The sequence below is a fragment of the Myotis nattereri genome (assembly GCF_964212035.1).
Source record: "Myotis nattereri genome assembly, chromosome: 17".
In the NCBI taxonomy this organism is placed as follows: Eukaryota; Metazoa; Chordata; class Mammalia; order Chiroptera; family Vespertilionidae; genus Myotis; species Myotis nattereri.
The window spans coordinates 9,141,823-9,213,911 of record NC_138092.1 but is presented as its reverse complement, the minus strand read 5'-3'; the positions used below and the strand labels follow the sequence as shown (position 1 = coordinate 9,213,911).

Genomic DNA, 72,089 nt, shown 5'->3' with positions numbered 1-72,089 from the left:
CTCCGTCAGGCCAGCAGGTGCCAATCAGAATATGTGTTCACAGCAGCAGCAGCACAGGTTTGAGGGAAGGGCCCAGGGCTAGAAAGCAGGTCTCCAAAGAGGAAGATGAGGAACCAGGGTCTGCAGTCAGAGGTCTGACCATATGACCATATGACCAACCTGGCCAAAATGACTTAGGAGTAGTCATGACATCTGGCAGCGTGCAATTGAAGAAAACAAAACTATTTCAGTGATTTTCATGGGAAAGGGATTCAGCAAGTGCTGCCTGGAATTTCACTGGAAGGAGGAGTGGGCTCGGGGCCGAGACTCCACGAATGACTCCTGGAACAACACTGCGAATCAGTCGGCCAGGGAACGGCCTCCTCTGCCGTAAGGAAGAAGGTGGGGAATCAGGAAGCTTCCACCACCACCTCCTCTCAACCCCACAGAGCGAGAGAGTGAACACGAAATGCTGCTCAGTCGGTGCCTTCAAAACAAAACCCCTGGCCTGGCCGGCGTGGTTGAGTGTCGACCTATGAACCAGGAGGTCACGGTTCGATTCCCGGTCAAGGGCACATGCCCGGGTTGCGGCTCGATCCCCAGTAGGGGCGTGCAGGAGGCAGCCGATCCATGATTCTCTCTCATCATGGATGTTTCTCTCTCTCTCCCCCTCTCCTTTCCTCTCGGAAATCAATAAAAATATATAAAATATATATATTTTTTAAAAAAAACACCTGTAACTGTCACTACAGTCACCCCAGACTCTCACTAAGGAGTCAAATGATGGGTCACTGCTACCAAAAAAGCCAACACCTCCTTTACCTTGCTTTCTAGTAGAAAATAGCCAGCAGTGTTCCAAACATCGCACAAGTGTGCTGATCGGTGGGAATGAATTCTCATCCAGAATCCCAGCAGGCTTCCCCACCTCCACCCTGCAGGAAGGCACACTGGAATACGGGAATAAATGCTGAGCACGAAACCTCTAGGCCAGTGGTTCTCAACCTTCTGGCCCTTTAAATACAGTTCCTCATGTTGTGACCCAACCATAAAATTATTTTCGTTGCTACTTCATAACTGTCATGTTGCTACTGTTATGAATCGTAATGTAAATATCCGATATGCAGGATGGTCTTAGGCGACCCCTGTGAAAGGGTCGTTCGACCGCCAAAGGGGTCGCGACCCACGGTTGAGAACCGCTGCTCTAGGCCAAGACCCAGTGCTCTGGAATGGAGAAAGAAAGTGCTGCCTGGCCAGTGTGGCTCTGTGGTTTTGAGACTTACATTTAAGTCTTTAATCCATTTTGAGTTCATTCTGTGTGTCATGTAAAGTGGTCTAGTTTCTTTTTTTCTCTCTCATATATCTGTTCAATTTTCCCAACACCATTTATTGAAGAGGCTGTCTTTACCTCATTGCCCCCTTTGTCTATTAATTAACCATAAAGGCATGAGTTTATTTCTGGCCTATTCTGTTCCATTGATCTATGTCTGTTTTTATGCCAGTATCATGCTGTCTTGATTACTATAGCCTTGTAGTATCATTTTATATCAGGTAGCATGATAGATTGCTCTGGCTATTTGAGGTCTTTTCTGTTCCCAAGTAAAGTTTTTGAATGTTTGTTCTAGGTCTGCAAAAAGTGCCATTGGTATTTGACAATGATTGAATTAAATATATAGATTGCTTTGGGTACTATGGACATTTTAAAGAAGTTAATTCTTCCTATCCATTAACATGGTATATACTTTTAATTATTTGTATCTTCTTCAATTTCTTTCTCCAGTGTCTTAAAGTTTTCCAAGTACAGGTGTTTTACATCTTAGGATAAATTTATTCCTATATCCAACTCTGAAACTCCATTTACAATGTATTATGTTTTCAATGAAAAATAGTAAAATAATTTTTTTTTAAAATGTATTCCTACAACAGTTTGGTGATTTCAGGGGGAGGGAGAGAAGGAAAAAGGCATAGAGGGGATAAATGGTGATTGAAAAAATAAAATATTTTTTAAAGTAATATTAACATAAGCCCAGCCAGTATTGTTCAGGGTTGAACATCAATCTATGAACCAGGAGGTCATGGTTTGATTCCAGTCAGGGCACAAGCCCAGGTTATGGGCTTGATCCCCAGTAGGGAGTGTGCAGGAGGTAGCCAATCAATGATTCTCTCTCATCATTGATGTTTCTCTCTCTCTCTCCCTCTCCCTTCCTCTCTGAAATCAATCAATCAATCAACAAATAAATATAAATAAATAAATTATTCCTAGGTACTTTTAAAAAACAATTGTAAATGAAATTGTTTTCTTAGTTTCCCTTTCTGATAGCTCATTGTTGGTATATAAAAATGAAATTCATTCCTGGATATTTATTTTGTATCCTACTACTTTACTGAATTCATTTATCAGTTCTAGGGCTTTTTTGGTGGAATCTCTAGGGTTCTCTATGTATAGTACCATATCATCTGCAAATAATGACAGTTTTACTTCTTCCTTTCCAATTTGGATTCATTTTTATTTCTTCTTATTGTCTGATTGCCGTGGCTAGGACTTCAAGTACAATGTTGAATAAGAGTGGTGAAAGCAAACATCCCTGTCTTATTCCTGATCTTAAAAGAAAAGTTTTTAGTTTTTGCCCATTGAGTATGATGTTTGTCATATATGGGTTTGTCATATATGTATTTGTCATATATGGCCTTTATTACATTAAAGCATGTTCTTTCTCTTCCTACTTTGCTGACAGTTTTTATTATAAATGGGTGCTGGATTTTATCTATTGATATGATCATGTGTTGTTTATCCTTCATTTTTTATGTAGTGTATCACATTTATTGATTTGCAAATAGTGTACTAATCTTGCATCCCTGAAATAAACTCCACTTGATCGTGGTGTATAGATTATTTAATGCATTGCTAGATGCAGTTTGCTACTATTTTGTTGAGGATTTTAGCATCTATGTTCATCATGGGACATTGGCTATAATTTTCTTTCTTTGTAGTGTCTTTATCTGTTTTTGGGATTAGAGTAATGCTGCTTCCTCTTGAAATGAAAACAGGATCTCAAAGAGATATCTGCACACCCTAGTTCACTAGAGCATTATTCTTAATAGCTAGGGTACGAAAACAACCTAAGTGTGTCCATCAAAGAATGAGTGGATAAATAAAATGTGTGTATATATACAATAGTATGCTATTCACTCATGAGAAAAAAGGAGATCTTGATATTTGCAACAACGTGAATGGCTCTTGAGGGCATTGCGCTAAGTGAAATAAGCCAGACACAGAAAGACAAGTCCTGTGTTATCTCACTAATGTGTGGAATCTAATAAAGCTGAACTCATAGAAACAGACTACAGTTACCAGGGTCTGGGAGAACAGGAGGTGAGGAAAAGAAGGAGGTGTTGGCCAGAGGTCACAAACTTTCAGCTATAAAAATGAATACATTCTGGGTATCTAAAGTACATACAGCACAGTGACTACAGTTAATAATAGTGTATCATATACTTGAGAGTTGCTACTAAGAGTGGATCTTAAATGTTCTCACCACAAAAAAAGACATAGTGATTTGTGATATGATGCATGTAGTTAGCCAATGCTACTCACGGTAATCATTTGCAGTATATGAGGGTATCTAATCAGCACGTTGGGCACAAACTTATGGTAATGTTACATGTCAACTGTATCTCAAAGCTGGGGGAAATTAATTTTTAAAGAAATCAAAAGGAAGAAAGGCTGCCATTTTTTCATGTCCCATCTATATGCCACCTCTGGGTTTCCTTTTTCACAATCATCCTCCCAGCTCACAGAGAGGTAGATATTGTCATCACCAAGATGAGCCAGCAAGCCCAGAGAGGTGAACACTCGATTAGGGTCACATAGCAAGGATCTACCAAAGGTGAGATTTAAACCCAAATCATGTACTTTTTACCACATCGGGCTGTTGTCTTTCAAGAAAAGAGGAGGGTCACATCTATGGTCAACAACCAGCCAGGAGTTGCTTTCAGGCCCTTGCCTGACCCTATGAGAGAGTTTAGAACAAAGAGCTACAGTTATTGCCTTTAAAGTGTGTTAGATCATCTAAGATGACAAAATCATTTTATTATTCTCACATAAAAAGATCACTGTTTGCACAAGACTCTATTATTTAAACAGGCTTTTTGGCTCAGTGGTCTACAGTCATTTGGTTCACCTTTGAGTAATATCCTGATGTTAAATGGTAAGGAATGGGGCAAGATTTTCAAACAGTGCATGGAAAGTTTGAGTAATATTGTTCCTTTTCTCAGGATTTGGATCATCTTGACTTTCCTGAAATTTCTCGTGGTCTTTTTGCAGTGATTCTCAGTGAGCTTCTGATTAAGTCTTTTGGTGTTTACCACCTCCCTACCATGCTCTGGTCTCTGTGCAGCCCTCATGGCTAATACAAAATATATGTGGCTGCTTGCATGATTTCCTTTCCAAATCATGTCAGGGAGACAAGATTTGAAAGTTAAACAGACTAGAACTCCACTACACAGCTGGTGAGTATGTAAGTGGGTACCAACCCCCTTGGAAATGTTTGCTTAGCAGTGTCTACTAAAGCCAAACACATGTATGCCTAATGACCCAGCAGCTCCATTCCTGGGTATATCTCCAACACTAAATGACATGTAAGAATGTTGTAGGAGCTTTATCATCATAGCCCAATACTGGAAACAACCAAAATATTCATCAACACTAGAATGAATATATAAGTTATGGTATTGTATACAATAGAACATGACACAAATGAAAAAGAAAAAACTACGAATACTCTCAACAAAATGGAAGAATATCACAGATATAATGTTGAGTGGAAGAAGCTATACATAAAATACTGCACACCATATGATTCCACGTATCTGAAGTTTAAAAAGGGCTTAACCGAATCTGTCATAATAAACGTCCAAATAGTGGCTATCTTTAGAGAGATATTACCAGCAAGCACAAGGGAATTTTCTGGAGTGTTGGAAATGATCCAGGTGGTCATTACATCTGGTTTTATATACACATGTGAAAATTAAATGATTTAACCAATGTGAAATGTAAGTGGTATGTGCAGATGTATTACTATATGTAAGTTATACTGCAGTATAAAAAATGAAGTTCAGTAAGTTATAAGATTTAGCTAAGATATATCAGGAAGCAGAGTAAGATAAATTGCCAAGAATATTGTAAAAATAAACTCTGAGGATACAAATGATGGTGAGGGCCCTCTGTGGCCGGGGTGGGACGTGGAGGCCTCCACCTGAAAGGTGGGCTGGAGTTCTGTCTACTAGAATAGGTACTATTTGCACTGGCAGACACGTTCCCTATGGTTTAATTTTCCCAAACCCCTGACGATTCACTGGCCCAAGTCTTGGATCCCTCCTTGGAGATCGGGACTCAGTTCACGTGGAAGGCTTGAAAACCTACAGGTTCTGAACCATCTGCCTACTGTTGCTCAGATGTTTGTGTGCAGCTCGGTCCTGGGGGTGGAGATGGTAAAACGCTGATTTCCAGGCTCCCAGTTTTCTGATTTGATGAGTCTAGCTGCAATGGAATCTGAAATTCTGCATTTTTAACATGCGTATCTCCTATTTGTGTGTGTGTGTGTGTGTGTGTGTGTGGTTGTTGTGGGTTTTTTTTAAGGTGGCCACACTTTGAGAAACATTTTGTGACTCTTGCAAACTGGCCCCAAACCATTTTGACCCAATTCTGAAAACTCCTAATCAGTTCTGAACTTTCCTTAGTGAAACCAAGCTATAGGATAGTCTAATCGGAAGAAACTGTGCTGCCAAAAGGAAAGACAAGACTGATGCTCCTGCTGGAAAGCTCTAGTTAGATGGTGAAGTAGTGATCACTGTGCTGGCCTCCTCCCACAACTACATCAAAGTCTCAACTAAACTGCAGAACAGGAATCACCAAGCACCACCTGAAGTCCAGCAGAACAGAATTCCTATAACCAAGGATATACTGAAGAAGCCACATTGAGACTGATAAGAGTGGGGGAGATCCTTTGAAGTCAAGTGGACCTGAATTTTATTATCAACCCCAATATATACTCTTTGTGTCATAGGCTCCTCTTCTAAAACAAAGACATAAAATCTTCTACCACACTGTAAGTGAATAGAGGTTACATTTCTAAAGGCACACAGTAAAGGGCTTCACACCGTGCCCAGCACATGTGACTGTCCAACAATGATTAGTTTTCTTACCCACCTGGCTTTTCCATTCACATCTCTTCTCAGCCATCTTTCCAGCCTGAAATTATCACTTCCCACCATCTACTCCACATAATCTAGGTGGAGCCTAAATTCTCCTGTAAGGACCATGCCCTAGCAAACCCTACTCTGGCCCCATTTTGGTTTCCACATACTTTGCACCATCTAGTCTGGACCAACTACAAACACATGCCCATGATCTCTAAATACTTTCTTCATCACACATCCCTTCAGCCTTTATCCCATAATCCAGGGGATGTGCACACAATGACCTTGTAACAACTGCTTGGGTGACTTTAATTGGTGAGAGTGGGAAGCACTGGTGAAAATACTGCAGGGTGAACACACTACCTGCTAGAATACTTTTTTAATTTAGATATTTTAATAAACAATCTATACTTCATTCATGCTTGCCCAAACCTCAAAAGAAAATAAAATAGCCTTTTTACTAAATTACAAGATTAAAGAATTATTAGGATAATTATCCCATAACAAATGCCAGAAATAAGTGGCTATCTTGACTTAATTTTATAATCACTTTCCAAAGTATATACTCTAGCCTTACAAAATACAGAGAAGAGGCATTAATATTGCTCAAATCTTACTAATCCATGAGCTCCTGGGTAGAAAGCCCTTGGTTTATCTATAATAGAAACTGTCAGTGGACATAAAAGAAATTCAATTTCTCTGGTTACATTTTTCCTCTGCTACCAGTGAGCTTCAGGGAATGTTAAACTCCTGAAGGAAACCCATAAAAAAAAAATCCATAATCCAGAGAAAACAAAATCCAGCTAGTTAAACTATCACCAATAAGAAGTTTAAACAGAAACCATTTTCATTTGCTTGGAATCAAAAGCTCAATTTTAAAAAAAAAAATTCAAAACAAGAGTTTACTGTTTCCCAGACAGCTGCAGCTGAAAAAAAAAACCCACAAAAACAGTGCTGGAAAGTGCTGTAGTTTACTTCATAGTGAGCAATTTCCAGGTGTGAAGGGGATCCTGGAGCAGAGTAAAAAATGAAACAAACATGAACCAAAGTGTTTCAGGGTCATATTTATATACGACTTTCTGGTGGGTAATGTTTTGCATGTAAATGCAGCATGTGGGACCATGTGGTGCTTGTTTGAGAAAACCCTTATTCTGGGGACTGTTTCAGGCAGATTTCCCTCTGGCAAGCTCCACACAGACTGCTAGCTCAGAGACCCTTGGGGGAAGGACCGGCTTGGTATTATTTGCCATTGTCCTTCTGTCTGAAGCAGCAGGCAGAGCAAGAGCCTTTGATGGTGAGTGCCACAGTTTAAGAGCAGAAGTGCCAGGCAGCTGTGTATGCTGTGGAACAAGCAACAAGAAGAAAAAAGCAGGAAGAGAATTGCCAACTTCTTGCAACATGGAGCCATAACTGTAGGAGCCAACCTGGTCATTTTTCCATCCAGCCAACCCCCGGGTTGGCATCTGACATTAGTGTGGAGAATGACATCAGAGAGTCTCCAACCACCTGCTTAACTACTAACAAGTTTGCTCAAGAAATGCCAGGGAAGCCCGAGAGGCAAAAAAAGAGTCAGGAGAGGGAACTGATGTTCAAAAGGCTCTTGCTTTTTGTTAAATAGACTACTATTTCAACCAACTGAATAAAGCCAGCCTTACGGAACAACATGGGGGGGGGGGGAGCATTTTCATTTCCGAGTTCAAAGGGGGAAAATAAGACTAGCAAATTTAGATTCATGCGAATCAGCTAAAGTTTCTAACTTACAAACCAAACAAACGGGCTTTGGCTGGTGTTACAGGCTGAAAGTTAAAATTCATATGTTGAAGGGCTAATCCTAGTGTAGCTGTATTTGAAGAAGGTAATTAAGGTTAAATGAGGTCATAAGGGTGGGGCCCTTATCCAATAGGATTAGTGTCCTCGTAAGAGACACCAGAGAGCTAACTCTCTCTCTCTACGCCCATGGACAGAGGAAAGACCATGTTAGGTTAAAGCAACTGTCTTCAAGACAGGAAGAAAGTCCTCACCAGAAACCATCCCCTTCCAACCTTGATCTTGGAACTTATCAGCCTCCAAGCCTATGAGGAAACAAGTTTCCATTATTTAAGCCACACAGTCTGTGGTGTCTTGTTGTGGCAGCCTGAGCAGACAAGGACAGCTGGCTAACTGCAACCAAAGGAAATGAAGGGATCACAGAACTGACTAGAGTCCAGGCGTGGGCAAACTACGGCCCGCGGGCCGGATCCGGCCCGTTTGAAATGAATAAAACTATTCAAAAAAAAGACCGTACCCTTTTATGTAATGATGTTTACTTTGAATTTATATTAGTTCACACAAACACTCCATCCATGCTTTTGTTCCGGCCCTCCGGTCCAGTTTAAGAACCCATTGTGGCCCTCAAGTAAAAAAGTTTGCCCACCCCTGGACTAGACCATAGCAGCCAGCCTGGACACAGGCAGAATCCAAGTCAGTTCCAGAGAATAAGGAATCAGGAACTGAGCACTGACCAGGACACCACTGCTAGATTAAGGAAATTCCAACTGTTTTCTCATTTTTTCCACCGCTCACTCAGCATTCAAAGTCCTCGGATGCTGTGTCTGATTACATAAGCCTACGCCATGTAGCACTCCTGGCTACACCAGATAGGGAGCCAGCATGTCCTTTTCACTTCCGTAACAGCCTGTTGGCCTGTGAGGTTAAGTGAGGGATAGAGAAGGTAGTAAAGTAATAGAGATGCAGTTCCTATCCTCTATAACCTTGGAAAGCAGCAAAACCTACAAACTACGTATATATAAAATAACCAGAGCAAAAGTAGCAATATATGAATAGGAAATTATTATAAACTAATTATACTAATGCCAATGTATGTGGAATAGTCCTAGATGGAGGTCTTAAATCTGCCAATTGCCCTCAGGCAAGTAATGCCTTTTCTGGGCCTTAATTTCCTCACCTATTCAGTGAGGCCAGGATTAAACAACCTGTAAGATAGCTTCCAGCTCAGAGAGCATGTCAGCCAATACTTTTATTTTTTTTGTTTTTTTGTTGTTATTATTAATCGTCATGCGAGGATATTTTTTTTCCATTGATTTTTAGAGTGGAAGGGAGGGTGAGAGATAGAGATGAAAAACATCAATGTGAGAGAGACACAATGCCTGGTTGTCTCTCACACATGCCTGGACTAGGGCGGGAATCGAGCCCAAAACCCAGGTATGCGCCCTTGACTGAAATTAAACCTGTGACCCCTCAGTCTGCAGACAATGCTCTAATTACTGAGAGAAAAACCAGCTAGGGCTGCTAATGCTTTTAATCTACTGAGTAAACAGATTATGGGATAAGTCGGGGAAGGTTTCTTGAAAGGAGGTAAATTTTCAACCTGTTCTAAGACTCTCCACAAATTTTATTACACAGGATCAATAAAGTCTCCTAGCCCAGCCAGGTATGGCTCAGCGGTTGAGGGTTGACCCAGGAATCAGAAGGTCACCAATTCGATTCCCGGTCAGGGCATATGCCTGGGTTTCGGGCTCGATCCCCAGTGTGGGGTGTGCAGGAGGCAGCCAATCAATGATTCTTTCTCATCATTGATGTTTCTATCTCTCCCTTTCTCTCTGAAATCAATAAAAATATTTTTTTAAAAAATAAATAAAGTCTCCTATGCCCACCTAGAGGCCAAATCCAATTCTTGGAGTTCAGTTCAGAACTTAGCTTATTTGGTTCTTCTGTTGCCTTTGCACTGCTGACCAGCTTTTCTTGAAATTTCTTCCCCCTGATGTCCCCAAGACTCTCCTCTCCTGGGCCTCTCCCTGCGCTCTGCCAGTCCTCCTCGGGCTCCTCTCTGGCTCCTCTTCTTCCACCCCTGCTTACCGGACGCCAAAGGTTCCTGAGCTCTGCCCTTGGCTTTTCTCTTATTCGTCTACACAGTCTACCTGGACCATTTCAGGCTCACCTACGGCTACAGACACCGAACTGCACAGCCTCTCGCCTTTCTCTCTAACGGAGCTGCCTTTCCCAAGTTCCAGATCCATACATCGCCCACCATCCGTGAGATAACGTTCTCAAATGCCTCATTGTAACAGATGCAAAACTGAGCTCACCAATTTCCATTCACAATCTTGCCCTTCTTCCAATTCATTGAATGAATGATGCCACAAGCTACGTAGGCACCTAAGCTACGTAGTCATCAAAGCCTCCCCTGCACATAATTGGTCCTTAAGTCCCATCATTCCACATATCTCACAACTCCAGCCTCTCCTGTTCATCCCCACTGTCCTGTCCCAGCATAAAGCTCTCAGCATCTTCCCCTCTGCCTTCCCCTCTCCCCTCTCCTGATCACTCTACCTCCTTGCTCACCCATGTCAAACACACCAGAGAAGTGTTTCTAGCATAGTCGTGATTTCCCATCACTTGCTCAGTATTCTTCAAGTGTTGTTGAACAGTGATGAAATAAAATCTGAAGTCCTTTGCAGGTCAAACACCATGCATAGTACTCATGGCATGCTACACCAATGCCCCTGCCTTCGTTATAACTTGCATCACACTGTACTGTGCTGTAGCTGCTTCACTGTGCCCATTTCATCTTTCTATGCCCAGTGCTTAGCACGATGCCTGGACAAAGGAGCTCAAGGACACACCAATTACCTACGTGGACTAAGTAAAGTAGATCCTCCTCCCCAATGTGGGTGGGCGTCATCGAATCCATTGAGGGCCTGAAATGAACCAAATTTCCCCCTTTATACAATTAGTTATTTTTATTGCCCATACCTTTAATAATACCATGCTAAAATAATAAAAATAAAGCTATATGCAATTCTCTTTTATCTTAGAGTTTTCAATTAGTAAGACCTAAGTGAGCATGTAATTCGGTGGTTCTCACTCCTGGGTGCACATTAGAATTACGTGAAGAGATTTTCTTTTAAAGCCGTCTCCAATCCAGACCAATGAAATGAAAATTCAGCCCTGGTATTTACTGGGATTATTTGGGTGTTTTCATTGTGGGGGTAAACCAACTTTTATTAAAGAGCGTTACATTATGCTTGATGCAGAAAATTGTATACATGTTAACTTACATACTCTTTAAAACAACCTATGAAGTTGAATCCTCGTTTTACTTATGAGGCGCCTGAAACTTGGTGATTATGTCACTTGAATGGGTCAAGTTCAGAGCTGTCAGTTTCCAAAGAAGCCTCCACAAAGACAGTGAAAAACAGGACAGGAGAAGTGATGGAGGGAAAGGACCTTGGATTTGAATCACTCTGTGGACCTTGTGGAGACAGCCTACAGTCACCCTGACTTGAGTGTGTGAGAGTGAACAATCCATCTGGACTTCCTGGAGTTTTAAAAAATATATATGACCATTTGGCCTGTTCCAGGCAAGACTTGCAGATAGATGCTTGTGAAAGTTAATTTTAAGTGTCAACTTGACAGTCTCACAAGGTTCCCAGATTAAACACTATTTCTTGTTGTGTCTGTGAGGATGTATCCATATGAGATCAGTGCTTGAATCAGTGGACTAAGTAAAGTAGATCATCCTCCCCAATGTGGGTGGGCGTCATCGAATCCATTGAGGGCCTGAATAGAACAAAAAGGTGGGCCCTAACCAGTTTGGCTCAGTGGATAGAGAGTCGGCCTGCGGACTGAAGGGTCCCAGGTTCGATTCCAGACAAGGGCATGTACCTTGGTTGCGGGCACAACCCCAGTGGGGGGTGTGCAGGAGGCAGCTGATTGATGTTTCTCTCTCATCGATGTTTCTGACTCTCTATCCCTCTCCCTTCCTCTCTATGAAAAAATCAATAAAATTTTTTTTTAAGTGGAAGAGGGAGGAATCAGCCCCTTTTTATTCCTGCCTGGCTGCCTGCCTAAGCAGGGATAGTAATCTCCTCCTTCTCCTCAACGGGGATCTACTTCACCAGCTCCCCTGCGTCTCAGGCCTTCGGACTCAGACTGTAACCACACCACCAGCTTTCCTGGGTCTCCAGTTGGCAGGTGGCAGCGTGTGGGACTTCTCAGCCTCCATTACCACGTGAGCCCAACCTTATCATGGGCATACACACATCCTATTGTTTCTATTTCTCTGGAGAACTCTAATACAATGCTGAAATTAGAGAATGAATGAGAAAGGGGGTATTTACATAGTCTCAGAGGGTACCCCAGAAGAGGCTTCCTCACCAAGCAGAAAGCGGTAGCGTTGCAGTGCGGAAGCCCACAGACACCACCGTGACTGAGTAAGCAAACTTACTCTCACCAGCAATCAGTGATGCGATGGACTGATACCGTGTACCCCCTGATATGATGTCCTGAAAAGACCACAGCATCATGTCTATGACATTCTCGCCAAAAATCCACAAGTTTAGTTATGAGGAAACATCAGACAAACCCAAAATGTGGGAGAATCTACAAAATAACTACCCAATCCTCTTCAAAAGTATCAAGACCACAGAGGACAAAGACCAAGGAAACATTCCAAATTAAAGGGAACTAAGGAGATACAAGGAAATGCAGTGACTAGTCCTTAATTGAATTCTGGGTCACAAAAGGACATCGGTTGGATAGTTTGTGAAATCGGGATAAGGTGTGCAGATTAGATAATAGTATTATCTTCATGTTAATTTTCTGCCTTTGTGGTTATATAAGATGTCAATATTTGGGGAATTTGGATTGAAGGGTATGTGGGAAGTCTCTGAACTATTTTTGAAACTTTATTGAGTCTGAAATTATTTTAAATTAAAGAGATTTTTTTTAATTAAAAACTTTTCTAAGTGTGACATGAAGTTATGAAACTGTTTTTCAGCCATGAATCTGCAGACAACTCTGAAAGGAGTAACAAATTATTTTGAGCATTGTGGGGGCCATGTACCTCTCAGGGCCAGTACATTTTAATGAGACGATACCCGTTTGCATGTATAAAAAGCCACGCTTGTTACACTACCGGTCTTATTTTAGTATAATCCCATGTGTGATTTTCTTCTTCAAACCCTATTAAAAAATGTTCACATCCACTTCACTGGGTCCCATCTGATATATCAGAATCTAAGTGGCTCCCCTGGCTCCCAGGGCCAGTGAGCAGCCGAGGCAGAGCAGGAAGCAGGTGACAGGTGTCTGCTCCGTGTTCGGAGCTCCTGCCACTTGGCACCCTGCCTCTCGGTCCTGCTTCCCTTCTGCAGAGCCCGCAAGACCCATGTCCCAAGGCGTTTGAGAGACCAGAGGGCCTGCAGTGGTGGGATAAGTACGACAGACTCCGCTTTTGTGAATTCCTTTGCTTAAAGGGTCATCAGCTTCTCTCTAAAGTGAAAAGAACATTATAGTTAAAGTATGTCAGTCAAATATTTGATGTTCTGGGGAAGGAGAGAACCCTAATCCTTTCCCCCCAAGAGCTGTAATTAGAGTTAGTATAAGTAATACTGTCAACAATAAAGATCAATATTTTTTAAAGAGTGATGATAATACTTAACATTTGTTGAGCCATACTATTGCCTGTCATTGCTCCAAGTTAGATGTTAGCTCATTTCATCCTGAAACAACCCTATATTGTCGATACACTATCCTTCCAGTTTCACAGATGAGAAAACTAAGGAATTGAGAGTTTAAGCACCTTTCCCACAGTCACGCAGCTCAAAGATGAAGACAGAACTCAGTGAGATCGAAAGAGTCCAGGCTCTTTTTTTCTAGAATATTCAGGATGCTTTGGCCTCTTCTATAAACACTCTCCAAGTTCTCTATGTCCTTTTAAAATCCACATCCCCTTCAAAACACTGTCTCCATCACCACTGCCTCTTTTCGGATCGTTAAGAGGACTCATTTCAAATACTGAATGCTAGAGCATCATTTGTCCATCACACTTGACAGTGTCCACTCTGCCCAAAGAATCACACCTGAGAGAATAAAAGGAGGCGAGATTTTTTAAATTGTGCGTGTGTGTGTGTGTGTGTGTGTGTGTGTGTGTGTATTCCCTACTCTTTTAAGTGCTTATAATCTCATCAAATAAATCCTTTAAAATTAAGATTTTTTTTTTTTTTACTATCATGGGGGGGGGTGGAAGTTACTTTCTTCTCTGTTCATAAGTATTTGGTGGAGTGTGAATTAATATATTTTATCAGCCACAATTGGGTACCAATCCTACACTTGCCAATAGGTCAGGATGCATAATTCAACATTCAGGCGAAAAAAAAAAATCTTGATTTGCTTAAAATTATTGTAACACCAGGATGATATATAATTTGTATATAAGCATAAAACATCTTCAGAAAGCCATGGGGGGGGGGGGATTGGTCCCTGGTAGAAAAAGGTGGGAGACTTCTTATCTTTAACCGCTTTGTACCTTTTTATTTGACTAACCTAAACATATTCCCAATTGAACAGTAATTTCGTTTTAAATTTTAAAAGTCCCAATTTCAAAATCTGCCTTGGATTTTAGTCTTAGCATCTGTGACTCTTTTAAGATCTATGTTCTGTGTTCTCTTTACTTTCCACGGGTACCTCAATTTCCCTTTCTTGACTAAGAGAACTATGTGTCCCTTCATTTGATTTTATAATAAACTTGCTGCTGGCTTTAAGTTCAATTGCCCGAGTTTACAGTATCCAATCAAGTCAGACACAGAAGATAGCTGAGGTTTTAAAACACTCAGCTTTCACGTCTCTGGCTCCCTCACAGCCTCCAATCTCAGGCTGCCAGACCCTTCTTGTAGGGGCCTCGCCAAATGCACCATGATCCTATGGGGGTCGTGTGTGAGCTACTCCTCCAGGCACAATCATTAGGGCCCAGTGCTTCATGCCCAAGTACTAGGTCAGAATGTCCCCCATATCCCTCAGGCTAAAACTTCCTTCTTTAGCTAACCTATCCCAAGAGCAACTGAGATCTTAAATGTATACATCCTCAGTCTCTCAGCATGTATGATTGTAGGTAAAAGTGTACCATTGTCGCTAGAATGGGTGTATTATGTCCCATACTTCACATTCCAATAACTTTTTGTGGGTGTGGAGGTGGGATAGTGTGGGGAATCTCACCCTGCAGTGCCCCCTACTGGTCACTTTGAGAAGAGGTTGAGAATGGAAGGAATGGCAGTAACTTTCTAAATGGTGCTGAGAGAATAAACATGTGGCAAGGTTGAGGGGTTTTTTCCCACATACCCTTCAGATTGGGTATCACTTTGGTACATATGCCATCTGGTCACAAGCTTACAGAGTATACTGAGTCACATTGGTGACAACCCAGTGTTAATAGAAAGGAGAGGCCCTTCAAAATATAGGGAGAGATAGAAGAGAACCCCTCCAGAGAGAGAACAGAATGCCCCAGATCTTCTTAAGAGTTCCTCCCTCCTTGTTCCCAGTCCAGACACAGTGGCCAAAATGGGACATAAGGTCGGTTTTATCCGAGGAAAACACAATACTGAAATTTTCCTTGGATTTTTCCCCCTCATGAATTTTCCTTGTCTTTCAAGGAAATAATAACTCTGGGAGGGTTTTTCATTTGAGTTCATGTGATTTCCTTGAACAGATTGGCTTTGTCTAACAACAACTTGGTTTAGGGTTAGGTTAAACGGAGAGCTTTAAGACTGGTATTATACAAAGAGCCCAGAGGCCTGGGGTCCAGCACACGCTGGGTACCCAGGGCCAGCAGAAGGACCCTGAAAAATTCTGTTCACAAGCGCAGGTCCCAGAAGTTCCACTGTAGTTGGGTCATGATGCTGGAATAGAGTCTTTGTGAGATCCCACAAAGGGTAGCTCATTTAAGCTTCCATGCTAGGAAACAGGACTTGGGAAGAATAACAACGAGTGCTTGAATAGCACTTCACAAACCACATTCACATATGTTATTTCCTCACTGAAGTCCTATGACCATCCCTACTCCAAAGATGAGAAAAACGGGGTTCAGAGAGGTCACTGGTGCTGGGATCAAGCACACGAGTAAGTGAATTTGAACCTTGCCTGTCTGACTCCAGGGAACTGAGTCAAGATACCATTCAGAAAACTCAGCTTCCAGCTTTTCTGGGGAAAGTCTGGAAATTTCAGTGGATATAAATGTGGGGGAGGAATAAACTTTCCTCTGCCCTCAAGGTTCTTCTGTTAGTCTAATAATCAAATTAACAAGGGACAATAACCAAATTTAATACATGCATACAGTATGCATGGGAACTCCACAAGCATGAGTGGTTCAGAGATAGAAAGGGGGATTAGGTTTATAAGACATCCTGAGCTAGGGACGAGGTAAGGCAGCTTGGGGCTTTAAAGGGTCATTGTGGGAACATAAAAAGAACAGACATTCCGTGAATAGAAGTTTGCCCTGCATACAGATAGTACTTAAAGGGAGGGGCTGAGGTTTCTCTTGAGCTTGAAGCTGAAATTGCCTTCAGCTCAAAGTGATCTGCATACTACTGAGGCACATCTTAGGGTGGCTCATTCTGAAGCCCACACAAAGAATTTGGCACTTTATTTCCTAGCTATTAATCCATAAATACAATATACTAGCTAAATATTATAAGCCGAGCCCACCAGCCAATAAATGCCCCTTCGAGACTACCCTAAAAATATTGACTTTTCTGTGTCTTCTTAAATTCCCTTAAAACTCTCTACTTGAGAATTGATATCTTCCACTACTTACACACTATTAGAAGGTCCCTTCTCATTCTTTTCACCTTTTCTTGAGCCTGCCCATCAGTCTCTGGACCATTTCACCGCACAGGCACATATGACGTCCAGGGCTCCACCGTGTTTATCCACAACCCACAGGAAGTTGTCGGTTGTTCCTCAAAGCTGAGTTGGGCTTTTTCACCCTAACAAATCCCTGCACATGTTGTCTTCATAACAAGTTCATTTAACATTATATATGAATTTTAATCCTTTACGTCTGGGGTATAGCTTTCCCATTTTCTCAAACAGCATGGCAGATTTCATTAAATCAAATTATTTGCTAGCTTACCCTTGGGGGAAAAAGAGGGGACATTTGTAATACTTTCAACAATAAAGATAAATTTTTAAAAATATATTTTTTTATTGATTTCAGAGATGAAGGGAGAGGGGGAGAGAGATAGAAACATCAATGATGAGAGAAAATCACTGATCGGCTGCCTCCTGCACGCCCCCCAACTGGGGATTACACCCACAACCCAGGCATGTGCTCTGACCAGAAATCATTCATAGGTCAATGCTCAACCACTGAGCCACACCAGCTTGGCAAAGATATTTTTTTTAAAAAAAAAGAAGGAAGGCAAGTCCTAAATCCATAGGAAGGCCATGAGGAAGGGTAGGCTGCATAGCTGAAAGTACTGTCCCCAGGCAAAATTTCTTCTCTTCAAGGGGTTCAGGCTCACTGAATCAGAATCAAAGCCTTGTGATAAGTAATGTAATAGAAATGAGTACAAAGCAAAAGTCCATTTTGCTAATTTTGGCTCATTCTTATAACCTATAAAAAATTTTTGCTTTTGTTTTCAAGTGAATAACTATCCAACGCAGTTTCACCTTAACCACAAATTTAATAAGCATGTTTTGTATTTTTGTCCAAATGGTTACTGATATTTTGATACTTCAAAAATCAATGCTCTTTGGGTTTGACTGTTTCATTATCGTAGCAGGTTGAATGGCGGCTCCCAAAAAGATATGTCCACATCCTAACCCTGGGAACCTGTGAATGTGACCTTATTTTGAAAAAGGGTCTTTACAGATGTAATTAATTTAAGGATCTCAAGATCAGATCACTTTGGATTCCCTGGATGGGTAATGACAAGGGTCCCTACAAGAGACACCCGGGGAGACACAGAGAGAAGACCATGTGAAGATGGGAACAGAGGTTGGATTTATACAGACACAAACCAAGAAACGCATGGATCCCCCCAGAAACCAGAATAGTTAAGGAAGTACTCCCTCCTTGAGTCTTTGGAGGAAGGGCATTCCCGCAGACACCGTGATTTCAGACTTCTGCCTCCAGAACTGTGAGAGAATAGATTTGTTGTTTTGAGCCACCAAGTTTGGATAATTTGTTATGAAAAATTATCACTGTGCTTAAACACTACTGTGTGTCTCTTTGTATTTATTCATAGGAGTTAGATGTTGTGTGAAGGGGCATACAGACCCCAAGGACACAGGGTTAGGAATCAAGTTAAAGAGGAGAACTGTGAATAACAGGGTTTTTTTACTTTATTTGACTCAATGGGAAGCCGTAGGCTCCTGATTAAAGCCAGGGTTTTTTAAGGTTCAACCGGAAATAATGGGAAGTATGAATGGGGTGTAAGCAGGGAGGGGTGGTTTCTGAAGTCAGGGTGCCATTTAGACATTTAGTTTCCAGGTTCCAGACACTAAATGAAAACTGTGTCAGAGGAAGAACCAATGGGAATTAATACGCTAAGAATAAAGAATTTCAACCACGTATCAAACATTAGAGCAGGGAAAGGTAATGCTTCTGTCCAAACTGAGAATGCTGGAAGGAAAAGCTAATTCACATGGCAGCTAGGCCAACGTCCATTGGAACTTCTGAGGCTTGCACGCTCCTCAGGTGGCTCACCTAGAGGTGTGTTGAACATGTCAGCAGCAACTTAACTTCCTAGTCCAGTCAGAGAGATCCAAGGGTTGTTAAGTCCTCAGCAGTGCACAGGATGTGGTCACACAAAAATACTAATAAAATGTAAAAGGTATAAAGGAAACTCTAACCTGCTCAATTGTATTGTAGCAGCATGAGCTCATAATACTTTCAGGAATTAATTTTTCCTCTTTAAAAAAAAAATTCAAAGATCTTTGTGGTAATGAAAGAGTTCTGTATCTTCATCATGGTGGTGTTTACACATACTAGTAGCTACACCTGTGATAAAATGCACAGAACTAGTCTCACACACACACAAAGGAGTGCATGTGAAACTGGTAAACTCTGAGAAAGTCTGTAGGTTGTACCCATGTCAATTTCCTGTTTTGATATTGTACTCTAGCTCGGTAAGATGTTACCACTGGGGGGAACTGGGTAAAGGACTTCTCTGTTCTATTCTTACAACTTCCTATAAGTCTGTAATTATTTTTAAATGAAACTTTTTTAAAAAAGAATTTGAGAGTAAAGAGTGTTATTGTGACTCTGATTCATCCTAGAGAGAGGGTCTGCTTGTGGGACCGCTGTCAGAATCCTAAGCACATCCCTGGAAGAAGGCAGGCTGGTCCATGCAGCTTCCGCTGAGTCCTAGAAATCAAGTCTCCTTGGCAGCTCCTTTACTCCTCCCAGGATGCCCACTCTAGAGACACACATAAAAAGCCATGGCAAACACTGGATTCTGGCTCAGGAAACCCTTCCAGAATGCCTCCCCATCGCCTGTTTGGAGCCTTCTCACACATCACACATGGTTCTCGGCTCTCTTGGCTCCTCACTTTGGCTCTCTCTCTGCTTGTTTCTCAGGGTGGAGCTGGTAATGGTGCCCCAGACTCTTGGCACTGACTTAAGGCTTTGTGGGGAAAGACTTAGGCATCACCTCTCAGCTCCAAAAACGAATGTGTCTCTGAAAAGCAAAGCTGGAGCTCAGAGGGATCAATGACGCTTCCTGGTTCCCTATCCATCCAATTGATGAACTATTTTTAATGTCTTTGTTCTGGTTTATGCTCATCCAGCAACAATTGATCCTGATTTGGTCTTTCAAGTGATTTGCTCACTGGAAGAGAGTGACCAGAGAAAATAACCAACATGTATCATCATACCTATTACATTTTCCTTTGCAAATAAATCAATCTCCATTGAATGAATTGATTGATTTACTAGTTCCAAATAGCCTCGGCAATCTTAAGAAAGAAGAACAAAGTTGGAGGGATCACAATACCATATATCAAACAAGGCCATTGTAATTAAAACAGCCTGGTACTGGCACTAGAACAGGCATATAGACCAACGGAATAAAATAGAGACTCCAGAAATCAACCCATGACAATATGGCCAATTAATAGTTGACAAAGGAGGCAAGAACATACAATGGAGTAAAGACAGTCTCTTCAACAAATGGTGTGGGGAACATTGGACAGGCACATGCAAAAAAAAAAATGAAACTAGACCATCAACTTACACTATACACTAGAATAAAGTCAAAGTGGATAAAATGCTTACATATAAGTCACAAAGCCATACAAATCCTAGAGGAAAACACAGGCAGTAAAACCTCAGACATCTCATATAGCAGTATTTTCACTGATACATCTCCTAGAGCAGTGGTTCTCAACCTTCTGGCCCTTTAAATACAGTTCCTCATGTTGTGACCCAACCATAAAATTATTTTCATTGTTACTTCATAACTGTAATGTTGCTACTGTTATGAATCATAATGTAAACATCTGATATGCAGGATGGTCTTAGGCGACCCCTGTGAAAGGGTCGTTAGACCGCCAAAGGGGTCGCGACCCACAGGTTGAGAACCGCTGTCCTAGAGAAAGAAAAAATAAGCTAATGGTCATCAAACTAAAAAGCTTCTGCACAGCAAAAGAAACCACCAACAAGATGAAAAGGTAGCCCACTGTATGGAAGAATATATTCACTAATGATACATCTGATAAGGGGTTAATTTCCAAATTATACAAAGAACTTATACAACTCAACACCAGGAAGAGAAACAAACCAATTAAAAAATGGGCAAAGGACTTTAATGGACACTCTCCAAACAGGACATACAGATGGGCCAAGAGGAATTTTAAAGTGCTCAATATCACTAATCATCTGAGAGATGCAAATTTAAAACCACAGTGAGTTATCACCTCAGACCTACCAGAACGGCTACTGCCAATAAATCAACAAACAAGTGTTGGAGAGGATGTGGAGCAAAGGGAACCCTCATACACTGCTGCTGGGAGTGCAGATGGGTGCAGCCACTGTGGAGAACAGTAGGAAGGTTCCTCAAAAAAATTGAAAATGGAACTGCTGTTCGACCCAGCGATCCCACTTCCGGGAATATATCCTAAGAATTCCGAAACACCGAACAGAAAGAATGTGTGCACCCCTACGTTCACAGCAGCACAATTTACAATAGCTAAGATCTGGAAATAGCCCAGGGCCCATCAGTTGGTGAGTGAATGAAAAAGCTGTGGTACATTTACACAATGGAATACTATGCAGCTGTATAAAAGGAGGGTCTCTTACCCTTTGTGACAGTATGCGTGGACCTAGAGATTATTATGCTAAGCGAATAAGCCAGTTAGAGAAAGAAAGACAAATATCACATGATCTCACTCATTTGTGGAATCTAAGCAACAAAATATACTGAAAAACAAAATAGGCCCAGAGGTATAGATGCATGGAACAGAATGACAGATCTCAGAGGGAATGGGGGTGGAGGGAACGTGAAGTGGTTAACCAAAGAACATATATGCATAACCCATGGACACAGACAGTAGTGTGGGGAAGGCTTGAGATAGGACAGGGGTGGTCTGGAAGGGGACAGAGAAAGGGGGGGAAGGGAGACATCTGCAGTACTGTCACCAATAAATAAATCATTTTTTAAAAAATACTCGCCATGCATCACACCCCCTTTCATGAACCTTGGTACAGCCTCTACAAAGTGACTACATCCACAGGGTTTAGTGCCTGTGAGGCTTGGCACACACTCGAAAGTAGCTGCCCAGAGGCATATCAGGAAAATCAGACTTAATTACATGCACCTCCCCACGCAGCCCCGCCCAGTGAGCACCTGGGGAGCCTAGCCCAGGGGAAAGCGGACGAGTCCCCCCTCTCCTGTTTCCGAGAGATGTGTGTGGAAGAAGGTAAAGCGTGATAAAACCTGTTTGGTGCACAGAAGAGAAAAGCTCTCATCACAAGAGAAACTATATCCACCTGAAAATTAGAAGTAATTATTATTAGTGAGAAATGGAATAATTAGTCTATTTTTGCAGCGGAAAACTGGAGAGGTGGCACCTTTCTGCTCAGAGTTCCTATTGGACGCCTCTAAGGGAGACCTGGGCCTGTCCCATCCTTTCTCCCAGGAAGTGTAGTGTCCTGATCAGGGAAGGGCGGCACCACCCAAGTTACACGGGGGCTTTCCGGGAAGACGGAGTAGGACACTGAGGGAGAAAAACGTCTACAAACCCTTTTAAAGGATGGAACCCGTGGAACACACCAAAGAGAAGGCCCCATTGGTGTGGGACTGGAGAGTGTTTCCTCCTTTCACTTGTCACGATTCAAACACGGAGGGATGCCATGCAAAAATGAGAAAGCAGGGGGCTGGGGAGGGAGGGTTCAGGGGGAGCTCGCGTATGAAACATATGGAATAAGTTACTGAAAAAGTGGCTCTCACAGAGTTTATAAAAGTTGAGGCGGGGCAGCTATGCTTCTTTTGGAGACAGAGAAGATTGAGGGTGTGGTGAAAAAATAGCAAAACCTAATTAAGATAAACCAAAAACAGAGGAGAAATTTGGGCCAGATGAACTTTCACCTTCCCTAGAATGATTTATGTACTTAGGAATAGCTAGACTGGGCTGGGTTTCTGGGGGTGAATGTTGCTGGTGAACCTGCATGAATCTAGCATTTCTGCAGGAATTCTGGGCAGAGCTATAGTTCCACAGGCAGCGCTAACGTCCAGCATTCGTGGTGATGAGGGCTAGTATTTAAGCAGGGCAAACCGTTCCTATGTCTTAGACTTGTGCACCTCACGCTGACAAGAGGAAAAGATGGGTGATAGGGAACAGGCAGGAGGTAGAAAGAGAAGCACAAAATAAATCCGATTGTACAGAAATCTGAAGAAAAAAATGACTCACTTTTTTTAATGCCCTAGTCTAGTCTTTTATCTCTATGCTAGAATAGTTTCTCTATTTGTGACTTAGGAGTATTAGAAGTAAAGAGAGACCCAACTGTGCCTGAAGAACCAATCAGATCTAACCAGTGGACTGCACAACAGCTTGAGCCAGAAAGTGTTGGGCTGAATAAAGATGTCAGCCAAATGTCAGCGTATCTAACTGATGAATTGTCACAAGGGAATGCAGAAGCCAGGATCCCAAGGAGATGAAATGTCTGATGGAGAAATTTTACTGGGTGTCAGGTATGGAAGGGGAGATTGGGAGAATGCAGAGTCTAAGGCCCAAAATGTCAGTTGAAGGTTGACCCTTGAAAGCTCTCCTAAAGGTTGAGATCCATGGAAGCGTTAGGAAATCAACACAGTCCATTCTGCTCCAGAATTTTTAAAAATGAAATAAGACAGGGCATTGCTCTCGGCGCTCCCGGCTCTGTCTCCTGTTCAATGTGTTTGGACGGCACCGCCCAGGGCGCCCCCGCTTCCAGCCCCGCCTCCCTCCCGGTCCCATCCGGTCTCCACCTTCAGACCCACCTGCGGCCCGGCCCCCACACGGGTTTCCCACCTTCACCCCTGATGCCGACAACCCTGAGCCCCACCTTCGCCAGAGTCACCCCCCGAGGTGGAGGCTGCGCCCCCCGCCCGCCCGGCCTCTGCGGCCCCACACCCACCGCTCCCGGGGCTCCTGTCCCCCCGCGACGGGGCGGCTCCGAGGGCGCGGGCCCCACACCCACCGCTCCCGGGGCTCCTGTCCCCCCGCGACGGGGCGGCTCCGAGGGCGCGGGCCCCACACCCACCGCTCCCGGGGCTCCTGTCCCCCCGCGACGGGGCGGCTCCGAGGGCGCGGGCCCCACACCCACCGCTCCCGGGGCTCCTGTCCCCCCGCGACGGGGCGGCTCCGAGGGCGCGGGCCCCACACCCACCGCTCCCGGGGCTCCTGTCCCCCCGCGACGGGGCGGCTCCGAGGGCGCGGGCCCCACACCCACCGCTCCCGGGGCTCCCGTCCCCCCGCGACGGGGCGGCTCCGAGGGCGCGGGCCCCACACCTACCGCTCCCGGGGCTCCCGTCCCCCCGCGACGGGGCGGCTCCGAGGGCGCGGGCCCCACACCTACCTCTCCCGGGGCTCCTGTCCCCCCGCGACGGGGCGGCGCCGAGGGCGCGGCCCTTCCCGAGGCGGCGGAGCAGCTGAGGGCGCTGAGCATCTTCCAGGGGCGCCTCCAGCGCGGGCCCTTCTCCCCCAGGACGTGCGGAGCCTCCCGGGTGATGGGGAGCTCAGGCCCTGGCCGCCCCCGGCCTGGAGAGGAGCCTGGCCCCGGCCCTTGGGGAGCCCCCGCCCTGGTTCTGCCCCCCAGGCCCTGGGCTCCGTGACTTCCTGCAGAACCACTTCCGGGCAGGAGGGAAGCTCATCAAGAAGAGGGGCGACACCTGGCCCCCCTCCAGGCTGCGCCCCCGCTGGGCTGGGCGAGCATCTCTCCAAAGGCTCGCCCTCCAGCAGGACCAGGAGCCCGTGGCGCCCGGAGGCCTGTGAGGGGCCCCTCTGCCCCCCCTGGGGTCTGGCTTTAACCTGAGCCTCTTCCCGAAACTACTGGCCATTCTTGTAACCGCCCTGAAGGCCTCTCCCATGCACTGGGCCAAATGAAACAAAGCTTTTTACAGGAAGAAAAAAAAAGACAGAATAGGGTAAGCTGAAATAGGATAAGATATAAAATAGACTATAGTAGACTGTACTACAAGAGTGCATTCTGTACTAAGAACAAATACTGTTCAATGAAACTTTTAAGTCGGGTATGTGTGCACATGGGTACACTGCTCTTTCATCCACCCCCTCCATGTGACCCAGAGGATCCAGCTCCATGGCCAGCTCCAGGAGTGGACCTGATTGGCCTATGCCAATCACAGTAATCCCCGCCTTCCTTGCCAGTGATTGTCTCAGGAGCCCAAGTCAGCCACTGTAGGTCACCACCCCACCCCCGTGAGATGGACACATTACCTAAAATGACTAATCAGGAGAAGAGAAGGACTTTTCTTCCATGGTTGGGTGAGAGATGTTTCTTCTTTTGAGCTAGACATGAACAATGAGATGGGTAGCCCCAGTTGCTACTGACAGAATTCTTGCTACCATGAGGGGAAGTAGGCTTGGCTGGAGCTGATGTCCTAGATGAGAGAATAGAAAGAGAGAACTACCTGAGTCCTCACAAGCTGGATGGATTAACAATCCTAAAACCACTGCACTTCAGAATTTAGAATGAAGACAATATAACTTTCCTTATTGTTGGATGCCATGGGAGTCAGGTTTTCTGTTGCTTGCTGCTGACTCTATCACAGTACAGCAAAGCTAAAGTGAAGATTAAGGTAGGTCATCTATGTAAAAACATTTTGTAGACTGCAGACATTTTATAAAAATGACAGTTTTTACAAAATCCTAAAGTTTCAACTAAGATAAAAGGGATATTTTTAGGAAAAATTCTTAGCTATGTTAAGCCTCAGCTTCTTTCTTTTGGGACATATTTGTTCTCTCCCTTGACCTCTGAACAAGGATTGTAGTCTCTGCAACACCTAGTATATTATCAACACTTAATAAAATGTTGTGTTAACTACAAATTGTCACCAGATGTTCTTAAGGCTTTAGAACCTTCAGGTGAAACTGATTGCACAAAATAGTAGTTTAATTATTACATCATCTGTCTCAATAATGGCGAGCATCTGACTGTCTTAGGGCTGAAACCTCAAGTTAGGCTGCTGTGGCAGTGTTTAAAATGTAAATGCTCAAGATGTGGTCCCTAAAGGCAGATTTGGGGAAGAGCCTGCAATCAGCTTCTCTCTGCATCACCATCTTGGATTATTCTGTTTAAAGCTCAACATCCAAAACAAGATGTCAAACAAGAGGAGGTCAAAAAAGAAGTTTCTGGCTAAAATAAAGTTTAGGAAGACAAGTACTCCCAGCAGTTGCAGACAAGAAACATTTTCCATAAGAGGTTAATTAGAAAATAGGATGACAAGACTGTTTAGAAGAGCTAGAAGGAATTGTCTGCTCCTCTGAAGGGTACCAGGAAAGGAACTAGAATCCTGCATCCACAGAGAATGTTCCTCCCATTCAATAGGTCTCAACCCTGTTTATAGATTGTAGTCACCTGGGGAGGTTATGTTTGTTTTGTTTTTGTTTATTTGTTTGCTTTGTTTGTTTTTAGTACCTTTTCCCAATTAAATTAGAGTCCCTGGGGAATAGGGGGACTGAATGTATAGACCAACTTCACTCACATCACTTAGAAACTTGTTAGAAATGCAGAATCTCAAGCCGCGCTCAACATGCCCACTCAACCTACTGAATCAGGATTTGCAGTTTAGCAGGATCTCCAGGTGATTCTTGTGCCCGTTAAAGTTTGAGAATGCAAGCTCAACGAACAGAGAAGCTTGTTTTTCCTCACATAATAGCTCCTGGGGGGGAAACCCAGGGTAGCCGGGAAGCTCGACTCCTTGCAGTCATTTGTAGGTGCCTGCCTTTACGTTGCTATGTCATTTCTAGGACATTGCTAACATGTGCCCGGCCAAAGCTGGATTGCTATGGCTTCAAGCAGCAGAAGGAAATAGAGTGTTGGAGAACCTTCTATTGTCTTAAGGCAGTGGTTCTCAACCTTGGCTGCACATTAGAATCACCTGGGAATCTTTTTAAAATCCTGATTTCTGGGCCTCATCCTCTGAAAATTCTGCTTCTTCGTGATGGGGTGGGGCCACAACATTAGTAAAGAAACAGAATTTCTGGAGGATGAGGCCCAGAAATCAGGGTTTTAAAAAGGTTCCCAGGTGATTCTATTGTGCAGCCAAGGTTGAGAACCACTGTCTTAAGGCCTAAAACCGGAAGTGCTACATGATGTTTCTGCTCTGAATTTAATCACAGAGACACAGCTAACTGAAAGGATGTTGAGGAAAGCTAGCCTAGTCACATGTTCAGGAAGAAGGGGAGAACAAATTTTGGTGAACAAAGATCAGTCTCCATTCTAGACACACAGTTAAGTGCCCATAAAATGATAGCTATTTCTCCCCCTATTAACTAGATGTATGCTTCACTAGCTTAGAATACAAACAATGTTTCATTTCTTTTACTTTTCGAGTGAATTCTTGAGGACCAAACACTTTACCAGCAGAAAGTCTGAAATTCCTTCCATGAGGCCTTTCCTACTCTTTCATTCCAATATGACCCAACATCCTAGGGCCTTTCTCATTTCTAAAAAGTCAATCACACTTCCAAATGCGAGGCGATAGAAACAACTAGAAAGATCTATTAGCTCACCAGTGCTTTGGTGACTACCTATGGATGTACCAAACACTGGTCCCACCCAATCCAATGACTAATGACTCCTGCCATGGAGAAGTCCTTGCTTGTCTCAGTCCACAGGTGAGCCTCCACTCATACTTTTATGTCAAATGCATCTGCTCAGTCACCATCCCTAGGCATGAAACTGACAGGCTAGCTGGGTGTAGAAAGGACCTGCCTCAACCATCTGCTACGAAGAAACTACCCTTCACCATGAGATCTTGACCTAGATCACCAGGCCAGACATGACCATGGTGAATTCCGGTCTAGGGCCGTTGGTGTTCTTTCTTTCCGTTAAGTTCCCGTCTAGTCCATCTCAGTACACCCGTGTCTAATAATATTAACCCTCAAAAGAGAAGGGCCAAGGACTTTCATCCTTTCCCCTTAGGAGGCTCCGTGGCCCCTTGGCAAAACTACCAGGTCCTGTTCAGGACCAGTTCTTCATAACAAGAGCTATGGTGAGGGGGCTACCATTGTCAGATCATGAACAAAAATCTCTTAATAACATTACCCCAAGGGTAAGAGGTATCTACTGCCTTGCATTTTTACATCTAACGGATGTACTCAAGTGATTTTTCCTATTACAATGAAAATCTGCTCCGAAGCTGTCTGCTGGATGTTAAATAGGCTGACACCATTTCAAAAATCTCACCTCACCAGTTCTCAATATCTCACCTCTCTTCAATACAAGTATCATTATCTCTGTTTATCATTCTAGAAATGGAGAGTTTAAGAGACTCTCTAATCTCAATGACCACAGAGCCAGGATTCAAAATCTGGTATTTCAGGCTAATATTAATATAATATCTAACTTTTATTCATCATGTACTTTTTTAAAAAGTTTAAAAATAATTTACCTACCGAAAAGTTCACAAATCACAAGTATACAGCGTGGTGAATTTTCACAAACTGAACACACCCACAAGAAGAAGCACACTTCCAGCTCCTCAGAAACACTTCTCATGCGACTTGCTACTTTCTAGTCATTCTCCCCAACAAGGTAGTTATTATTCCATTTCCTGGTTTTGCCTGTTTTTGAACTGTATTTAATGGAATTATAGAATATTTACTGGCTTCTTCCACTCTCCGTTATGTCTGTGAGATTCATCCATGTTGTTGGATGTACCCCCTTTGACCTGCCTGCCTACTTCCTCACTCTCAGAAGACTTAACCTCCATCGAGCATCCCTCCCCAGGGCTCAAGCAAAGCAGTCTTCGGGTTTGTTTTAAAGAAATGAAACTAACTCGTCTCTGCTTGGTCCAGTGATTTGTCGGTTACAAAGCAGCGCCCTGGCTTTGGAGAGAAGACATTAGGCAGGCCAGGGAGCTGCAAGGCAGCAAGGATGGGCTTTTCCTCTTGGAGTCACTGTTAGGAACCAAGCTGGGTCTCTCAGTAGCTCCACAGTTCTGTTGCCTCCAACTTGGGCTTCGGTTCAGCCTTCACAACATTCCTGCCAGGTAAGCACTGCATCGTTAACTCCGTTTTTTAACCCTTTGCGGTCGTTTGTCTACTCTCAGCCACCAAAGGTTTTTTACCGTTCCGGTCGTATGTCTGCTCTCAGCCACCACAGCACGGAACCGTACGAATCTTAACTCTATTCATTCATGTATCAGTTCCTAATTTCTCTGAAAGCTCTTAAGTGTCTAAGCGACCTTGTCACGAACCAAAACATTGCCCCGACAAATCGGCGCTATCGAAACTCAATATAAACAAGCGCGGTAGTTCCACACGTGCCATGCGAAACGCCGTGGCGAGTCAGACGCCTTTTGAGAGTGAAGAAATCGACAAGCTTCGGAGATACTTCGCAGAATTTCAAATAAAGCTTTACAAATTACATTTAACTGTAATTAGGCATTCTCGCTTGTTAAGATATTTCAAAATAATACTCCAAAATGGCAAAAAGAAAGTTACCGAAAGAAGTGTACTGCGAATCTGAAAGTAACGATGAAGAGTTTTATTTTGGCAGGAAGACCATCGGCCTCAGATAAAGATGAAAGGCTTAATGGGAAACTGCATATATTGCGGCACTGTGAAGGTGTGAAAAGTAAAGATTGCTCTGTATGTTCGAACAGAAAGATTAGGGGCGGAAGACGCCAAACTAATTATTTTTGCGATACATGTAGTCGAAAACCAGGACTGCATCTTGGAGACTGCTTTCAAAGATACCACACAATGGAGAAATATAAAATATAATTTTTACATAAAAACATGGTATTGAAACACATTATTGTCTAAACATACATCTAATGCTCCAAAAAGAATTAATCTGTTTATCCTTCATAATCTTGCATGTTATGTATCACTGCTCTTTCAGTGGAAATTAATTCCGACCAGTACGACACCCATGTCCAAATTTAATATGACCGCAAAGGGTTAACAGATGAAGAAACGGGCGGTCAGAGGAGATAATGCCTTCAAGTTCAGCCCACCCTCAGCTAGCAAATGGGGGAAGTGAGACTGAATACCAGCGCCATGTGGTTTCAGAGCATGTGTTCAGCACCATTAAGTCACATTTCCTTTAAATTCAGAAAGCTAAAACACTTATTTTAGTTTGTTATACCATAGAAAGTATGGAAAGCACAAGTATTTACTAGTCACGATTTACAAATAAGGAGACTGGAAAACAAGAAGGATCAATGTCTCACCCAAGATCATAATACAGTAAGAGAGCCAGAACTAAATAAAACCAAGGCTAGCAAGGTCAAGTGACAAATAGGAATTTTAGTCTCCCTGTGCTTAGGAGTGGGGATACTGGTCTAGATTTCAGTGAGAGGCCAGTGTGTAAATTCATGGCAGCACTTTTTCTTTGCAACATGGACTTTTCAGCTTTTCCTGGCTGGTTGAACTTGGCGTTTGCCTTCACACTCGCATCTCATCTTCTCTGCGGACACAGAATGGTGGCTGGAGAGTGTTAAGAGAGCACAGACGGATTCTACTCACAGTGGGGGACCGCGATAGCTGCGGAATAATGGGAGCTGGCAAGAGAAGAATAAACTCATGTACACTGACCTGGAAAGATCCCCCATAGACAAGAAGTTAAGAATTAAGTTGTCTGGTTGAATGAATTGGCCTGCCAAGTCCTTATAAATAATTATAAAATCAAATTAAAGCAAATTCTTACCCTCACCTCATTTTTGGGGTTTTGTTTTTTTCAGTGAAGAGGAGAGAAGACAACCTTAAGATAAGTATGGCACAATAAAATCAACATGGGGCCCTACCTAGTGTGGCTCAGTGGATAGAGCATCAGCCTGCAGACCAAAGGGTCCTGGGTTTGATTCCAGTCAAGGGCACATAACTCGGCTGCAGGCTCCTCGCAGGCCCGGACCCAGCACTCGTGCAGGAGGCAATCAATCGATGTGTTTCTCTCACATCAATGTTTCTCTCTGACTTCCCCTCTCTCTTCTACTCTCCCTAAAAAATCAATGGAAAAATATCCCTGGATGAGGATTGAAAAAAAAAATCAACATGGGTTTCGCTCTTAGACCCAATTTCAAGACCCACGTTGTATGGCCTTATGCAAATAACTTTACCTCTCTGTCCCTATTTCTTCAATTGTGACAAAGTTATATAAAGAGCTCAGAATATGGGAAGTGTCCAATAAATTATATTATAGACATGGGAACACTACCCCAAATAACACAATCATGCCCCAAGGCATGCTGGGACCTCAATGCCAGGCTGACAGGAGGATGGAAACCATGCCAGTATGGCTTAGCCTAAGAGAGCTGACCTGACCCTGGCTTTATTTGGGGGGAAGGAGTCCCTCAAGCAAAAGACCATTATTTAAGGCAAGCTTGGATCTGATCCAGCCTGACACTTACACCCAAGTGGCTAGAACTGGAGGCTTGGGAAGGCAGTAAGACAGTGTGAGCTATGGATATACTCATAGTCAAGTGGACGACAGACTCTGATTCCGGACACACTCATTCATGTTAAAACATATCCTTAGCCAGAACCAGGAGAGACAGGGGGCAGTCTCCCAGGAAGAAGGGTCGGCATGGGCCAGGAGCTTGTCAGGACTCTTGTAATAAGCTAAGAAATGATGCCCCAAAAAGGATATCCCTGTCAAATCGCTGGAATATTACATTATTTGGGAAAAGGGCTTTTGCAGGTGTGATTAAGTTACAGCTCCTGAATGGAGTTTATCCTGGGTAATCAGGGGAGCCCTAAAAGCAATCACATGTATCTTTATTTAAATACACACACACACACACACACACACACACAGCAAAGGAGAAGGCAACGTGAGGACTGAGGCAAAGATTAGAGTAATTAGCCAAGGAATGCTAATAGCCACCAGAAGCTAGAGGAGGTAAGGAATAGATTGTCCCTTGGAACTTCCAAAGGAAATGTGGTCCCAAGTACATCTTCATTTCAGACTTGTGGCCTCCAGAACTGAAAGGATAAATTTCTATTGTTTTGAGCCACAAAGTTTGACAATTTGTTATTGGCAGCCCTTAGAAACTACAAGAGCCCTGGACAAGGGTTTAGGGTTTGGACACAGTTTCAGCCCAAAAATACAAGTGGAGTTCAATCTAAAGGTAGAGTACAAGTTCATTGCAGGGGATCATGGGGAAGTCAGCAGTGTGGCACTTTGCTCACTGGATACCAGATGGAGGCTCTCCAGACCAATCCTGATTTAACAGTGATGGACAAGAACAAGACAAAAAAAAGAAAAGAAAAGAAGGGGAGGGGAGAGGAGAGAGGAGAGAGGAGAGAGGAGAGAGGAGAGAGGAGAGAGGAGAGAGGAGAGAGGAGAGAGGAGAGAGGAGAGAGGAGAGAAGAGAAGAGAAGAGAAGAGAAGAGAAGAGAAGAGAAGAGAAGAGAAGAGAAGAAGAAAATCTTAGGTTGGGTCAGAGGCTGGCAGATCTTGTCCTGCAGGTAGGATACTTCAATACCCACAACCAAGCAGGGCAAATAGGCACTGACACAGTAACCAGTGTCTTTCTGCCAATAAGTGGTAATGTCTGGTAGGACCTGGCCACATGCAGTCGGAGATGATGTTGGTTTCAGAAGAAAAAGACAAAAGGCCAGAAAATATGCTTTTTCTGCTGCGGAAGGACTCTGTCCCTGCATTCACGGGCCAGGCACATGCCAGCACTGCGGGTGCAGAGGGGAGCCCACGCCTGCCCTCCCAGAGCTCATGGTCTTCTTTGACTCTCCTCTGTAACCCCCACAGCCTCTCCTAGCCCTGAGACCTCCCTGTATGCTCAAAGGAGACTAATCATCCTTTAGCCAACAATTCCTTTGCCTTGAATGACCATTTTGCAGCCTGTTAGTTAAAACTATCATTCATACAGGCTTCCAACTCACAGGTCAGAGAATCAGCCTCACTGTTAGAATACAATGGGGTTCCCCAGCCCCCAAACACAGTATGATGATAGGATTTTAATACAGATGTTCTCAAAAGATGCACTTCCCCCTCCCTTCCTAGGTACAATAGGAGAAAAAATATGCATCAGTTACAGTCCCTCTTCTCATATGTAATATGAGATCTAGACATAGTCACTAAACTATAGAGTGATGGGTAAAGGATTCCAAAATGTGCCAATCTGATATTAAATCTATATCATCAATCTATGGCCACTAGAAATAGTTTTATCCAGAATAACCAGCATGAAAATGAAATAAGACCATGTAATACATGGTTGCAATGAAAAGCTCCTAATAATCAAAGAATTTCTCATTTGTTTCACTTCTCTGGCCATGATTACTTCATCTGTAAAGTGTAAGAGACTTATTTATATGCAATCACTAAAGTCCTTTCCAGCCCCAAATATTCCTTAGGACAGCGGTTCTCAACCTGTGGGTCACCAATCTGTGGGTTGCGACCCCTTTGGGGGTCAAACAACCCTTTCACAGGGGTCGCCTAAAACCATCGGAAAACACATATATAATTACATATTGTCTTTGTGATTAATCACTATGCTTTAATTATGTTCAATTTGTAGCAATGAAAATACATCCTGCATATCAGATATTTACATTATGGTTCAGAACAGTAGCAACATTACAGTTATGAAGTAGCAACGAAAATAATTTTATGGTTGGGGGCCACCACCACATGAGGAACTGTATTAAAGGGCCGCGGCATTAGGAAGGTTGAGAACCACTGCCTTAGGAAGTTCATTGTAAAAGTTCTCTGTTAGCTTTATCCTTCCATGATTCGGAGGTTCGGAGAACTTTTAGGTTTCAGAAACCTACAGGCCATAAAGACTGGTTGACGTGTGGAAAAGTGACTGAGGACATAGACCAAACTTGTTTGCTTAAAACCCTGGATTCCTCCCTAAGAGGCAATATGGCCAGTCGGGGGAATGGAAGACTGATAGGCCATAAGCCTAAGTCCAGAGCTGTGGGACATATCCGATTGCCTCTGAAATTTGGTCCCTACTTTGCTTTCATTATAACGCCTAGCTGAAATTCCTACACCTCCTCTCTAGTCCCCCAACTGATCCTGTTATTTTTCTCGAAACAGGTTTAACTTTCTGAAGGTTGAAAATCATAAAGCAAAAAAACAACATGGAGGCAGGAGGGTTGGGGGGCAGGAGGTAGGGGGGTAAGAGATCAACTAAAGGACTTGTATGCATGCATATAAGCATAACCAATGGACATAAGACACTGGGGGATATGGGAGGCTAGGGGACTGTCTAGGGCGGGGGGATAAAATGGACACATATGTAATACCCTTTGTAATACTTTAAGCAATAAATAAAAAAAATAAATAAAAATTTAAAAAAAAATAAAACAACATGGAACAAAAGGAGGGAAGAGGGAGCTGTACTCTTATAACTGTAGAACTGAAAGAAACATTTTCTTGTTAAAGCCTCAAGGAAAGGCTGGACACTAACTCCCCAGAGAGCTGACTGGCGTGAGCGACAGACATTAGCACTTGCCTGCTCAAGCGGATCCGTTCGCTGGTTGCTAGGTGGGTGGTGATCTAATATCCTTTTGGGTGGGGTCGAGCATTGTATTACACTCTCGCAGCACATCTGTGAATACTGGCCTTTCAAACAAATGCCTGTAGTTCACTAGGGCCTCCGCTGTCAGAGCCTGCCTCCCAAGTACCAACTTTGAACCTCGCCCTACCATATGGACACCTGGGGTCAGTGAAAAATCATGTCCAAGGGGCCCCAAAGCCTGAGGAGGTCTGGCGGAGAGTGGCGGGTTTGATGCAGGCTGCTGAAGAGAAATGGGCTGAGGAGAGAAAGACTCGGGAGTTGCATGCGTTTGGAACGTGTCTGTGGATCAAAATACACCCCAGCAGATTCTTGAGGGAGCCCCTGGTGGCCATGTTAACCTTGGCATTGTTATCATTAAGAGGCCATGCTCATTTCTGGCACCTAACATCGGACACATTGACAGCAATGGGGTTGATGGAAGAGGAAAGAATCTGTTTTGCAGTTTAAAAAGGAACCAAAAGAAAAAACACCAAAAAAACCCCCACAGTTCTCAGATTTCTCAGGCCACTTGAAATCACGCCAGAGAAAGACTGGATTTCAGCATTCTTCAGCTCTGCGATGATGCTGCAAGTGGTGTCCCCCACGTGCGATGATGTATCTCGGGGCCAGAGTTTTCTCAAGATGTTCCAAGCCTGCAGGCTCCTGATCCTTTTTCAAATTATGAAGGCGATAGTATCCCAGGGAGAGTTGTGATTAGTCTAAACTCTCCACAGCTGTGAAAGATGGATGTACAAATTCCAATAAAGATGCTGCGTGCTCTGGACTGCATTTACCTACATGACATGGAGGCCTAATTCAGGGACCACTTAAAAGAACCAGAGCTGCCTCAGCGCTACTCCCTTCCTTCCACAGCATCGGCCGCTGGGAGGCTGCTCTGCTCTGGGGGGAGGCCTCCCCTCCCACCACTGTCACTGCTCAGGAGTGGGTGTTCCTTTGGAAGGTCTGCGATGTGTGGGAGAAAAGCAGGGCTGGGAGCATTAAACCCAAGTGGATGGGAATTCAAAGGGGCCTTGCAATTTATTCTGTGAAGAGCCAGGAGGATTATAAAACACCTTCTAACGGAAGGGGTTGGCCTGGAGCTGTGCGGGACCATAGAACCAGCTGTATGGCCACCTCTACCTCGTGCAGGTGCTAGCAGGCAGGCAGGCTCCCAGCAGGCCTCTGTTACTTGGGAGAACCAGCAGGGCTTTATTTTCTTATTTGGACATCTTTCCCCTGAAACCATGGTCGGCAAACCGCGGCTCACGAACCACATGCGCCTCTTTGGCCCCTTGAGTGTGGCTCTTCCACAAAAGACCACGTGTGGGTGCACACGTACAGTGCGATTGAAACTTAGTGGCCCATGCGCAGAAGTCGGTATTTTGTGGAAGAGCCGGTATTTTATGGAAGAGCCACACTCAAGGGGCCAAAGAGCCGCATGTGGCTCGCGAGCCGCGGTTTGCCGAGCCGCAGTTTGCCGACCACTGCCCTAAAACACTGCCTTGGAACTACCAACTAAATGTAATACATGCCATGCCCCTTCTGCCATGATGACTACAGTAATGTGTCCTCTGAAGACAGCTGGCTGAACGCCTTTATGAAACATCTGCTGCTCAGCATGCTTCCCGGGACAGATAAAGAATTAGGGGACAAGTTTTCACACCGCCGCTACACGTAGTAACAATTATAGAGGTAAGAAATGAGATTCCGCACTTTGAGAAACGAAAGGAAAATACCAAAAAAAATATAAATACGGTACTTACCCCTTATCCTTGATTTCACTTTCCACCCTTTCAGTTACTGGCCGTCAACCGTGGTCTCACAACATTACATGGAAAATTTCAGAAATAAACGATTCACAAGGTTTAAATGGCACACTGTTCCGAATAGTGTGATCAAATTTCATACCAATATGCTCCCACCCACCCGGGGTGGGAAACATCCCTTTGTCCACCACATCCATGCTGTATACGCTACCCACCCACTAGTCACTTAGTCATCAGATGACTGTCAAGGTATCACAGTGCTCATGTTCAAGTAACCCTTATTTTACTTAATAAGGCACAAAAGTAGTGATGCTAGAAATTCTGATATGCCAAAGAGAAGCCATAAAGTGCTTCCTTTAAGTAAAAATATAAAAGTTCTTGACTTAATAAGTTATTTTATCACCCCACATCATCACAAGAAGACAAGTGAGTACAGTACAACAAAATATTTTCAGAGAGAGAACCACATTCACCTAACTTTTATTACAGCCTATTGTTATAATTATTATAACTAATTTCTTATTACTGTTGTTAATCTCTTGCTGTGCCTAATTTTTAAATAAACTTCATATAGGTACGCCTGCATAGGAAAAAACATGGTATATATAGGGTTTGGTACTATCTGGTTTCAGGTATCCACTGAAGTCTTGAACATATCCTCACAGAGATTGCTGTAATAGTTTTTTTAAATTGTCTTCTAATATGATTTCATGAATGCAGAATCTTCTAAAGCCATGTATACATATCATGTACATCCACTTCCATTGTTCAGAGTCCACTGAAGCACACTGGGTGAAACTCCTGACATCTGGAGATTTTTAATCGTGCGCTATCATTTTACAATTTATCACACAAACACATGTGTGAAATGTGGCATTTCTCCTTGTAAACACAGGCTTTTCTCTCTCTAAGGCACAGCAGAAACAGAGCACAACTGAAGTGAAGAGTCTCAGTGGAGAGCTGAATGGGCTATAAATGAAATTCTGAAAACACCAGCTTCTAGATCAGCGGTTCTCAACCTGTGGGTCGCGACCCCTTTGGGGGCTGAACGACCCTTTCACAGGGGTCACCTAAGACCATCGGAAAATACATATATAATTACATATTGTTTTTGTGATTAATCACTATGCTTTAATTATGTTCCATTTGTAACAATGAAATTGGGGGTCACCACAACATGAGGAACTGTATTCAGGGTCGCAGCATTAGGAAGGTTGAGGACCACTGCTCTAGATGATCTATTAAAATGGGGGTGGGTCCTAGCCGGTTTGGCTCCGTGGATAGAGTGTCAGCCTGCAGACTGAAGGGTCCTGGGTTCAATTCAGGTCGAGGGCACATACCTGGTTGCAGGGCTCATCCAGGAGGCAACCAATCGATGTACTTCTCTCACATCGATATTTCTCTCTGTCTCTCCCTCTTTTCCACTCTCTCTAAAAATCAATAGAAAAAATAGCCTCAGGTGGGGATTAAAAATAAAATAAAAATGTTTAAAATGGGGGTGGGAGTAGAAGAAGAAAACAAGCTGCAATTGTTTTTCCTAATATTCATACAAACAAAACACACAACTAAAAGCATTTCCTCTTTTATCTTCTCATGGCCCTTTATGCAAATCTTCTACATGCTAATAGATTCTTTCTCCTACAGTTACCCTTGAACAACATGAGTTTGAACCAAATAAGTCCACTTAAATGGGGAATTTTTTTTTTCAATAAACACTTGTACAGTTTTCCATCGAGGTTTGGGAGTCTGCAGATACAAAGAGCCAACTCTATACATTGACCTACCGAGCCATTTTATATTTGGAAACTTGAGCATCCACAAATTTTGGTATCTGAGAGGGTCCTGGAACAAGCCCCCTGAGGACATCAAAGAACAACAACTAAGTCTGGGAGGAGTCAAAAGTTATAGAGGAAAATCTCTCTTTTTTAATAATTTTCTTACTTTTCAATTACAGTTGGCTTACAATATTATATTAGCTTCAGGCGTACAGTCCAGCAATTAGACATTGATATCACTTATGAAGTAATCACTCTGCTAAATCTGGCACCCTACTTAGTTCTCACAATACTATTGATATATTATTTTACATCCTCACCGCTGGGTCCTTCCGTTGTCTCTTGTTATAACCTTTGTTTTACAGTTTTGTTGGGTGTAAATATTGCTCCTCCAGCTTTTTTTGTCTGTCTGTTTCCATTTTCATGACATATCTGTTTAAGCCCTTTACTTTTCAGTCTTTGCTTCTTTAAATCTAAAGTAAAGATTTACTGCTTCAAGTCTAGGGTTTATAGATAGCATATGTAGGGATCTTGTTTTCTCATCCATTTAGCCACCCTGTGTCTTTTGATTGGAGCATTTAATCCATTTGCATTTAAAGTAATTGTTGACATTTTATTATTCATATTTTTTAATCTTTTTTTTTTCTTCTTAAAGTCATCCCATCCCTTTACTATTTCTTCTAACACTGGTTTGGTGGTGATGAACTCCTTTAGCATTTTCTTGTCTGTGAGCTCTTTATCTATCCTTCAATTATAAATGATAGTTTTGCTGGGTAGAGTGATATTGGTTGTAGACCCTTATTTTTCATCACTTCAAATATTTTGTGCCAATCCTTTTGGGTCTGCAAAGTTTCTGTAGAGAAATCAACTGACCGTCTTATGGGCACTTCCTTGTAGGTAACTAACTGCTTTTCTCTTGCTGTTTTTAATATTCTCCCTTTGCCTTTAACCTTTGGCATTTTAATTATGATGTGTCTTGGTGTGGACCTTTTTGGGTTCATCTTGCTTGGAACTCACTGTGCTTCCTGGACTTGTGTGTCTATTTCATCAAGTTAGGTGAGTTTTCAGTCATTATTTTTTTCAAATAGGTTTTCAAATTCTTGCTCTCTCACTCTCTTTCTCTCTCTCTCTCTCACCCCCCATGAGGCAAGTATTAGTATAATGTTGTCCCAGAAGCACCTTAAACTGCCCCATTTTTTTTTTAATTCTTGCTTCTTTTTGCTGTCCTAATTGGGGGTTTTCTGTTACCTTACCTTCTAAATTGCTGCTTTGATGCTCTGCTTCATCTTCTTAAGTCCCTCTAGTGCAGCGGTTCTCAACTTGTGGGTCGCGACCCCTTTGGGGGTCGAACGACCCTCTCACAGGGGTCGCCTAAGACCATCCTGCATATCAGATATTTACATTACAATTCATAACAGTAATGAGCAACATTACAGTTATGAAGTAGCAACAAAAATAATTTTATGGTTGGGTCACAACATGAGGAACTGTATTTAAAGGGCCAGAAGGTTGAGAACCACTGCTCTAGTGTATTCTTCATTTCAGTTGTTGTACTCTTCATTTTTGACTGGTCCTTTTTTCTGTTTTCTATCTCGATTTTTGTTTCCTGTATGTTTGCTGAAGTTCTCACTGAGTTGATCTATTCTTCCTCTAGGTTCGTTGATCATCCTTATGACCAGCATTTTAAATTCTGCATCTGGTAGATTGCTTGTCTCCATTTTGTTTAGTTCTTTTTTGAGGTTTTGTCTTGTTCTTTCATTTGGGACATGTTTCTTTGTCCCCTAATTTAGTTTGTTTCTATGTAGCAGGTGAGTTGCTACATTCTCCCAGTCTTGGTAGCATGGCCTTATGTAGTAGATGTCTTGCGAGGCCCAGTGGTAAAGCCTCCCAGGTTACCCAAGCAGGGTGCTCCAGGTAGATGAGCTTTGATTGCCATTGGTTGCAAGGACCAGCCATGACTATAGGGGAGGAGCTGCTATGCAGAGGCTGACCCTATGGAACAGAACTCACTTCAGCAGGGCTCTGGTGCCCACAAAGTCTGCCCTTTCTTTATTTGTTTGCTAAACCTCACCTGAGGATATTTTTTCCCCTTGATTTTTAGAGAAAGTAGAAGGGAAAATGGGGGGAGAGGAGAGCAAGGAAAAGATTGATGTGAGAAAGACACATTGAGTGGTTGTCTTCTGCACACACCCTGGGGCCAGGGATCAAACCAGTAACCCAAGTACCTGCCCTTGATTGGGAACCGAATTTATGACCCTTCAGTTCACAGGCTGATGCTCTAACCACTGAACCACACTGTCAGGGCCCAAGTCTGTCCTTTGCATAGTCTCACTCATGGAGGTGGTTGGGTGGTGCTCCAACATGGTCTAATGCTATCCACTGGGTGTGCTGGCTCCAGGGCACCCAGCAGGTGCAGGCCAAGATCAGCTATTGCCTATGCCCTGCCTGGGGCCATAAGCATGCCCTACAAGGTGATCTGTAGATGGTTACCACTTCGGCTGGGCTTGGATGCGCCTGGTAGAGGCCAAGCTGCAAACCAAGGCTGGCTGCCGCTAGGGGCTGACCTGAGGCCACACAGCGAGAGGTACAGGGCACACTGAGCAAAATGCTGCTTGTGAACTTTTGAAAGATTTTAAGAGAGTTCACAGCATGAGCCAAGGCAGGCTATTTGTATGAAATAACCACTGGAAGTAGCTTGGGTGGGCCCAAAAATTGGGTGGGGTGGGGTCTCAGGGAATCCTCAGGGTGGGGCAAACAGTGTTAGCCAGGTTGATGGAGACTCTGATATGGCCCTCACCTGTGCCTATAGTGGGCGGGCTCAGTAAAGGAACAATGGCTTCTGCCAGCACTCTGTCTGGGGAAAAGCTGCCCCTCCAACCCTTGCCCTGGAGCCAGACAATTCAGTTCCTCTCCGTCTGGCCCTGGTGCCTTTTGAGCTGCTGCCCCAGTACTGGAGCTCAGGGCAAGTGAGTTTGTCAGCAAGTGAGTCTCTGCATGGGCCCTTTAAGGAGAACACGTGGGACTCCAGCAATCCTCCTCCTCACTCAACTGCAATCTACTCTGGTTTTTACCCACCAGACGTTATGGGGACCTCTCTTCCTGGCACTGGAACCCCGGGTTGGGGGTCTCGGGTGGGGCCGGGACCCCTCACTCAGGGACGACCACCACAGCTGAGTGGAACCTGCTCATTCCACATCTCAGCCCTTCCGACCAGTGTCAATGTGACTTCTGCATATCCTTACTTACAGAACTTCTGTGCAGCTAGACTTCAGGTGGTTCTCAACGGCGGTGATTCTGCAGTCTAGTTGTAATTTTGAAGTTGTCATGTGAGGATGCAAGGACAACATTTACCTTCTCCACCATCTTGACCAAAAGCTGCCGAAAAATTATAGAGGATTTTCCACTGCATCGAGTTCTGCACCCCTAATCCCTGTGTTGTTCAACAGTCAACTCTACTGACATATACCATCTCAGATTTCATCTTTTCTAGAGAAAAATCAAATCATTAAAACTTAAGCCCATTAAACTGGATGGCAACTCTTCATTACTCACCCTGGAATCAGGTTGTAAGGGCAACTTCATTATCAAGTGCTGGAGGACAATTCCAAATACAATCACACTGCAAGGCAACTTGAGGAGGCGGGGGGAGGGGAGAGAAAAAAATTTTTTTGAAAAATTGAGTGGGCAATCATACAATATGCCAGGATGCTAGTCGCTCAAACAAAGCTGCAGGGAGAATGACCAGAGCAGCCCTGCATGTAAGGAGCGTTTTGGCCTTGCTGGGAATATTCAAGGTGGTGGGATGGTAACATAAGTGGCATGCTGGTAAATGTTTCACAATCAGCTTTTAGGGAGAAAAAGCCATTATTTTCTTGTATTTGCAAGTTCCTTAGTGGAAATGCACCCACGAAGGCTAATTTCAAGTTCCCCAAGCACATCGCTGAATGGAAACTTAAGAAGAGATTCACAATAGCAAACCATTGCACAGTATTTCAGATACAATAGATGTAAATAACCTCAAGCATAAATTATAGTAAAGGTGATGAAGTAACTAGACCATGGTGATTTTTGAGTATTACTTTTGTTTCCATAATTTTATTATGCTTGTACAATTTAATCTTAATAATGTTTGCATTAACAACTGGCACCCAAATGTAGGGAAAATTTAACCGTGGGCTCTAGTAAGCGGGTACCTTTCGCTCCAGCACAACTGCTGCAAGTTGCTCTTCGGGGTCATTCAAGTTATTTTCAACAAACCAAATAAATGAAGCCACTAAATCATCTGGATCAAACTATCTCGTCTCCAAGGGTGCCGATCTCTTTGCTACCCCCACTTTAGAAATATTTCAAGTTCGGGTTACCTTTGTGTAGTATTTGTAGGAATACCATTAAGTGACAATACCTTACATTTGTTATCACCCATTACTCTTTTCAAAGTAGTGCTTTCATGGAACGCTGGGACATAACGAATTTAGATCGGTGGGGAAATAGCATTTTAATGCCCTAGTCACCTAGTGGATGAAAAAAGAACTGTTGGGAGCTGTTTGTTGAAGAGCGAGGCTGGGGAATGAAGCTGGGAGCAAGGCCAGGAAGCCCAAAGGCTGGTCGGCCGCCCCAGCGTTCGGGTTCCCTCCTGGAAATGGCTCCACCGCCGGGCAAGCGGGTGTACAGTAGCGCTGGGATCTCCTCCCGCTCCCCTGTTGTCTAACTCTACAGATTGACTAGAACTCAGTTTTTCTGATGGAGGGGGCGAAGTTTGGAGGGGATGTGCTCTAAGAGTCCTTTCAAAACGCTAAAACGATTAGAGCCAGACCATTCAAATACTCTCTTACAATGTTTCTTTCCTCGATCCCAGTGTTACTGTAGCGGACACGTGCATAGGCTCCATATAGATTTCAGTGCTGAAGTTAGCAGAGGTAGTCGTGGCCGAGTGGTTAAGGCGATGGACTAGAAATCCATTGGGGTCTCCCCGCGCAGGTTCGAATCCTGCCGACTACGGGAACCAAGCTTTTGCTGCCAATACTGTTTGTTTTCCTTTCGGAGTGTTTCCCATTTTCCCCGCAGATAATTTAAGGCCTGTAAGAATGGCCGCAGTACAACAGGAACCCCTCGGTAAGCCCGGAAGAGGAGCGGACGAAGGAGCTCGGGAGTCGCGTGAGTGTAGTGACCATCTGGACCCAGGAGGGGGAGATGGGACCGAAACGCGCCCGACAACCTGGAACGAGTGAAGGCAAAGCAGCGTCGCGAGGTCGCGCAGGAAGGGAGAGCGCGGACCGCCGTCCCGGGAACCCCCGCGCCGGCAGACGCGCGGACACAGGGCTGAGCTCGGCGCGAGAGTGTCCGGCGCGCGCCCCGCCCGGGCCTCCTCGGCACCGCGCGCGCATGCGCAGGGGAGCGGGGCGCCGGGGCGGGCGCGCGCGGCGCGTTCTCGCGTTGCCCCTGGAAACCGCTGGGCTGATGCCCCGAGGTGAGCGGGGAGAGGCCGTTGCCTTTCAAGATGGCGAAGGACCTGGACGAGCTCTTGGATGAGGTTGAGTCCAAGTTTTGCAGACCAGACCCGCTGAGACTGGGCGTGGCGGAGCGACCCAAAGGCTGCGGCGGCGGCATCCTCGGCAGCGACCGGAGCCGAGCCGAGGCGAACGAAAAGCTCAGGTTACCGGGCGGGAGGGGAGGGGAGGGGGGGGCTCTTCTGGGGAAGCCGGCTCCCAGCCCCGAGGCCTCCCTGCCAGCTCTTCTCCCGGTTCGCGCCACGGTTCCCGGTGCCCACCCCTGGGGCCGCGCACTCCCCAGCTCCGGGTGCGGGGGTCTCGGGCACCTCTTCCCGGCCTGACTCCGCCCCCGGCGCGGCGCGGAGGGCGGGCCCCGCCTCTGCAGCCCGCGCCTCCCCCAGACCGAGCCCGGGGTCCTCACGGAGGCGGGGAGAGGGGGGGCCGCTCGGGGCCCTGGATGACCCCCGTGAGGCGCCCGCAGAGAACCTCCGCCTGTTGCCTCTGACCCCGTTCCCCAAGCAGAGTAACCCTTGCAACAATGGTTGCCCAAAAAAATCATTCCGTTCTGTTGTCTTCGGCTGATTTTTGTTTTTCTTTGGCTCGGAGGATTTGGGGAAAGATTTTAAGTCATTTGATCCGAAAAAAACGACCGTTGGAATTTGTCAGTCTTTTTCTTCTGTGTAATCACAAGAGGAGGACTTCCTTCTTCGTCTCATGTCCCCCTCAACCCCAAAAACAAAAAAACAAACGAACACAAATGTTGTGTCTGAATGAGATTGTCCTTCCGAGTGAGCCTCGGCAGCACCTCTCGCTAGAGCTCCTGCTGGCGGCGCTTGCGGAACCGCACAGCGTTGGAACCACCGAGAAAAGCACCCTTGTCCGCTAGGCTGCATCTGTGGTTCGGCTTTGCTGTGCGTGTGCGTGATTCCCACAAGTGTTTTGTTAGCGAATCTACCAGTCTTGCCTCTAATGACATACATTTGTTTACAAAACTTCACCCTCAGAAGATAAATACATTGAAAAGATTCTGAAACTCAGACACAAGTTCTAAAAAGCAGTTGAGTACTAAGCAGCATTCTTTAAAAAAAGTAAGTGTCGCGCCAACAAAATTGACCACTTTGAGTGGGCCAGCGTTCATTTGATTGGATGCTTATGCAGGCATCACTCATTCATTTGCACATTATCATGCACGTGCTGGAGATCCTTTTGTGCTCATTCCCGGCACCTCTACCATCCCAGTCCTACAGCAATATCACCTTGCGATTTCTTTTATTCTTTTTATTCGTTCCTGTAGGGAATGGGGAGAATTTATCAAAGAGCCATCCAAGTGTCTGTCTGTCTTAACTTAAACTATATAGGTAGGTAACATTGTTATTAACTTAATGAGGCTACTCCTAAGCTGGCCTTTGCTAAAAATGTCCTCAATCTGATTGAGGTACGTTCGCTGAGGTCGGCCCCTTCCAACTCTCCCATCCACACTCGTCTTGTATGCTTGTTTCATCTGTCTCCTTTCGTTCATTCTCTCTATATGTCCAAACCATCTCAACATACCTTTCTCAATCCTCGACACTACATCTTCTTTCACTCCACAACGTTCCCTAAAATTAACTTCATAAACTTTACTTAAAGTTTTAAGTCTTAGTTAAACTATAGGGACATTGAATAAAACTTGGTATCATACTTAATAACAATATTATTTACTGATAAAATTAAATTCCTTACAATTTACCTTACCATATCCATAAAATTAAACCATGACAATGATGACTGACAAACACTAATGTGAAAAATGGCCTTGCATCTCCTTGGGAAGTTTGGGTAAGTCAGGTTTGTATGTTGTTGCCCGCACATGGTATTTTGTGGAAGAGCCACACTCAAGGGGTCAAAGAGCCGCATGTGGCTCGCAAGCCGCAGTTTGCAGACCACTGTCTTAGGAGAACTAGGTGCAGAGTGGTAGGACGTCTGGCATCAGGCCACTTAACATGGAAAGGGCTGCTAGGGTGGGTGCTCTCCAAACACAGGTCCTTTTAGACGACTCCAGTCGAGCCGTAATGCTTCCAGCACCCCATCTCACCTTACTACACCACATTTTTCAGTAATACATTTATAAAAGCTGTAGCAAACCAGTACAGTTTTCATGTGTTCAAACTTTTCATTTGACAATGTAGTTGTAAGGGTTAATTATGCAACAGCAGCAAAGGCCCTAAACCTAATACCAAATACAATCCCTACTGGATACATAATGTCAAACATTAAAAAATCTTCCTGAGCCAACATTGATACTTAAAAGTTAGGAACTGATTTATATTATGAATTTATGAACAGGAGACTACCTGTCCCTTGTATAGTGAAGTAGTCTGTATCTTTTCCTTATGAGAGTTAAAATACTGACGTTGTCCTTTTAAATGATAGCTCTGCAAATAATAAAATAAATGACCATGAGACATCTGGATACCAGGAACAACTGCTCTTTAGATAAGTAGTCGATGTTTAAAAGTACATGCCCAGCTTTTTCTTGAATAAAATGTATAGCTTTAAATGTCTTATATTAAGTATGTAAACTTGTAACTGACAACTTACATTTTTGTCAACAAACTTAGGTTGTGTCCACAGCAGGAAAAAAATTAATGTCACATTTATCCTTCTGTTATCAACTCTAATAATAGACTTTATTTAAATAAAACTCTTCTGTTACTGGCTGACTTTATGTGCTCTTAAGCTTCAGCTGTTTTGTTTTATTTTTCAGATCAACAGAAAGATTTAAAAAAGAAGATGATCTTGACAGTCTTATTAATGAAATATTTGAAGATCCAATCTTTGATAAAAAATCCTTTGTAAGTCAAGTGTTATAAATATGCAATAATTTTTTTCATTTTTAAGATGTTTAAAATAGTCTGAAAACTTACAGAATGCACAAGTATCTATAGTTCTTTGCATTCTGAGAAATACTATCATCTAAATAAATTATTCCACAGAGTTGTAGAAGAAATAAAATATTAGAAACTCTGTGTGTGTTTTGCTATTCATTTTCAGCAAGAATGCGAAATTAGAAAAGCTGCTATAACAAAAGTCAACTCATAGTTGAAGTTGGTTACCTGTATTTATTTATAGACTCTATAAGAACACTTTTCTGAAAGACCGAAAACAAACAGCTTTCATATAGGAATGCGCTTAGCATCTCAGATGCAATGCCATTGCTGTTATCCCATAACCCATGACTACATTGTTAATATTTTAAATAGTTACTAGTAAATGCTTGTGTATCTACATTAACTCTATGAAAAGCTTATAAAATAATATAACAGCCACCTATATACTGCTCATGCTGAACATATATTAATGTTTTGCCATATTTGCTTTGCTTTAATTTTTTAAATAAAAATTGTTAGTTTAAAAACTCCAAATCCTAGTTAATTGCCTTCCTACCCAGAGGTAACCACTAACATTTCTATCCATACTTGTATACTTTTATTACATAGGTATTAACTATAAGTCATTTTCATTGCTGAATAATACCTTGTTAAATAATTCTACCATAGTTTATCCACTTCCCTGGTAATGGACATTTAAATTATGCCCAGTTGTTGCTCTTACAAACAATGCCTCTTCAGATATCTTGGCACTCTTCTTTTACTCACATACAGGAGTTTCTCTAAGATGTGTAAACCTTGAAGAGGAATTGCTAGGCTATAAGGTGTGCTCATTTTCAATTTTTTTACCCATTGCCAAAGTGTTTTCCAAAGTGCTGTATCAGTTATATTCTTCTTACCAGTAGAGTATGAGCATTTATATACTTGAATTTTTACCATTTTGGTCATTATAAAATATATTTGTTAGATTTTAAATAAAGAGACCAAATGACAGTCTGAGTTACAAGGACCACCAAGAAAAATAAATCTAAAAAGATAACTATAATACCAAAGTCTTTTTAAGGGACTGAACACCACTAGGCAGTGCTGGTGTTAAGGATATGGACACGGGCTAGTTACATTTTTGTCAGCCAGACAAAGAATAAAATGGCTAGTATAGACCTTATCTGTATTTCTCTAAATTTAACATTTTCAATTAATCCGAGGTAATTAATAAGCTGGTGGCCTCACTGATTTACATGTCAGCCCAATAGCAATGGTGTTGAATACTCTGTGAACAAGAATGCTTCATAAATGCCAAATAGCTATGCTGATTTAATCAATAGTAGAAAAAATAAACTACATGATGTTCTTGTGATTCATTGATCACCTGAGCAATTAATTATTAAGTACTTACAGAGTGAATATCTGTATGTGAGACACCATTTCTTCAGTTCATGGCATTTCAAAAGCAGAAGGAAATATGTCTCTGGCTTGGCTTTAAGATACACAAATCTGAGCCCTGGCCAGTGTGCTCAAGCACCAAAATGTTGCAGGTTCAATCCCCCATCCCAGTTGGAGCACATGCTGGAGGCGACCAATCAATGTGTCTCTCTAACATCAATGATTCTTTCTCCCTCTCCCTCCCTCCCTCCCTCCCTCCCTCCCTCCCTCCCTCCCTTCCACTCTCTCTAAAAACCAATGGAAAAATTATCCTTGGATGAGGATTGACAAAAATAGATATACTAATTTGAAATAAAAGTAATTTTTACAATCATGAGGAAATAAACTTTTATGTACTTCTTCTGCATGCTCCTTTTTTAAGTTATATTCAGGTTTCCAGCCTGCAAGGGAGAAAGAAACCCAAATAAACTTCTGAAGGAGAGCAGGTCTATGTAAAACATTGAGTGGGTAAGGAAAAGAAGCGTCTGAATGGCCCATCCATGCCCACCTCGTCCTCAGAGGCCAGATCAAGCTCCTGGGAGTACTGCTCCTTCCCCCGCGGCTTGCCCATTCTGCTGCTCTCAGGCCCACACAAGAGCCCAGAAACAACAGTAAACATCACAGTTTGCCAGCTTCAGGTCATAAGCAGGAGCCTGGATGGTACATGAAACCTTTGGAAAAGCAGAAGGAGACTCATGCACGTTATTATTTTTGAGACGTGTGCCCCAAATTTTTCCAGTTCTGTTTAACATCAAATAGAAGAGTTAAAAGAAGTAGTAAAATAAAATATTTTTGCCTCCATTAAACTTCCTCACCTACTAGGTCAAATGAAGCCACGTTGCTGCATAGTTTAAATTGCCTTTTCTCCATCTCACTTCCTCTTCTTGACGGTGGGCTTAGTATGTGGGTTTATGTTGTTTGGTACTATACACCAGTTAACACTTAATAAATGCCTGCTAATGATGACGATATTATGTAACCATATAGGAACTACTGTATGGTTGTGACTAGGTAGGTCCGCATTCTCCTCAAATGCCTGTTGGTTGATACCTTTCCACTTGATCAAAATTAATATTCCTGAAGTTGCCCAGGAGTTTCGTTAGTTTATTTTTAGTTCAGGTGAGTACTATTCACAGCCTTTAAAAATGAGTTTGAGGTGTTTTTTTCCCCTCAATTGAATTTTTCCAGGATGAGGTTTTAAATAGAAGGCCCTTCATATTAAATCATTGAACTTCAGTATTAATTGAAGAATTATAAAGTGACTCTAAATCTTAGCATGCTAATAATGGCAGTATATCAATTTCCTAGACTAAAAGCAGAGTAATTTGCAAATTCCACAGGGAGGTCGACTTCCCTTTTGCCTTTAAGAAAAAGGTTTTGATCATTGTTTTTACTTTGGAAACTTTAAAATGATACAAGTTTTTTATTTTAAGTCATTTAAAAAATATTCTTGTTATAAAATGAAGAATATTAGTTTTCATGTTACAATTATCTAAGTTACTCTTGGCCTTTTATTGTTTTGTTTTCATAACAGAAATTAAAACCTAAATCTTCAGGTAACACATCTGTCAGTGCTCCCATTCAAGGCCGCGGTAAAAGGTAAGTTGAGATTGCTTTGGTAAGTTATACACACTAGTGAGCAAACACTATGAGCATAGTCTAGGCGATTTTATTACCTTAAACAACAGTGACATTGAACAACAAAGCACTGGTTGGCTTTCAGGAGAAAGACCAATAGCAATATCTTTCGTGTTCCTATGGTCTGTGACCCCTTAGTGGAAAGGAACTTGAATGAGAGATTATTGCTATTGTAAATAATTTTCTGCCATGTGAAAAAAAAGTGTGAACACTTTCTCAAAATTAATGTTCTGTTATATTTCGGTATTTACTTTGTCCCTCACATTATTTGGCAAACACATTTCTCTGTGACTCATTTTAACTCTTTGAGTGTTCCGACTATACAGGTTCTACCCAATAAAGCAGTGATCCCGGAATAAACACCTCTTCTTTAAAATGGTTGGCTTGCTCAGGAAAATATACAATTTCATTATAAGACTGTAGCGTTAACAAAGCCAAACTAACGTCTCCTATTTCTTTCCTGTAATTTTCCTCTTCTCCCGCTTGCTGAACACACCTAGCTGCAACCCCGTGTACCTCGGTGGAAGCGCTGCGCCGTGTGGCATTGGGACGACGCCTTCACAGAGGTGGGATGTCAGAAAATACTTCCTTCCTCGGTTTTCCAGTTTGATGCCCTGTTTTTAAAACACAGATATCTTGGCATCGATCTGTTTCATAGTCAGAAGTATATTTTCTTAGCCAGTCCAAGAGCGCTTTACTGAGATCTCAGTTATTTCTGGGTGGTCGCCGTTGAAAGCTGTGATGGGTTTCTGCTGCTCATGGTGGTGACGCCTTTCTCTGGGGCCCACGTGCAGGGCCTGGACCACGCGGTCCCCGCCTGGCTCCCACCCGACCGGGAGGGTGAGCGTCTGCCTCGCGTTTTCCTTCTGGGCAGAGGGAGCCGGTTGGTAAGACGAGCGAAGCAGCGCAACTTGCCCACACTGACTTGGCCAAACAGCCCCGTGAGAGGCCACACGCCGTGAGCCTCGTCTAGATGAGGAGAGGGACCCTACACAAAGAACTCCCAAAATGGGCGTTTAATTTTCACATGATGTGTAGTGTGAAGGGGAAGGACAGAAGACTATAAGCATAGATCATTGGCACCCCAGTTACCACGAAGGCTTAGAAAATTCTCCCCTAAGCAAGTAACACCGACTCAGCCTCTGATACGAAAAATGAGTAGAAGCGAAGCGAAGAGAGGGGACCGCTGGGGCCAGAGGGTATGCCATGTTCGAAGCTCCCTGCGCTGGGAAGCTGTGGGAGGAGCTGAGAGCCTCTGGGGAGCTGCAGCGCAGGGAGTGGGGGAAGAGCGGCTCCTGATGGGGCCGAGAGGTAGTCGAGGGACGTTTGGTTTGTTGGCGGCCCTGTAATCCTCTGAAGATTTTATAAAAAGTCAGTCATAGATGCAGTGAAAGCAAGTGGTGGGTGGGTGGGTGGTTGGTTGGTTTTTAGCAGATGGAGTCACCTAATCATATTTGTGTTTCTAAAGGAAGTTATTTTAGTTGCTGAATAGAAAATGGATTGGAAGGTGAGAGGCAAGACAGGAGAGGGCTAGTCAGCAGGCAGTATTTCACAGTGGTCCAGGAAAGAGATGATGATGGTAGCTGTGAGCTGAGCGGTGGCAGCGGCTGTAGGGGAAAGGTGTCACATTTGAGCTGTTTAGAATCTAGAATTGACAAAATTCAGTGAATTTAATGGCTAAGAGAGAACATTGTTAGGAATGACTCCCAAGTAATGTGCCTTGCCCAAGGTCACATAAAGTATTACAAAGCAAGACTCAAATGTGTAACTGAGTCCTGCTCCATTATGCTCTCTAGTAAACCAGTCTGTAGAAGGCCAGGTAATATATGTAAGAGCGGAGAACCGTGGCTGATGTTGCTACTGCAGCTGCTGTTCTTTTCCATCTGTCCAGATATCAAGAGTCCCTTGTCTACTGTGTAGATCTGACAGGATTTTACTGAAAACCACAGGGTTTGGGCAGAAGACTATATTGGGCTGTATTTGGAAAATCCCCACCATAAACATCTTCAAAATAATAAACATTCTATTGATTGGCTGGACAAAGGGACAAAACTGTTGATGACACCTTCATATTCAGTTGCCTCCACATTTTAGAAAAAGAAAAGTGACAATTTATCTTTCATTGGAATCATTACATTATTTTTTAAATATATTTTTATTGATTTCAGAGAGGAAGGGAGAGGGAGAAAGAGATAGAAACATCAGTGATGAAAGAGAATCATTGACGGGCTGCCTCCTACACACACACACACACACACACACACACACACACACACGCACGATCCAGCCTGCAACCCCAGCATGTGCCCTGACTGGGAATCGTGACCTCCTGGTTCATAGGTTGACGCTCCACCACTGAGCCACGCCGGTCAGGCCATTACTTTATTTTAGGTATGCTCTAGCTATACGTAGTTATGGAAGATAAATATTTTTAAGCCCTGAATATAAGCACTGATTTACACATCCAGGGAATAAGTGAAATTGAGTCTATTCTGCCTGTTTTTTTATGTCTTTTATTTGTTTGATTTCTGGTTAGAGTTCTGGTTTAGGAGTAATACTCAGTGATTTTAGAGTGTAAAGATTTGAGTTTTTACCCCATTGATGGGGAAGGGAGAAAGAGTAATAGCAGGAAGCATGGTGGCATTAATAAGGTACAGATAAGACTAAGGCGTTATTTTCAAGCCAAATCGAATTTTACTCCTAATTATTTTTTAAGCTATTGCAAGGCTGGAGTGTTGCACAGACTGGCACTAATTATGAGCTAACAGTGAATCGCAGCAGCGGAGTGATTTCTCAGCTGCAAGTGAGTTTTATTTTTCTCAAAGGACAGTGTTTGTAGGAAACTGTGGTAGTGTGAATAGATTTGAATAAACTACTAAATTTTAAATTAAATTAAAAAGCTGTATGTAACATTATGGTTGAGATTTTACACATACAAAACGTCAGGAAATTCAAAATTATAGTCCCCACAACAGCAATAATTCAGCCAAATTGCACATATGTATTAAAGCATTAAAGTTAACACTCTGTGCAATCATGTAATAAACTACATATGCATAAGAAAGCAAGTTATGGCAGCTTTGGGAACCATCATTTTGCATTTCCTGACTTTGTACGTTCAAAATCCAAGTTCAAATGTATACAAATATAATTGTGTTGAATTTCCATATGTACAAGTACAACTTCATAAATTGCTCACAGTTTAAAAGAAAATATGGACTTATGAAACTTGTGTAGATTTTAAATGTTTAGTTACTGTTATGATTAAACATAATTTTAGACAGAAAGCATTTATTCTCAAAGGAATCTTTAAGCCAAAAAAAAAATTGCAATTTTGAAGTTACTATATTTGAATTTTAAGGAAAATAAGTGAAAAATATTTGGGTTTTACTTTATTATATTTTAATTACAGAAGGATTATATCCTTATTGAAAAAATAAAAACAAACTTGAAAAATGTATAAAGAGAAGGATAGTAATCTCCTTTCCACCCTCCATTCCCATCATTCCTGAGACAGCCAGTGTGGGCTTGATAGTATATTACCGTTTACATTTTCTTCCATGTTCTTACCTTATAAATACCTGTTTAGGAATTTTTTGTTGTTGTTTTTATAAAAATAGGGTCATGCTATATATGTTACTGTGCACCTTGTTTTTGACATCTTTCTAGGTCAGTGAAAAATTAATTCCCTTTATCAGCTGCCTAATATTGCATAGTATAAATATACTGTACTAGTGGCCCAGTGCACAAAATTCGTGCACATTGAAAGGGAATTAATTAGAGGATATATTTTAATGTTGCTATTTGCCCTTTCTCTATAATAAAAGTGTGAGAGATAAAAGGAAATGAGTACAATGTATATGAAAATAATACATAATTTTATTAATAAATAAACAATAATAAAATGATATAACAAAAAACTCATGATGTAAAAACAACACTGGCGGGGCGACTGTTGCGGGAGATCCGGGCTGGCGGGGAGACTGCTGGCAGTCGCAGTCGCCCCAGATCTCCTGGCAGGAGTACCGGTTGGGGGCGTGACTGATGGCTGACGGGCAGCAGTCGTCCTGCCAGCCGCGGGAGATCCGGGCTGGAGGGCGACTGTTGCGGGAGATCCGGGCTGGTGGGGCGACTGCTGGTGGTCGCAGTCGCCCCGCCAGCCTGGATCTCCCGGCCAAAGGGCTGGTTGGGGGCGTGACTGATGACTGACGGGCAGCAGTCACCCCAGTAGGGCCGGATCTCCCACGGGAGATCCAGGCTGGCGAGGCGACTGCTGTGGGAGATCCGGTCTGACGGGGCGACTGTTGCGGGAGATCTGGGCTGGCAGGGAGACTGCTGGCGGTCGCAGTCGCCCCGCCAGCCCAGATCTCCCGGCGGGAGGGCCAGTTGGGGGCGTGACTGATGGCTGACTGGCAGCAGTCGCCCCACCAGTGCCGGATCTCCCGGTGGAAGGGCTGGTTGGGGCGTGACTGATGGCTGACGGGCAGCAGTCGCCCCGCCAGTCCGGATCTCCTGTTGGGAGGCGTGACTGATGGCTGACGGACAGCAATCGCCCCGCCAGCCCGGATCTCCCGGTGGAAGGGCTGGTTGGGGCGTGACTGATGGCTGACGGGCAGCAGTCGCCCCGCCAGTGCCGGATCTCCCACGGGAGATCCAGGCTGGTGAGGCGACTGCTGCGGGAGATCCGGTCTGGTGGGGTGACTGTTGCGGGAGATCCGGGCCGGTTGGGGGCGTGACAGCTGGCAGACCGCCAGGGTCACGCCCGCCAGCCCTGGGTCGGGTTGCACAGGGGTCGCCCGCCATCCAGGTCACAGATAGCAGGCCCGGATGGCGGCGGGGCAGGCAGAATGGCGCTGTCCCATCCTGCCTGCAGTATGCAAATTAGCCGCCATCTTTGTTGGCGGTTAACCGCCATCTTGGCTGGCAGTTAATTTGCATATCGCCCTGATTAGCCAATGGGAAGGGTAGCGGAGTGACACTAATTACCATGTTTCTCTTTTATTAGATAGGATGCTATTCATTTCTTTCCTTTTTAGGTAGGTGTCCAAGTGGTATCTTGTTTTTTGCCACTTCTACAATACAATAGTAGAAATTCTTGAGATATATGCTTATATTGGTGCTTTAATTTATATGCAATAGCTTCCCCAAAATGGAATTGCTAGTGCAACAGTGAGGGGTAATTTTAACTTTAAAATAACCCCATAGGTTAAAGCAGTTCACATACCCATCAGAAATATCTGAGGGTGCTAATTTTTGCTAACTTAAATTGGTTAAAAATTTATTTTGTTGTTGCTTTAAATTTTAATTATTTGTATATTGTACCTTTTAAACAAACAGGCACTGTTAGAAGCACTTTAACAATATTAACTCATTAGGTCCTCATTGTAATTCTAAAAGATGTATAAAAATTATTAGTATCCCCATTTTACATATAGGGAAACAGTTACAGAGAGAAGTTGAGTTACTTGACTGTAGTTGCACAGCTAGAAAATAGTAGAATCAGTAGTTGAACCTAGGCAATTTGTATTCAGAGTCTATGCTCTTAACTACCATTCTACAATACCTGTATTAGTGAGATTGAATATATTTTTTTAAATATATTTTATTGATTTTTTTACAGAGAGGAAGGGAGAGAGAGAGAGAGAGAGTTAGAAACATTGATGAGAGAGAAACATCGATCAGCCGCCTCCTGCACACCTCCTACTGGGGATGTGCCCACAACCAAGGTACATGCCCTTGACCAGAATCGAACCTGAGACCCTTCAGTCCACAGGCTAACGCTCTATCCACTGAGCTAAACCGGTTAGGGCTGAATATATTTTTAAGCTTTGTCTTTGTCATTTGTAAACACTCTGAACAGTATAAGTAAGTATTGAATCTTGTGCTGAAAATTTTTTCTTCCACTATTTTTCACTTTGTTTTTGTTTTGGGTTTGTTTGTGGGGTTTTTTTGGTGTTTTTTGTTTTTGTTTTTGTTTTTGTTTTTGAGAATTTCTATAAGAGTTTATTTGAGCCTAACTGATGACATTCCTGGGAAGCAAGATGTCAAATGCTCCTGTTCTTGGTATCTTAAAAACTCTTATTTCCTTTTAATTTTTAGGTGATCAGATGTATCTATATTGATTCTAGTTTTTAAATATTTCAAGCAATATTCTTTAAAGTAAGCCACAATTATTATACAAATCAAATTGTTTGCAGCAGCAACTCATAAATTTTGTCATATAATCATTTATTCCTAAAGTTACGTGTAGTATATGAGCTTTAAAAATTGCTTGGCATTTGAATTCCTCAGATATTCACTAAGCGTAATTCTAGCAGTTCTGTCCTCTTTCCTGCATCATCGTTTTGCTCTTCACTGCATCTTTGCTTTTTCCCCTCCTTTCTCTTAACCCCACTTCCATTTAAGTGGAATACATTAAGATACACCTTCTCAGAGAGGCCTTTGCAGGCCACTCCCTCCAGTACTCTCAATTTTATTTTTCCTGCTCTACTTACTATTTCATTTGAAGCATTTTTTATCTTCTAACATTGTGATGAGTACTGTTTATTTCTTTTCTCATTAGAATCTAAGCTCCATGAGGACAAAATCTTACTAGCATATAGCAGGCTTTCAGTAAATACAGGATGGAGCAAATTAGGTTTTCAATTGTTTATGTGAAAAGTAATACAATACTTAGTAAATAATAATATAAAAATAAACTGTTTCGTGTACTCACAACTGTAAACCTACTTTTGCCTATGGTTTGTTTGTTTTTTAATGAGTGGATGAATGCATTAATGCCAACCACTGGGGAAACAAACAAATAAGATACTGTCCCAGCACTTAAGTAGCTTAAGGGGGAGACATTCATTTCTACATAACGTGGCAAATTCTGTGATAAAGGCATTCTTGAAAATTTTATTAGGAAAGGAAGCAACTTAAAGAAGTTAAGTGAAGACTTCCCTCAGGCACAATTTGAAAACCATTGAACTAAAAGATTTACACATCTGTTTCCTTTCTTTTCTACCTGTACAATATATATGTGTGCATAAATGTGTCAGCATATAAGATCTTAGTAAAATAGGTATATGTAGAAATTAACCTGGAATTTTAGATATATAATTAGTCCTTTAGTATAAAAATTTACAATCAGTTTAATCTTTATTTTTTTGTTGTCTACTCGGTAGTTTGTAATATATGGTATATCCTATGAATAAATCACCGTATTTTTATATTTAAACATACCAATAATCTTTAATGTACAGTTCTTTTTCTCTGAACAGATCATGTGACCATCTGCGTTGTACAGCATGTGATTTCTGGGTTGTAAGCTATGATGACTATATGTGGGACAAATCGTGCGATTATCTGTTTTTCAGGTAAGCTTCTAAAGAATTTCACTGTGAAAATGCACCAAGTATAACTTTCTATTTCTATTTTGCTGTAATGTCTCTTGTGGACTTGGCCAGATTGTGTGGCCTCTACCTCTTCAACATTCCTCTCACCCATCTCCTTTTTTTCCATCTGTCTACTGTTAGCCTAGGTAAGACATCTTGCTTCTGAACAAGAATCTAGATATTGCCTTCTTGCCCAGCTGGTGTCGCTCAGTGGTTGAACCAGGAGGTCACGGTTCGATTCCTGGTCAGGAGGGGAATTTGATATGCCCAGGTTGCAGGCTTGATCCCCAAGAAACAGCCAATCAATGATTCTCTCTCATCATTGATATTTCTGTCTCTCTCACGCTCTCCCTTCCTCTCTGAAATCAATAAAAATAGATATATTTTAAAAGAATATAGATATAGCCTTCTCACTCACTCTTCTGCCTACAGTATCTTCTTTCAGACCACCTTTTCCTTGCTGAGAATTAAGGCATAACTAACAGTGTGCCATTCTCCTACCAGAACCCTTCTGCTTACAGAATCCTGTCCAAATTCCTTAGTATGGCACCCAAGGCCTCCAGGATCTAGCCCCTATCCATCACCCAGCTTTGTCTTTCCACTGTACACTTTCCTCCTTCACAAGATTTTAGCTACATCAAATTCCTCAATACTCCCATTCCCCATTACTTTGTGCAAGCTCTCCACCTCCTGGGACACCATCCCATTTTATCTAAATGTTAGGTTGATACATGTCTGCCTCCCTTCTTGCGGTCAGGATAGGCTTACTCATATTTTTTCAATTTATACATTTTCATACATTACTGACTACCTAATGTTTTTAAGATGTTATAAGTGATAAAAACAAACTATGCATTCACTTTAAATAAAAATTTAGAGTTAAAAATTAATAGTGCAGCCCTAACCGGTTTGGCTCAGTGGATAGAGTGTCAGCCTGCGGACTCAAGGGTCCCAGGTTCGATTCAGGTCAAGGGCATGTACCTTGTTTGCGGGCACATCCCCAATAGGGCATGTGCAGGAGGCAGCTGGTCAATGTTTCTCTCTCATCGATGTTTCTAGCTCTCTATCCCTCTCCCTTCCTCTCTGTAAAAAAATCAATAAAATATATTTTAAAAAATTAATAGTGCACATATCATTCATTAGTGTCTTCCCTGACCTATGCCTAGACAAAGACTGTCTATTGGCATACAAGTAATCATAATACATTGTAGCACTCTCCAGTAGCAGAAAGAAAAGGGGGAGTTTTCCAGACCTCTTCCCACATCCATTCTCATGTTAATCTCTAGGAGTCTCCTCTAATGTAATAGTTTTCAAATTTTTTTCAAGAACTGCTTTAAAAATCTTATGAAAATTTTGAATCTTCTCCACATATACACAGAAGTAAATTGAAATGTACAAATATACAGAAAAAATATAATTTAAGGGGTTTCACAGTCCTCAATCCAAATAAAGCCTAGTGACCTCCCCAAATCCGAGGTCAGGTTAGCCCGCCTGTAATCCCATTATTGGAAAAGTTAACTTTTCATTTCAGGTCTGTTTTGCCTTTTCTGACTTTTCTAACTCCTCTGCTAGATACTACTTCTGGTTCATCTAAAGAGTGACTAGTAATTCCCACATGTCACCAAGATGCACCAGTAATTTTTACAGAATAATAGAATGCATGTAACATCACAACGGAGCACAGGCAGTAAGTGAGCGTTTTGGTGATTTAGTTGGTACTTGAGGAACTTGCAGTGTCTCAGTTAAGAACTCTAGATCTGTGGCAGCCTGGCTTTGTTTGGTTGCTTGTTTGTTTTGTTCATGAGAAAGAGAAGTTTTATTTTTACACAGGGTCAGGCACAGGCACTGCCAATCATTGTCAGATGCAGGGTGAGGGAGTGTGAGGTTTGGGGCATTAAAGCGGAAGACCGTCTGGAGAGAGCTCAGAACCCTCCCGGGGAACATCCCAGCTCAAACCAGGAAAGCGAGCGCGGGGTGTCTGGGAAAGGCTACATCCAGCGGGGCTTTTTGTTGGCTCTTTTGGATTCTGTTTTCTCTGACATCATTTGTCTCAGCATCAGAGTCCAGGTCAGCGGCAGCCCCCAGAACTGTGGCCACAGCCAGAGCCCCCAGACTGCTAACAATTACCTTTGTCACAGGAGTCAGCTCTGGCGCTCCTAAAACCCCTAACTAAGGATTCGGTCACTTCCTGGCCTGTGGGGCTCAGTTGCTTGGAGCATCGTCCTGTGCACCAAAAGGCCTCGGTTCGATTTTTGGTCAGGGAGCATACTCAGGTTGCAGGTTCAATCCCCAATCAGGTTGGTACAGTAGGCAACCAATTGATGTCTCTCTCTCACATCAATGTTTCCCTCTCTGTCTCCCTCCCTCCCTCTCTTTTCCTCTCTCTCTAAAAATCAACTTTAAAAAACATTTTTTTTAAAAATTCAATCAGGTATCAGATGTTAAATGTGTCAAAATATATTGCAGATTGAATAAAAAACATTTTTCTTCACTTAACTTTTTAGTATTCATTAAACACATGGTTTTGTGGATTTTTTTTTCTTTCTGACAAAACTTAGATGATTCATTTCTTCCCCTGGCTCACTATAACCTTCGCTAAGACTTAGCTGGTCAAAGTCTCAGTTTCTTGAATCAGACAGTTGACCTGGAAAATCTCTCCGATTTTGTGAGGTTCTAACCTTCAAAATTGTGCCTGGATTTTGCACAGTACAGGACTGAGTGTGGTGTCCACTGGCCACCAGAGGGCACTTTGTAGCCTGCCTTCTGCAGTGACCTAAAAAGATGGGACTATATCTCTTTTTTTAAATATTTATGTTGTGTTTCATCATTTTACTTTGCTTTTATCATTCTATTTTGAAAGTTTATATTTTTCTTCTGCCATGGAATAGTTAGATAAATTCAGTACGTGGATTATCTTGAAAATCATAATTGACTTTCAATTAATTAAACATAAATTAACTTCTTTAGTCTTTTTTTATAATTACATCAATCAGATGGTTATCATTTTCATGATGGTCCTGCCAATTGATTTAATTATTTTAACATTGTCACTTAATGTAGGTTAGGTATTATTTTATTGCTGACACTATAAGTAAATAACATATCATTAAAAAACGAAAGATATGTCAGTTCAACACATGGAATTAACAGGCACTTTTTCTCTAGTAATGAAAAATTTCTATACTTAACCCATCAGAAGAGCATAATTTTTATGCCTCTCATATCCCCTCCATTTGTCATATTGCCGGCCTTTCTCTCTCCCCGCCCACCTTCCTCTCTCTCTAAAAACCAATTTTAAAAAGATATCCTCGGGTGAGGATTAAATAAACAAATAATACAGCCTTTTCACATTCAGACAAATATATCCATGAGAGCCGTCTCTACTCATCATCATATTTAAGTAAAGGCACATAGCAGTAGCATGCCCTTTGGGAAAAGACAATAAATTTCATTTAATGACTACAGATTTTCGAAGACAAATAGACTTCAGAAGACAAATAGACTTTAGCATTTGGTGTAGTAAGTATCTGAGGTAGGAGATGAACCACCACCCTTTTCACTCTGTTCTCACTTGATCTGAGCCAGGAGTCAGAGAAGCGGTGCACCGTATTATCATACCATGTCATCTCTGATAAAGCAAATCGTAATTTTTCAGCTTTTATTAGGTCATTATGTTCTAATTAGCCTTAATAAACAGGCCTAGAGAAATGCCATGGAAAAGTGCTAGTTACTGAGGAAATGCCATCAGAAGGAACACAGAAGCATATCCGCTATTATCTGTGTGAAGGGAACCAAGGTTTGTTGAATGTTCAGATGTTAACAAAGATGGGAAAATAAAGCAACTAGAATTTGTTTTAAGTCATTACGCACTGGAAAAGCCACTGTTCTAAAACATTCATGTTTTACTAATAGGAACAACATGCCAGAATTCCACAAATTAAAAACAAAGTTGGTAAAGAAGAAAGGAGCACGGGCGTACGCCTGTCAGTGTAGCTGGAGAACTATTGTCGAACTGACTGACCTGCAGACGGACCATCAGCTGCGTTGGGTTTGTGGTAAACACTAAGAATGCAGACTTTTGCCCTGGCTGGGTGGCTCAGTTGATTGGAGCATCATCCCATAACCCAAAAGGTTGCAAATTTGATTCCCAGTCAGGGCACTTAGGATGTAGGTTGGGTTCGATCCCCGTCCGGGTGCGTACAGGAGGCATCCAATCAGTGTTTCTCCTCTCAATTGATGTCTCCTTTCTCTCTCTCTCCCTGCCCACCTTCCTCTCTCTCTAAAAACCAATTTAAAAAAGATATCCTCGGGTGAGAATTAAATAAATAATATAGCCTTATCACATTCAGACAAATATATCCATGAGAACAGTCTCTATTAATCATCATAATATTTAAGTAAAGGTACATAGCAGTAGCATGCCCTTTGGGAAAAGACAATAAATTTCATTTAATGACTGTACAAATTTTCAAAGACAAATAGACTTCAGAAGATAATGTGCTTTATTTAACGTTTTGGAATTACTCCTTTATGATATACTGGACATTTCATTTTGTAAGCAAAGTAACAAGTTATTCAAATTCTTTGCCAGCCTCTCTTCTACTTAACGCAAGTTTAATTAAGCAGTTTTATACCAACCTATAGCCATTTATTAGCAACTGCAGCATTACTGACGCTAATACACTTAGCATAAATATTCCTCATTCACCGCATTGAAATGGGGTAAAGCCGGCCAGTGCAGAGAGTCACTGAGGGGTATAAGCATCCCCTCGTCCAGTCAGAGCTGTTGCTGCAAAGGATCAGAGTTGATGTGGCAGAAAGCTTGTCAGCACTGACTGATTGGAGGGTTTCCAGGAGTGTAGGTATATTGTAAATGAATACACTACCTACAGCTGATCTGACCTCACCAACTCAAAGTGATATTATGAACAGTAATGATAAGCATGCTTTTTAGGTTTTAGCTTCTTTCTCCTCCTTTTGTTTGTATATATATATTAAAAGTTACTTGGCTTTTTATTTTCACAAATACCCATTTATATGTTTTTTAAAAGTTTGATGCACCTAAAATCCCAAGGAAAGATCCAAATATGGACAGGTCATTGTTGGTTTTTTCATTACTTTCTAGCTTTTCATTCCTAAAACTATAATTAAGTAAAACACACAGCAAGTAAGATATTTTCTCAGGCAGCCTGTTGATTTTTCTGGTGGGATCAGAGTGACATACTATTTATTAGATGAGTATGAAAAGGGAGATAGAGCATAGCCTATTGATATTAGTGAGACTTGGAGAACCGACAATAGCAGCACATCTAGGAAATCAGTTACCTCAAAATTACCAGCTCCCAGCCGAGAGCTCTCTAATCTGCCAAAACCTCTTTACTGCATGTGTCTAATATATAGTTCAATTGTTGACACAAGGCATGCTGAACAAGAGTAATTGAAGCAAAGTTATGATCTTCTTAGTCTTGTGCTTAATCCAGCCACCCTACTTCAGCAAAGAAGAAAAGCCTTCTGGTCATTAAAAGCCTTCTCCTAGCCATGACATATTTGCACATGTGTAAAACTCAGTAAGTCTAGTATTGCAACCAATCAAATCTCCTGTTGGCAGAAACTCACATTTTTGTATTATGAATATGTTTATAAATCTTATCTTTCAATAAAAATGTTTTACTCTCTGAAACTTTATATCACTGTAATGTATCCAGAAACAGAGGGATTTGGATTGAAGTCACCTATTTCAAAAAAAAAAAACAGCACAGCAGTAAGATTCACACATTCAGAACCCCATGGAATTGGGCACATCTACACTAATAAAAGACACACATGCAAATTGACTGTACCTTCGCTATGCCTTAAGCCATGCCCACCAGCCAGTCAGAGTGACTATATGCAAATTAACCCAACCAAGATGGCAGCTGGCAGGCACTGAGCTGGAGCAAGCAGGAGGCTTGGTTGCCCCAATGATGGAGGAAGCCAAGCTTCCCAGCCAGCTCTGAGCTCTACTCAAAGCAACAAAGTTTCAATTATAGAAGGTAAATAAACCCCAGATACCTGTTTTCAGCCGGCCGTGGCCACGGAGCTGTAGCGAGCAGGAGGCCCATCCTGGCCGGCTCTGAGCTCCACTCCAGGCTACAAAGTTTCAATTATAGAAGGTAAATAAATCCCAGAATAAAAAAAAAAGAAAGAAAAAAAGGAGAGGCTGGGAGCATCCATCGCCAGGGAGGCTTGGCCAGCCTGAAAACGACCCTCAGCCCCTCACCCAAACTGGCCAGGCACCCCAGTGGGGACCCCCCACCCTAAAGGGGGTGTGGCCAGCCTGAAAACAGCCATCAGCCCCCCTCACCCAGGCTGGCCAAACCTCTATGGGGTGAGGGTCCCCGCTGAGGGGGGCTTGACCAGCCTGCAAACAGCCATCAGCCCCTCACCCAGGCTGGCCAGGCACTCTCGTGAGGACTCCCACCCTGAAGGGGTGTGACCAGCCTGCAACACCCATCAGCCCCTCACCCAGGCTGGCCAGGCACCCCAACGGGACCCCCACCCTGATCCGGGACACCCTTCAGGGCAAACCAGCCGGCCCCCACCCATGCACCAGGCCTCTATCCTATATAATAAAAGGGTGATATGCAAATTGACCCTAACAGCAGAACAACTGGGAATGACTGGTCACTATGACACACACCAACCACCAGGGGCCAGATGCTCAATGCAGGATCTTCCCCCTGGTGGTCAGTGCACTCCCACAGGGGGAGCTCTGCCCAGTCACAAGCAAGGCTGACAGCTGCCAGTACAGCGGTGGTGGTGGGAGCCTCTCCCGCCTCCTTAGCAGCACTAAGGATGTCCGACTGCAGCTTAGGCCTGCTCCCCGCTGGCAAATGGACATCCCCCGAGGGCTCCCGGGCTGCCAGAGGGATGTCTGACTGCTATCTTAGGCCCAATCCCCCAGGAAGCGGGCCTAAGCCAGAAGGTGGTCATCCCCCAAGGTGCCCCAGACTGCGAGAGGGCACAGGCCGGGCTGAGGGACCCCCCCCCCCCCTGTGCACAAATTTTTGTGCACCAGGCCTCTAGTTAGTCATAATGGTGATGTTTGCTTTGTATGCAAATGAACAAATTTACTAAATTATTAATTTAAAAATATACTTTTATTTCATCATAACTATCCTATAACTTGGATATATTACCCATGTTTGGCATTTTATTTGTTTATTTATTTATTCCTCACTCGAGGACATGCTTAGAGAAGGAGAAACATTGATGTGAGAGAGAAACATTGATCTGTTGCCTTCCATATGTGCCCCAACTGAGGATCCAACCCACAGTGCAGGTTTGTGTCTGACCAGGAATTGAACCGGCAACCTTTTGGTGCACAGGACAACCAACTGGGCCACTCTGGCCGGGCTGTCTGGCATTTTATAACAGTAATTGTAAATAATTCCCCATTGTCAGAAACATATATATGACTTTATGTTTAGTTTGCAATTTACTTTATAAGCTTTTTAATATTATACATTTTAATCTAAGATACAGAAAGAATGTTATTTTATATACAAAGGGATAAATTATTACCAGTTATAATTCAATCCAAAATGCAATTACTTTAGTATCAATGTAAACAAAAAGCATAGTTTCTGGTGAACTATAATTTTAAAATGCAAAATCTGTAAAATATATGAGATATTTTGCCCATTTGTTTTCAATGTTTATAATAATTTTCTACCTTTAGCAAGTACTTATTTTTTGTCCAGCCAGGTGGCTACTTTATTTGAACTATATTATACTCTCTGGTCCCTATCCTACCAAAAAATGAATAAATAATAAATAGCTTTATTCTGTATTTAGTAACATTTTTATTGTTTAGTAAAACATTCATATTGGGATTAATTTGAAATAATTTTGATAATTTTTTAAAAAATGTATTGGGGAGGAGAAGCATACCATAAGAGAGAGAGAGAGAGAGAGAGAGAGAGAGAGAGAGAGAGAGAGAACGGGTGTGTGTGTGTGTGTGTGTTGGTGTATGTGCAAACATGTATAACAAAATGTGGGTATTTAAAGGAGCCAGGTCCAAGTGCTGGAAGAGCAAGCCATGTTGAAATGGTGGTGTAGCATCCTTCTTTTCTTGAGTGAAAGAAGATGTCATCAGACTATGATTTTGAATTGCTTTTCCTCCTTCATTTACTGATCTGATATTTAAAAATAAGAACTAAAAGGTCTTTGTATCCAATCAGTACTCTGATGAAACTTAGCAGTCACTTTCAAATGTTGATTTTCCTCAGTTGTTATGTTTTAACAAAACCTCTATCAGCTAACATACTACCCCTATTAATCAGCTTAACCTATTATTATTTAGAATCGTTCTTGAGCTGGTGTGCCTAGGTGGTTAGAGCACCGGCCCGCCGGCTCACCAAAGGATTGCAGGTTCAATTCCCAGTCAAGGGCATGTACCTGGGTTGCAGATTCAATCCCCTAGATCCGTGGTCAGCAATCTGCGGCTTGCGAGCCACATGTGGCTCTTTGGCCCCTTGAGTGTGGCTCTTCCAAAGCCTTAGGAGTACCCTAATTAAGTTAATAGCAATGTACCTACCTATATAGTTTAAGTTTAAAAAATTTGGCTCTCAAAAGAAATTTAAATTGTACTGTTGATATTTGGCTCTGTTGACTAATGAGTTTGCTGACCACTGCCCTAGATGTATCTCTCTCACATTGATGTTTCTCTCTCTCTCCCTCCCTCCATCCCTCCCTTTCAGTCTCTCTAAAAATCAATGGGGAAAAAATATCCTCAAATGAGGATTACAAAAAAAATAAAATAGTTCTTGAAGGGAAGAAAATATTCAAACTATACAGTCTCTTTAGAGTTAACATATTTATTTGTGTACATGACACCATTTTGTGCCCTCTTTTCAAAGATTGCATGGGATATATAGATATACATGTGGCTGATAAATTTATTTTCAGACTTTCCCCAAATGCCTTGAGATAATGGGTGACAACATGAAGTGTTACAGAATCAGAGTTGAAAGTCACATCCCTTGGGAAGTTACTTAACTTTTTGGTTTCATTTGCCCAAACGAAATGGTGACAACTCTTTTGTAGCTTAAGTATTATGACAAGATGCTTATTTTTTTTCATTCCCTAAATATTCCTTATAAGAAAAGCGGCCATGCTACTGTGTTTATTTTATAACTAGTAAATGTGCATATGGCCGGCTTTACCTTTATTTAAAGGGAAGCTACAACTTTCAAAAACAACCAAAAACCCACTCACCCTAGTCTCTTCCTGTCTGGTTTAAACCTCACTGTTCACCATGAAGGCGTGCCGGGCCTGTCACAGTACCTTTTCAGCGTATCTGCCTCAGCTTCTCTCTTTCAGCCAAATCTATATCCTACCCACGGTCCCTTAGATATACCGTCTTGATATTTCTTCTCTTCCTTATCTTATCCTATTTAAGTTTGACTCACTTTTCAAAGCCTATATCTTGTACACCAATGGTTCTCACCAATGGAGTCCCCAGGAGTCTGGGGGGGGGGGGGGGCGGTGGCATACGGTCAAACCTATTTTAGTAACGTTAAGATATTAAAGCTGCTGGCACCTTACGTAGCATGATCCGAAGCAGTGGCACTATGCACTTGCAGGAGAAAAAGCCAACTTCACTTAAAAATGTCCTTGATAAAGGCAGTAAAAACTAAATTTTATCAATCTCAGCCTTCAAGAACATATCTTTTTAATATTCTGTTATGACTATGGGGAGCACACAAAAAGAACTTGTGCAATTGAGTTGTATGCTGAACAACTCTTCATGGAATCCATTTTTGCTTGAAAGAAAACTGACAGATAAACTGTGGTTATTCAGAATATTGAATATTTGCCATACATTGTCTCAGAAATGAACTGAGTCACCTCCAGTTTTTGTTGGCAATGATAACATTCGAGTCCTCAAGAAAAAATTTGAATTTTAGGAAATTTTATTCACCAGTGACCATGACATCTTCCTCATACTTAAAGACTTTTCTGATAAGACTAGTGGTGATATGAACAAATAAAATCTTTGATACTATATCATGAAACATGACAATATTTGGAAGATCTGTATAATTCAGCAAACCAATATTACCAAGCCACCAATGCATGATATTACAAAACTGTGCATTTAAAGTGCAAGATAGACCAATGGCTTTTAATGTAGCAAATACTAAAAGTTCATTGATATGATTTCAGTTTCCTCATTGCACTTAACTTTTAAGAAACTAGCACTTAGAAAGTTTTGATGTAGTCATGCAGAATAGTCACGTGAGGCCCAATTTTCTTCTTAGGCTTCACCCAAAACAACGTCTCAAGAGAGTGAGTGCAGCAGCAGATGTGCGAGTCCAGCTATCGTCTATCAAGCCAGAGATTCAAGAGATTGGCAGAAATGTGAAACAAATGTCACTCTTCTCACTACATTTGTTTTGGGAAATACAGATATTTTCACAAAAATTCAACAACACATCGTGGGTTTATTTTTTTAATTAATAGTATTTAATGTTCTTAGTTTTAATTTCTAATACAATAAATCTCCTATGCAATAAAAGGCTAATATGCAAATTGTCCCCTCGACCGGGAGTTTGACCAGCGGGCGGGGCCAGCCAGCCAACCACCCACAGCCCCTCCCCCGGGCCGACCCCGCCCCTGATCAGCCCACCCCAATCGGGGCGGGCCGGCTAGACCCCACCCGTGCACAAATTCGTGCACCGGGCCTCTAGTCAATAGATAAAACTACCAAAAAAACACAAGCTAGTTGGGGTTCATAATAATTTTTAAGAGTGAAAAAGGGGCCTGAGACCAAAAGGGTTGAGAACTGTTGTACACTATCCAGACTACCCTCCCCACAACCTACCCCAGCCAGACGGTGTAATTTCTCCTCCTCCCATTTGCTTTTGAATTTTCTATTTCTTACATAGTACCTTGTATTATAATTATTTGTGTGCTTATTTTATTCTCCTTGGAGATTAGATGTCAGACTCTACCGTCTGGGACAGTTCTGCCGCTGACTTCCTGGATCATTGTGAGTAAGCAACTGTGTCTTCAGGCTGATCTACAAAATGAGAGTTGGATTTAATGACATAACTTTTCTTCTAGCTTGCAATGGTATGAATACTGTTCCTTTTAAAATACTTTATAGGCCCAGTGTTACACTAGCCATACATTGGGACAAGGCGAGATACATGTGGGGAAGAGCTCAGATTCTGGGGTCAAAGAGATGTGAGTTTCAACAGGATAGGACCTAGGCCGGTGTGGCTCAGTGATTGAGGATCGACCTATGCACCAGGAGGTCATGGATCGAATCCCAGTCGTGGCACATGTCAGGGTTGCAGGCTCCATCCCTAGTCGGGGGAGGGGGTATGCAGGGGGCAGCCGATTGATGATGTTCCTCTCGTCAATGTTTCTATCTCTATCCCTCTCCCTCTCTCTCTAAAAAAATTAAAATGCATACCTTAAGGACAACTTTCTGCCATGATTCTAGATAGGTCTTCCCTTTCAGCTTTCTTCCTATTTTGATGTAAACATCTTTAGAGCCTCCACGCCTCGTCTTATCCACTTAAAGGGAGCTGCAAAGCACGGTGCATTTCACGTACGTACAGCGCCCACCTGCGCTGTGCTGGCTTGTGGCAACAGGGCCCAAGGCACTCGTCAGCAGACAGGAGAAGTCACGATTTCCTAGGGAGTTGCAGTTGTCGGTCTTTTATGGTAAGTGGCTTTGATTCTGGTCAGTACCAAACATCAAAATACAGACATCTGCAGGCCGAGCTAGTACATTTAGGCTATTTCACAACCTAGTGAAACTCAACACTGGACATTCCCCATTTGCTCATCATTGATTATAACATCGCCAGAATGGAAACCGCCAGCACGTGTGTCAATACTTGTGCTAGAAACATACATTGCTTCCGGGCGGGAGAAAGGAAAGCTTAAACTTCCCCTTTTCTAGTCTACAATTCTTACTGCAATTTTGGGACAGCTGTTGAGTCATCAAGTCACACGTCTGAGCCCAACCTCGGCCATCACTGAGGCCTGGGGGGCCAGCCAAGGAAGGCTCTCCTGCAGGAGCCTTTACAGGGCTAAGCTAGTGACCGTGAAGAAAAACAAGATAAATTTGGCTCCAGGGACTTGGGACTTTATTTTTTTAAATTGTTTTATTGCTTAAAGTATTACAAAGAGTATTATATATGTCTCCTTTTTTTTTTCTCCCCTTGACCGTCCCCTAGCCTCCCATGCCCCCCAATGTTTTGTGTCCATTGGTTATGCTCGTATGCATGCATACAAGTCCTTCGGTTGATCTCTTACCCACCCCCCCCCCTCATTTATGGATAATTAAAACCATTATAAACTGATGAGCAAAAACAGATACAGAGGCAGAGCAGCATCAAACAGACTGTCAAACTACAGCGGGAAGGCCGGGGAGGGTTGGGGACTTGGGGACTTTAAAAGACTCAACATTCTGAGCCTACAGGTTTGGTGAGACTAATAAATTGAGAATCTAACCCATAGGGGGCAGGCGTGTACTGAGGACCCGATCCCCTTTCCTTCATGGGCTTTGGAAATCTTCTAAAACATCATCTGTTCTGTTTTTCATCAAAATCTGCCTGCTGTTTTTATCGGAATGAAAATAGAAATCGCCCCAGGTCGAAACCACCCTGTCTAAAGGGATAGGCCCCAGGCGCTAGATTGGTCTGACCCAGGAAATTTACTCAAAAGCACTTGTCATCTTCAGCTTGTGGAAGGAAATGGAAACGTGTTAACTGAATCGCCTCAAAAACCAAGCCTTTAAGCACTTCTAGGATTCAAAGTTAAAGAGGAGCAATGCGCTAATTCCTCACCTACAACAAAAGGTGGGGAATCAAGGTGACAGGCTCGGCAGAGGTGGCTGAGGAAGTTCCTGGCACCAATTATCTGGGTGTCGGGAGTCTTGGAAATTATCAAGTCCAGCCAGAAGCAGGTGGGTCCCAAGAAAGAGTATTTTTGATGCTTTGCCTGCCCTTTAGCCTAATTCTTCTTCCTCTCAACTTGTCCAGTGTGTGACCTGCACAGGCCAGATCTCTCCAGATTCTCCCCTGGGATTTTCGCCCCTCTTTTCATCTCCCCTTCTTCAACCAAAACAAATCATCTTGTTAAGCCTATCAGGGTGTCCCCCACTGAAAACAACTCCCCCACCAAAAAAAGAACTGATAAATAAGTGCCCTCCACCAGCTGTTAGAGCTGACAATAGCTCCTAGTGGTTCTGCGCTCTCATGGATCATCTTTTTTAACTAAATTTTTGAAAAGACAATACATTCATGGGGCTCAAAATTCAAACAATATAGAAATTCTCATTCCTAGGCCTGTATGCCTTCCATTGGGCCATTCGCATCCCAGTTCTGTGGAAGTGACCATTTTAGTTAGTTTTGGCGTCTCCTTTCAGAGTTACTTTATACTCATACAAGCAAGTACAGATTATATAATTACAGAGAATTCTCAGTTCTCAGTACTCTGTTAATCCTGCTACCAGTGGGACTTCAGACACTGAAAACCTCACTGAGCAACAGGCCTTCCCAGGGCCCCTTCGTCATGACTTGTAAGTGGCTGCCCTCTCGGAGTTGAAGTTCCCTGCTCCATAAACAATTGGTTCCAATGGGATTCCGTCACAAGGCCATCACCCAGGAAGAACCACAACCCGCTGCCTCAGTTCCAGGTCTCAAACGAAGAAGTCATGGTGTTGGAGAAGCTCTGAGGCCCTTCTTTTCATTGGTTGATTCACTTGAACATTCCTATGGGCCAGTCACGGAGCCAGACCCTGAGGACACAGATAAATTCCCTGCGTTCATGGCGAAAGGAAGACAACAGAAGCCAAGGCTGTCATTGAGAGTAATTCAATTGCAACTGACAGCAGATCCAACCCAAACAGGTGTATGTTTCAAAAGGGAATTGAAAGGTTCTCTAAGGGAAATGTGCAAGGATGGAGTTGGCTTTAGATACAGCTTGATTCAGCGCTTAAATGATGTCACTAGGAGCCATCTCTTGGTTCTGCTCACTCTGGGTTGGGTAAGTTTTCAGGCTCCTGTTAAAGAACAAAACCATGCCAATTTGAAGATCTAATTGGCTTTATGAAGTGACTCATGTGTTGGGCAGCATCCAATCTAACAACAAGAAGGGCTCTGAGGGGTCATACAAAATGGAAGGTTTTTATAGGAAGAAAGGTAGAACAAGGGAGCTATTAGCAAAGAGTAGGATTATTTTTAGGCCATGACAGCTTTATTAGAGGGTGGGGTTGGGGGTGGGGGGGATGCAGGGTTTTATCATGCAGATTGCCTCTCTTCCTATGGGAGGGATGGAGAGGGCCCGCACTGAACACCTCATTGGAGTTGTCCGGAATATTCCAGACTGGTTGTTTACGATTACATTTCTGGTGTATTCCAAAGCTGCAATTAGGCCGTGAGCCCTTAGCACAAGTGACGCCATACTGGGTCTGTGGCTTTCTCTCTTAACACTGTGAATGGGGGCCCAAGCAACCTCAGGCTCATACCATCACCACCTTAGGTCAGTGGAAGTGAGTGAGTCAGTGATCTCAGACTTAAAACACATGTTCACCCCACCCATCAATTACAAGTGAGGTGAACATTTGAAAGGGGAGCTGCAATGTGCAAAGAAGGAAACTGACTTGGGGTGAGGTGTCAGGGACGTGCTCCCTAATGAAGAAGCAGACCTCACTCAGGTGAAGGCTGTAGGTTTGTGTTCACGGAAGGAGAAACTGGCATGAGAGGCCCAGAGGCAAGAGAGAACAAAGCCCTTTTGAGGAACTTAAAGCTCCACAATATGATTGGTGCCCAGAGAACAGGTGTGGGGAGAGAGGGCGACCAGGGGGAGTGACCTGAGTGAGGCAGGCAGCTCAGATGGGACAGGAGCCTGCCAGATGGACCTGTCACCTTGAACCCAAGCCAGAGTCCACTGCTGAACTCGACACCTCACGGTTCTCTGGTGGGCTGAGTGTTCAGACATGTCACCCACATGGTTGCTGGGGTCCCAGTGCTGCATGAGTATGAGGATCAAATCTGACCAGTAGGTCACTTCCCTACTTTAAACAGAGGCTCATATTCAACATGGCCTTGGAGGCCACCCCAGAGCAGCTGCTGCTCACTGCTGATGGGCCAGGCTGCCTGCTCCCCGGGCTCCTGTCTCCCCCCACCTTGGCTTCTCCCTGGCTGCCGGTCCCACACCCCCAATCCAGAGAGGAATCAGGACAGGTGTGGGCACAAGCTGCGAGCCTGTCCCTAGGACCTGTGCTCAGGAGCAGCATCTGGCCTCAGGCTGTGCTCACCGGGGCTGCCTCTCCCTCAGACACCCACCTGGACACCCGCCCTGTGGACTGTGACAGCAGGAGGGTGAGCAGTGACCATCTGGGGTGAGGAGAGAGCAGCAGAGCAGGCGCCACAGGACCAAGAACATGGTCCTAAGCACTACCTCTGGGCTCCGACAGCTGCTGGGCGCTGATCCAGGCTCCACCCTGAACTCCTGCTGAAATTTTCTGTAACTTCTTTGGAGGGAGCTATGGCAAATGCGCCGTCTTCAGGGCCACATGTATAGGAAGGTGGACAACGCGATAAGAGAGT

General features: G+C 43.0%; 1 protein-coding gene across 4 annotated transcripts; it reads left to right on the top strand.

The window, feature by feature from the left end:
• Positions 1–43,076: 43,076 nt before the first annotated feature.
• Positions 43,077–68,652, top strand: CFAP418 (cilia and flagella associated protein 418). 4 transcript variants are annotated; one of them, XM_081111494.1, is made up of 7 exons: positions 43,087–43,332; positions 45,916–46,003; positions 48,996–49,060; positions 49,600–49,665; positions 56,362–56,457; positions 60,388–60,523; positions 66,780–68,652. In XM_081111494.1, exons 1-7 carry the CDS (start codon positions 43,178–43,180, stop codon positions 66,972–66,974), a joined length of 801 nt encoding a protein of 266 aa, XP_080967620.1. In that variant the 5' UTR covers positions 43,087–43,177; the 3' UTR covers positions 66,975–68,652. The 4 variants fall into 4 exon arrangements, with proteins under 4 accessions (XP_080967623.1, XP_080967620.1, XP_080967622.1 ...); XM_081111496.1 differs by having other exon boundaries at positions 60,388–60,530; positions 66,780–67,919; XM_081111497.1 differs by lacking the exon at positions 66,780–68,652 and having other exon boundaries at positions 43,077–43,332; positions 60,388–62,155.
• Positions 68,653–72,089: the final 3,437 nt, after the last annotated feature.

Bases quoted from the DNA above. Each gene is read 5' to 3' on its own strand.
- CFAP418 (XM_081111494.1), top strand. From the start codon at position 43,178: ATGGCGAAGGACCTGGACGAGCTCTTGGATGAGGTTGAGTCCAAGTTT. The intron at 49,061-49,599 runs GTAAGTTGAGAT...GAACACACCTAG, and splicing joins ATTCAAGGCCGCGGTAAAAG to CTGCAACCCCGTGTACCTCG. The intron at 49,666-56,361 runs GTGGGATGTCAG...TTCTCTGAACAG, and splicing joins GGGACGACGCCTTCACAGAG to ATCATGTGACCATCTGCGTT.